The sequence below is a fragment of the Emys orbicularis genome, chromosome 14 (genome assembly GCF_028017835.1).
Source record: "Emys orbicularis isolate rEmyOrb1 chromosome 14, rEmyOrb1.hap1, whole genome shotgun sequence".
Taxonomy (NCBI): Eukaryota; Metazoa; Chordata; order Testudines; family Emydidae; genus Emys; species Emys orbicularis.
In genome coordinates, this window is record NC_088696.1 from 35,175,899 (window position 1) to 35,247,987 (window position 72,089).

At 43.0% G+C, this 72,089-nt stretch overlaps 1 protein-coding gene across 1 annotated transcript; it reads right to left on the bottom strand.

Annotated features, from left to right (window-relative positions):
• Positions 1 to 853: 853 nt before the first annotated feature.
• PHAF1 (phagosome assembly factor 1) lies at positions 854 to 52,727 on the bottom strand. The gene is made up of 17 exons (XM_065416570.1): positions 52,697 to 52,727; positions 50,539 to 50,665; positions 42,092 to 42,174; positions 37,153 to 37,236; positions 30,188 to 30,231; positions 29,274 to 29,353; positions 24,259 to 24,353; positions 19,581 to 19,678; positions 16,957 to 17,069; positions 13,244 to 13,377; positions 11,809 to 11,892; positions 10,951 to 11,033; positions 9,610 to 9,653; positions 6,978 to 7,021; positions 5,329 to 5,387; positions 3,475 to 3,547; positions 854 to 2,939 (listed from the first exon to the last, which is right to left on the bottom strand). The coding sequence occupies exons 2-17, from the start codon at positions 50,600 to 50,602 to the stop codon at positions 2,850 to 2,852; spliced, it is 1,272 nt and encodes a 423-aa protein (XP_065272642.1). The 5' UTR covers positions 50,603 to 50,665; positions 52,697 to 52,727; the 3' UTR covers positions 854 to 2,849.
• Positions 52,728 to 72,089: the final 19,362 nt, after the last annotated feature.

The window sequence follows — 72,089 nt, forward strand, 5'->3', positions numbered from 1 at the left end:
TCAGGTGGACTCCATCTCTTCCCAGCAGATCTTCTCGGAACAGCATCCCATGGTCAAGGAAGCCGACGTCCTCCCGTTGACATCATCTGTGCAGCCATGCATTCATATCCAGGATGTGCCCTTACACTCAACCATGAGGATGGATGAGAACACAGCCTGTGTCCTCCCCTCCCCCCTTGCTCCCAGAGCACTGTAGTCACTGCTGATCTGCTTGGGGTCAAACTAGGCAATATCTGCTCATGTGGATGAACAGCATGGGGTAGTGGTTAGAGCAACAGATGAGCCTCGGCAAACTTTCTGTAACATCTGGGACGTGGGCTCCAGGCAGGCAGCACGTCTCCTGAGACATGTTAGGTTGGCAGAAGGATGCTTCCATCCCTTTCAGAAGGATGAGCCATGGAAGAGCGAAAGTCTATATTTCTCTATAAGATGGTGAGAATTTTGCTAACATACCCCCGCCCCAGGACAGAACTTGGAGTCTCATGCAGGTCAATTTTCAAAAAAGATTTAAGAAAATTAACTAATAATGAGCAATCATATTTTAGCTTTATATTTAGGAACATACATGAATTTATACAGCACCTTTTATTCGACTATCTTGAAGTGCTCTATAAACACGTTTCAAAACTCTGTGAGGTAGCTAAGTTCTGAAATAAACACATTTTCATAAGGGTAAACTAAAGTGCAGCTAGTTTAAGTGACTTGTCCAAGTTTACACAAGCCAGTGCTAGAGATTGGAGCAGAACCCTGGAATCTTTATTTCCAACTCCCTGGTAAAATTATCCTGCATATAATAAGTAAATGATATGAAATAAAGCAGAAGCATTCACCACTTTATTACAAAAACACCCAGCAACTGTATGCAACACAAAACAGTAACTGAGAGTCGCATTTTATTTGTCTTTCAGTGTACATGCTCATTATGTATTCTGTTTAATTTACAGAAGGGCTATGTAAACCAAAATGAAAATTAGAGAGGAAACAAGGAAATAGATTGAGGTGTAGAATTTTCTCAGCAAGCAATGATCACAGGAAACAGCACAGATTGAACAGGAATTCAACAGGAGTAACACCTAAGAATAACGAAGGTAAACAGTAACTTTTTCCTTAGATAGATTCTCAATGGGGCTTTTTTGTTTTAGTAAAACACTCTAGAATGTCACAGTATACAGGAAGACTAAATGGCAAAGAATATCATACGCACAAACTCACACACACACACACACACCAAATAACATTTATCCCTGCTACTGGTCCAGGATCCAAAACACTAGTTAACATTCTATTTCCTATCTCCCATTCATCGATAAACTATACAGGATTACACTGTACATGGTGTTAAAATTACAAAAATGTCATATTTACAAAATCTGTACACACATTGTAAAACTCACAAAATCGTTGTTTATGTATCACAAGTTGCTACACCAAAATATTAAAAATGGGACAAAATTATACATTTCTCTTTTCCATTTTTAAAAAGGATTAATATTTCAAAGAACACACACTATTTTCTCCAATAAGACTGTAAGAGAACTACAAACCCAAAGCATCCACTTGAGATAAAATGCAGCGAGCAGCATTTCCTGACTAGAGAAAAGCCTATATCCTGTTTCCTGGGGGGTGGGGTGTGCAGTTAGATTATATATACAGAGATGGTGAAACTAGATTGAGGATGTCTTTGGCTAAAACTTTGGCATTAAATAAAAGTTATAGTTCAGAAGACATGAGAAGAGGTTTCTTGGTGCTGAAGAAGTTGGGGAATTTTTCTTTCAATAATCTACATACTCACTACAAATTCTCTTTCCTTTCTCCTTTTCTACAGGAAATAGGGAGGAGCTAGGGGTTTGGAACAAACATATTCCAATACATTTGTAGATGAGGCAACTGCATTTTCTTTTATGGGATGGATTTTCTTTTTATTTTTAAGTACGAAGAAAAATGGAATCAAAGAAAAACCTCTTTCAATCACAGGAATAATCTCTTCCAGATTTTGGGGGTTTTTTTGGAAACGGCATATGGAAAAAAAGTTAGTAAACCAGGCATGGCAGAAAAACAATTGCTTCAGCATGTCAAGTAAATATTAGTGCAGGAAGGTGGACTATTCATCAATCCACCACATAAATAAGCTTAATGCGCAGCGTACATTAAATAACCATCACACCCCGTACACAGATGCTCCTCAGTGAAGATAATGTTTATCAAGTCATTAAAGTGTATGTAGTGCAAATGTTACACAACCAAGTATTATGCACAAGCTACTTGCTTGTTCTGAAGTTACACAAAGATGTGGTGCCTGAAATCATGGACATATATACACCCTTGTCACACTTGGTACCATGTCCTAAGCCACAGAAATATCCATGTGTTTATATTTGTGTGTGCGTATATATATATGTATTTATATATATATAATGTATGTATATATACTTGGTTTCTTAAAACAGGACCACCACATCAATACAGTAACACAAACACAGACTAATATCAATACCTGTTTCCAGATGCTCCAAGGCTCAGAAAGTTTGTGCTTCTAATTCTTGCAGTCATTAATGCTCCTTCTGCCAGCTCAGGAAGGATAGACAGTCTCTTCGGGTCTGTGCTGTGCAGGAGACGGCCAACCGAGAGGAGTAAAATGACAACACAGGCATCTAGCTGCTTTCCTCCATCACTAGTTCCATGCCTTATGATGAAGGGTTGAGAGAATTTCCCCTCCACACCGCGCATGGACGGGAGGAATTTTATTTTGAAAAAAAATCATACCATGCTTTCCATATAAGTGGCAGTAAATCAAGGCACGCTGTACTAGTTTTGTAGCATTTAGATTAGCTGATTTTGAAGGTGATGCTTCATTGAGAAAGGTCCGAAGTTCTCAACTGGCTGCTGGGCCTTGCTGGGCCGTACAAAGTAACAGATGCTATGTGATTATTCTGCATCACCTGCAAAAGGAGGGCACAGAAGAAGAGAAATTAAAAAAAAAAAAATCAAAAAAATCCCATAGGCCAAAGAGAACTCAGAAAGTTGCCAGTGACACAGTTACAGTATTTATATGCTTGAATGTAGAGCTATAAAAAAAAAATTAAGCAACTGATAGGTGGAATTAAAACACTGAAAGATCTTTGCCAATTCTAAAAAATTACTACTAAATTTCCAGGCGTCATTTAGAGTCACACTTGTTTAACACGGGCACTCACCACCACCCAAAAGTATTTAGTGATAACTAAGCACGTATCTCAATAGCATGAGTCATGGATGAAAAGGCAGATGCACCAGCCTTAAACACAAGAGAGGGATTAAACCTGGGGAGAGGGTTGGTAAATGTCCCACTTGTGCCATGTTCCCTGATATTACAGCCGTTCTCGAATGCTGGCTCGCATAGGTATACAGGAAAGACAAAAAGCTGCATTAAAATCCAGAAGCAAACTCCACACCATCTTCTCCCACCCAAACGAATTTGAAAGTTTTTTTCCTAACCTCAAAGATCATTCGCTGCAGTCCAAAACAAAACGTTGATCCAAATGGGTTAGTATTGTTTGGAGAGGACGACCTTAAAAAAGAAGGAAAAAAAAAAAAAAGTGTGCATAAGAGGTTGGAATTTCTTAATGTGAAATAATAGCCACCTGTGATTATGTGGCAAGTTTATCACATTTCTCTTATGCCAAGATTATTTAAATTGGGAGGGATTACATTGGTCTGTGCTATGATGCTATGCTGCTTTTGGATTTCAAACGGGTCACTCCTCAGAGTGGTGCTGAAGTATGGGGGGACCTAGGAGGACCTAGTGGTACAAAATAAGCAGTTATTAGTGACTGCAGGCGACCACTCTTATTCAACCAAGGCTGGAAAGGAAAAACTGAATAGAAACCAAGTAACAAAGAAGGAGCAGCTCAAGAAAACTAGACCTTTTTTAACTAAACCTTTTTGTGCATGCACACATGTGTGCATCTCTCCCCCACTTCTTTTTCAAGTAAAAATTACTAGGAAGCCTATTTTTAAAGGTATCTTCTGCACCATGTACATTAATCTAGTCATTTTAATATATTGAATCTCTAGCAAAGTAGTTATTTATGTCTGAAGTGACATGCCTAATTAAATTTAGTTACCTTTAAAAAAATAATGCATTTCTTGACTTTCACATACGCTTCATAAACATTTAAGTTATACAAGAACTAAACACTGTTTTGTTTTTAAGAGAATTGCAGCAGTTAGTCAATATGGGCCCAATCCAAAGCCCCTCTGAAGTCAAAGGAAAGAGTCCCATTGACTGCAATGGACTTTAGGTCAGATCCTTAAAACACCTGGAAAATCTAAATTTTAAAGACTTGTTTATACTGTAGTTTCAGCATAGCTAGGACTGATTTCTGGGTATAATTTTCTTCCAGATATAGTCTATTAGTAAGTTCTGGCTTCCTCTACAATTGGTGAATTTCTTTAACTGAATGTGACATAGCAAATGTCACATCATCAGATGGTAATGCATCTTATATTGATTTGAACCAGTGACCTATGATGAAAGGGTCCATATGTCATCACTAATTCTCTGGGCCATCCAATCTCTCAACTACTCATTTTACACTGGAACGACAGGATTGTATCCGAATTAATTAAATGTAATGGGGAAAGTGTCCACAAAGAGAACAGGTTCCTTAATTTAAGAAGACAGCCCCAAATTTTTCAATAAATAAGTGAAGTCTAAATTATTCTGCCTACTACTAAAATGCTTATATTAGTGAATATGCTGGATTACAAAGAGATATTGTCAAATGAATACTTCTATGCACTTTCACAGACTCAAAATTGTGTAAAATTACTCGTATTCCAGAACTGGATGAGAACTACTTAAACTGACACTATTGTGTAGATTTAGGCAGGTTTACAATTGAACATGTGCATGCATGCTAGATTGCAAGCTCTTGGGAGCAGAGACTGTCATGCCATATGTTTATACACTGCCCTCCAGAATAGGCTGCTGCTGCGCTTGATTAAAGTTATTTGGGCACACCCACAATACAAAAATAATTTATGTTATTTGTTAACATACACACCCACCCACTATGTTCTATATATACTCTCCACTGTGCAACAGAGGATGGATTTTGGCATTTAAAAGAATTGCTGGAATTCCATTGTTCCATATTACAGATTCTTGATTTCCCCAAATGGTAGTGAGCTTTCCTAGCTAGAGGCAGCAGAGCTGATGCTTCAGCAGCAAAGAGGTGGCATAAATCCGGATGATAATTACTACCAGACCTATCCTTGTGGTAATCATCTGTCAGCAGCTCACTTCCTGCCAACCATACAGGATAACAAGACACACAGCATCTTTACCTATGAAGTACCACTGGCTTTTCCACAGGATGTCCCAGAAGATCCTGAATACTATCCCACTGTAATCACATTAAAAGGGTGTTAGAATAAGAGAGTCACATGAAAGCTTTTCTTTATACAAAGGAGGAGGTTCATGCACATTTTGGTTGTAGTGTTGGTGCAAACCACAAGGCAGCACAGAGTGCCATGAACTATGAAGGTTATGTTTAGAGAGTGTTTTGTGATTGGAGCCAGCTTTACTCAGCAGAACCTGCAGCTAGGAGACTGCTCCGAGTTTAAAACTAGTTTCCATTTTAGGCGGAAAGTGGACTTTAATTGAAAAAAATAAAATAATGAAATACTATTGTAACCTCTGTGGGTTTGATGGCAGAAACACAAAGCACTGTGTCCATCATTTTAAGGAGATATTTCAAAGAATAAGGCATCTGAAATTTCCCACAGGAAGGCCCTCTCTTGGAACTTTGCTGAGATCAAGTTAGCATCACTGCCTTCTCTCACTCACAAAAGCCTCTGTTTGGTTCAGCATGCAAGACAGGCGCAGTGTTTATTTGACTGAGAATTCCCAGTACTATCCACTCCTGTGGCATGACAGCTTATGAAGCGATGGCTTTATATTGAAGGGATGTAACAATGCAGTGAAGCACTGAAGTATATCAAATAATTCAATCAGAAAGCAAAGGAGGATACAGGCCTCCTGCCTTCAGTAAAGCAGTCAATGCTCTGCACCGTCATTTAGATATTCCAATGACCATAACACCTGGGTTCACTTCACAGGCCCAGTCTCATTCCCTAGACTGGCAGGAAACAAAAGCGCTGCAGGGTAGAAGTGTGTGGTGTTGCTGAACAGCCCTCACTCCAGAAGCCAATTGAGTTGCATTTATGCCCACCTGGATGTCAAAGGCATCTCTGTATGTGTAGTGGAAGCTTTTCTACTTAATGTTTTTCTTGCCCTGCTTGGTAAAACACATGATGTATTTAACCAAAAAGATTGATTTACTGTTATCTGGTGGATTTTTGTTTACACGGTTGTCAGAAGGTTTGAATGACCAGTCATTCTTTACGCAATAGAAACCACTGTCAAAAGTTCATTACAAAGTGCAGACAACCCCCAAAGCAAGTGCCAAAAAAAAAAAAAAAAATTCAAAGGTGTACTCTGAAACAAGTACCTAGGTAAATGAAATTCCTAAGAGTGCAGAGTTATCTTGTCACTACTCTAGACATATTTAATTAATCTGTAACAGTTACTGTCAAATCCATCCATGTAAAATTATTTCTAGCTAAACTCCTGATTTCCACCATTAATATTACATTTCAAAGGTATCTCTAATCTTTCTAACACTTAGCTGCCTTAAAATGGGAAACATAACATAATTTACTGGAGGACAAAGCCCAAGGTTTGACTGCACTATATTTCTGACTGTGTTAAGAGTAAAAAGTCTGAACTACAACAATTTCACTGAAAAAAATCCAAATCCATAAAAAAGTTAAAATTAAATTTTGGTGGGAGGAGAGTAATTTGAACTCCCTTATTTTAAAAACCATCTTTCTATATTGCTATGATTTCTACGACACATGGTAAGAGTTCCGCACACTCAGCAGCCAAGCAATTTATACTGGCAACTGTTCTGGTTGGTTTTCTGAAGACTCACCTTGCTGTACGTTGTGCATGTTTCAGTCTGTGAATCCGCACTCTCTGTGGAAGGTAAACAAAAAATGCTCTTCTGGAAATTACATTTGAACTGGTCCTTTCTTTGAAATGTATCCAATATGAGAGTTTGAAAAATGATTTCAGAGATCAGGGAACTTGAAAGCATCACACAAAGCGGTCAAAACACAAAACAAAAAAATCCCACTGATTAAACATAAATCCACTAGAATAAACAATAACACTGGAGACAAAGATTTGCCCATTCACTATTTTAAAAAGTAACCTTTAAAGCTTAAATGGCTTCTAAGAGAAAAAAGGAAATATAGGAGTGAAAGAAACAAGACATTATTTATTTCTCTGTGCACTGAATTGACTTGTCAAAACTGTACAGTGTCAGGTAATATGCATAGCAGTAGCAACAAATCAACTCGTGGATGAGCTACTTTGCAAAGACTAAGCACTGTATGCATTTAAGAAGCCGACAAACCCTCAGATTTGACCCAGTCATTCCCAAACCAAAACGGTTTAAGTACTCCCTACATTTAAAAAAAAAAAAAAAAGATAAAAGATAAAAACCCCAAGCCACACCTTTGTGGAACACTCCTCCCCAAAACCATTATGAATATATGGGCACAAGTTGTGCCAACCTCTGCTTTCCAGGCTGGCTCCATTTATATGAGCTGGTAGAACTGAAGTGTACAAGAACTCCGCTCGCTGAAGAGCAGAAAAAGCAAGAATCTTGGGAATTTTAATTCCTTGTTTCTCAAAAGAATGAAAAAAGACAGAATGGAGGAACAGCACCACATATGCTTTGCAGTCCCAACAAACCAGGCACTCCAAATTGCTTGCTGGCCATTTTTCCAGCCTACGCATGTATTTCCTTTCATCTCTGGACTTTTTAAAATGGAAAACATCCTCTCTGGGGGCAACCATGAAGTGTTCTTTAATCAGACCAAAGGCCCATTTATATTGCCACTCACCACCAAGCAAATGGTTCCTAATACAGCTGGGTTCAGTGTTTAAGGCTTTGTCTTCACTACCCGCCGATCCGGCGGGTAGCAATTGGTTTATCGGGGATCGGCTTACCGCGTCTAGTGAAGACGCGGTAAAATCGATCCCTGATCGCTCTGCCGTCGACTCCGGAAATCCACCTCGGCAGGAGGCGGCAGCGGAGTCGGCGGCAGCGGTCGACTTTCCCGCGTCCTCACCGCTAGGTAAGCCGACCTAAAATACGCAACTTCAGCTACGGTATTCACGTAGCTGAAGTTGCGTATCTTAGGTCGGACCCCCGCTGTAGTGTAGACCTAGCCTAAGTAATATGCCCACTGTACCAATGAACTGTCAGCGACAGAATTGCACTGCACATTGCTAGCCCATGGAAGGGTTTAGAGACTCTTCAATGGGCTTCATACTATCAACGTTTCAGTGTGGTGGGTGCGTGGTGGGGAAAGAAATCAAATATATCCATAATAGAGGCACAAAACAACTTGGACTGAATACAAGTACTCAGAAATGGGAGTGTGAAATACTGCACAAGAGCCTTAGGAAAACATATTTAAATAGGAAGTGAAGGAAAGTAAGTGCTGGTACTCTCAGGTACATCATAAATTTGATTTTCATTTAAACACACACACGAGTGTACGCCCCATCCCGCTTCCTTTCCCTTATTTTTATCCCAACTCAGATTCTTGCTGATGTGACTTCCATCAAAGCACTGTGCAGGTGAGTACTTTCAAGGGAGACAATCAATGTTGTCAATGGGTACGATGACAAAGGGATCTCTGGCAGCAGTTTAGCAAGCATCCTAGATCTTTTCTAGGATATTAAAGCCCCAGTTCAACAAGGTACTTACACACATGCCTAGCTATGTTATGCAGAAGGTTAAACTAGACTATCATAAAAGACTCTTTTGGCCTTAAAATTTATGATTCTTTAAGCATGCAAGTATCCCCGTACTTTAAAGAGATTAATCACATGCTTAAAAGTTAGGCACATTTTTAAGTACCTTGCTGAATAAGGGCCTGTGTGCAACAAGAGACTTAGGAGGCAAAGTCCTAAACTCTTCCTGAGCCTGGAGATTCCCAGATGATAGTTACATAGAGACATATGCCACATACTGTAGAGTCATAGTTATTTTTCTGAATAACTCAAATTACATTAAATATAATAAACAGACCTTGTGAGTGATGAAGGGAAAGGAGTTTTATGAGTGACTATCAAGACAACAGTTTAAAAATTCAACAACAAAGGTAGATTGGAAGGATCAGATCAGATTCACGTTGCCCTACAACTTTCGGGCCTTAATGAACAACATAATTCATGTTATCCAAGATGCAGCAGCACTCCTCCAGGAAACTAGCAATGCTATGTTATAGTCACACACCTGTAGGCCTGGTCAGGGTAAAGAAAGTTCGCCTAAGAATGAAGCTGGAGTGGCCAGAGAACTAACATCTTTAAATATTTTCCTTACTACACATACTAGAAAACGGTTCAAAAGATCTCCTTCCTACTATCGTCAGCACTTCTATTATCTTCTGTTGTTTGAGACTATATTTGAAGTGAAAATTGGTCCACTCTTTTCCCTTTTGTATTTTCTTTTACAAACCCATGGAGCAGGAGGATGGATTACTGACCTCGCTTAACAGCTAGTGGAATCTTGAATTCACAACGATGGTATCTAGAACATTGAAATTGTAAAGCTATTACAAAACACAGGAATCAACAAACTAGGTAGCACAAACTGACGTAGAAATTCTTTAGTGAGCAGTTTACTGTGACTAAGGGCACACCCACACTGCCCCACAGTTCGGACACGGTGTGCAAATAGCAGTGCACACCACAGTGCTGCACTGTAACACGCATGTGGATGCTGCAGGCATGAACTTGAAGTTTGCACTACTGTAGTCAAGATAGCTACAGAGATTAGAAGTGTGGGGAAAAAAACCCACACCACTAACTAAAATAGCGGTATCAGCAAAAGTCCTAGCCACAGTTATAATTGCAAAAAAATCCTTTTGCTACTACAGCTTATTTCATTCAGCGAGCTGGTATAAGCTACACTGGCAAAATAACTCTGTTGATATAAACTGCGTGTCCCCAAGAGGGTTTGCTGGTATCACTATTCCTAGGGTAGACGAAGCCTATGAAATCATAGACTGATGTGGAAAATATGATGTCAGAGGCTTATATCATCAGATGGGGAATAAACAGTGGGAAGTTTTAAGAAACAGTATTTGCAAATCATTCTCTTTTGTCATACAGAGACAGGGAATGAAAAATTCTAGAAAAAAATTACAAATAAAACATACCCGTTTCTAAACAACATTTGCCAGAAGACATCACCAGCTCTTCAAAGCAGGAAAAAAATACTGGGAATACTTACAGGAGAATACCATGTTAGTGGTTGGATTATGTGACCTCACTGTTCTCTGTCCTCTTGTGAACAGCCAGTGAACTTTCTACAGGCTCTCTACAGACTATTGCAACATCCACCACACTCCAGTGTATTCGTTTTTATAGTTTAACAGCTAAAACTTCCCAAACTGTTTTGTTTCTACTTGTCAAATATACAAAGTCCACCTTGCACAAGCATTGCTTATGAGTGAACTAATAACTAAGGTATTTGGAGTTAAGTTTAAAAATTTGCTAACGCTCATGACTATCCTCTCTAAAAATGTATGTACCGTACTCTCTATCAACGCTGTGATGTTTTAGTATTAAACATTACGTGGAATGTGACTTTGAAGTAGTGCTTGCTGTCCCTCATAAGTCTCTTTCTAATGCATACTTATTAATGCACAAGAGTTAAAAACCAGAGCTAAAAAGTGTCCTAACAATGGTGGCCTGAAATCCTTCCAAGTTCCCACTAGATGAATCGAAGCTGCTCAACAGAAACTACAGGAACTATAGAAGGCTGACACAGGATTTACTACTCGCAGATTTTGCATTTTCACAGACTACTTCTCTATACTCACATGTTAAAGTTGTAATGACCAGGATAATTTGTATGCAGGACAAATTTCTTCACTTTGTGAGTATTTGCATCAAAAAGAATATCCTGTAGAAGACAAAGGAGATAGACATGAGCAAAACAGTTTGGTGGGGGAATGTAGTTTTTCCTCAATATGCAGTAAGGAGGGTCTAACTATATATTAAAAGTAAAAACAAACAAAACAAAAAAAGCCTTTACGATATAAGAGTGACATTTTATGTATCAATTCAAATCTGTATTTCTTCCAGCAAGTGCATATGCAACTATAATTATATGGCTAGTTTGATGCTGTAATTGCTAATGTTAGCAGTTTCTCTGAGCAAGTCTATTTTATCTGCCTATTATAGTTCACTTTACATTGATGCAAGATGGAAAGTCAACATGCTTATGATACAAATTACTTGAGATGCTAAAATGAAGATGAACATGGGAGGAAAATTTGTTACAAATGCCACAGAAATACAAAAAATCAAAGTCAGGCATGGGAATGGTGAAATAGTATCTGGTGGGGTAGAGAAGGCTAGATTTCAGCAACAAGGGCCTCAGTTCCTACGCATTAGGGGTAGCACGTGATAAGAGTGTTGGGGGGGATGCCAAACACTCAAGAACCACTCCATGGATTGTGGGAAAATGGTAAAATATCATTGTTCAAGTCTGACTTAATTTGAGCATTTGCAATCCCATTTTTCATATTCAAAGATTCTGAGGCAGCCACCGAGAGTTTTGCACAATGTTAGTACTTGTATCAAACACCAACTTGAGATACTTAGTCATTCTAAAGGGTACATTGGATGGCTGATTCAAATTTAAAATGGCTTATTTATGGAAGTCTTCAACTTACCACTCCAAGCGTGAAGTAATTAAAAAAGTAGTCATTGCACTTTGATGGAACCTGCTTATGGGGGGAGGGTGAATGAATTTTCATCTGCAAAGAAACCCACATATAGATTTATCAGTGCTTACCATAGCTAAAGTATTATCAATGCGTTTACTTTAAAAACAATTTTTCAAGGTCTGGTTTCACACTGCATCCACACGTTTCCCCTCAGATTCAAACTGTAAATTATCTTTGTGCAAAAGTATCTTATATGTTAATACTGTGAGAAGTCTATACAATCTGGGCTATGTACAACCCAAACTACTGAGGGGTTCCATTTCAATTAGGAGAGAAGGGAATTTTATCAGAAGTCAGCTCCTAATGTCTTCAACAGGAGGTGCTGGGATTGCCTAGCACAGAAATAAGATTATACTACTGGCATTGTATAAATAGCAAATAAAAAGATTACTCAAAATTAAAGGAATCCACCTTTAAATACTCTGTTCTCATCATGTTAACACACCATATATCCCTGCACCCAGAAGTGAGAGATGGGCAAAGACCACTGAAAATGCCTCCTCCTGGCAGTCAAGTGAGAAGAGTAGATATCAAAGTCTTCCAAGTATCTGTGAAAAACGTATCCTATTGCCTAATACTGAAAAAGGTTCATATGCCTCTATCTACACCTTTCAGTGAAATAAAGGATGAGGCAGGAGGAATCCACAAAGAGTTTAATAGTGAAAACTGCTGTGGAGCAATGTTCCCTCTAATTTTTGACAGGCCGTGTGCGCAAAAAGTTTCTTCTGTGCAAATTTTTGTGCTTCTGTGCAAATTTGTGTGCGCACGGTGTTTAGGATCTGTGTGCGTGCGCACACGCGCACAGCTTAGAGGGAACAGTGCTGTGGAGGTAGCTTTAAATAAATATAAATGATAATTAGTTTAAAAACGTAAAGTCTCATGCTTACTGCAGGATCACCAGCTGCTGGAAATAGTTGGATCTGACATAAGGCGAGTGTGTGTGTGTGTATTATATACATAAATAGTGAGTGTGTTTTTTCATATTATAAACATAAAGAAAACACACAAATTTTACCTAAAAGTTATCTTTAATTTTCATTAAAAAGAAGAAATTACCCAGAAACCAGCATACAGTTGTTAGGACTTGTCCATATTCAAAGTTGCACCAGTTTACATTGGTTTTTAACAGATTAACTTAAATCCAGTGCAAGACAGTGTAGGCACCTGTAGTTTGATTTAAATAAGGTTTATACAGCAATTTAAATTGATTCCTTACTAAATTAAACTAAACCCATATAAATCAGGTTTAAATCAGATTAAGAGTGTGCCCAGCCTGTGTTTTTCACCTGTTTAAAATCAGTTCAAAAAACCCACAGCACCTTTAAACTGCAGCAATTCTGAATATAGACATGGGCCTAGAATTAGGAATGCCCTTTCCTACCTTGTCTTCTGACTTGTAAAAGACTTTGTGCGGAGACCCCAAAGTGCTCAGAACATCTTGGCATGAATCACCAAAGTACACACAGCGCTCAAATACCCGCATCTTGGCATCAGCTAATACACCTGGGCCACAGCCTGAAGAATGGGGAACAACAGCCTAATGTTCATAACTCCTCGATCACAAAACTACACAAAGAATGAATAATCACAAATCGCAGCACCTAGTTAGTTAAGGGAATGGAATGCAAAGAAGTTCCTTTAAGATAATTTTGCTGTACTGAATTCAGTTCTTAATTCTGATGGCAGTTTACACACAAAAAGGTCTCATCTAGGTAATGTGGTTAACTGTCATAGACCCATATCGTAATGGCTAAATTCACTGAGTGCTATCCCTGAGAAGTAGATTGAGAAGAACTCTTCCCCTATCTCTTTTCATTTTACAAAATGCAGTTTACTTATTTGCACTCAAATTTGATCAATTTGTATCAAGTATAAGTGCCAGCAGTTAGCTATGTCCGTAAGAAGTTTAACTGCAGTACTGGAAGCATATTGGGAGAATGGTTTTAAAGGTTATAAAATAGTGTGTAATCTGACCAGCCAAAAAAAGTAAGGCCCATGCAATAGAATTCTTTGTCAGTACTGTTTTAGGCCAAATAACTATACCGTATATACTCGATCATAAGCCGGTTCGTTTATAAGCTGACCCCCACCCAAAATGGATAAGTAAAAATGGAAAATTTTTATGACCTGTTCATAAGCCGACCCTATAATTCAGGGGTCAGCAAACTTTGGCTCCCGGGCCATCAGGATAAGCCACTGGCGGGCTGAGATGGTTTGTTTACCTCAAGCATCCGCAGGCATGGAGGTAAACCTAAGTAAACAAAGTGTCCTGGCACGCCAGCTGCTTACCCTGATGGGCCGGGACAGCAACTGGTGGAGAAATTGTTTTGGGGGGAAAAGCTGGGGATCAGGGGAGTAACCCCTGTGACCACCCCCCATATGACCCCACCTCTAGCCCAGGACCCCCACACTCTCCCCATCCCATCCCTTCCCACCTTATCTGGGGAGGATGTCTCTGGCCTGGCTGGAGCTGCTCCAGCAGGCAAGACCGGGCGGCGGGCCACAGCATGTTCCAGTGGGCTGGGCCAGGCGGCACGGCCACAGTGTGCTCCGGCACCCGGGCGGCGCGGCTGCAGCCTGCTCTGGGGGGTGGGGCCGAGCGGCACGGCTGCAGCCTGCCAGCCCCGGAGTTGCAGCTGCTTCGGAGACTGGGGGGAGAGCAGCATGGCCAGAAGCGGAGAGACTCTGGCCCCGCCTCTTCCCTTCTGGCTCTGCTGCCTCTCCTTGCTCCTTGTTGGGGGGAGGGGCTGTGTCTCACCTCTCCCTCTCTATACCCGTTCATAAGCCGACCCCCTTCTCTGGTGCTTCCCATTTTTACTAAAAAAATTCGGCTTATGAACGAGTATATATGGTATATCACATTCTCACCTGAGAGTTTCTAGCTTTTATTAGCTACACAGTAAGTAAATTCATATATACACAAAGCTTATTTAAATAAGTGCACTGAATCACAGCTACATAGATATATGGTTGAAACATTGTTTGAAATTATGAAACGAGTGACTGTATATATAATGTTCCATTGCTCTACTTTGCTGCATAGGCATTACAACTCAAGGTATTTTCAACCAAAGTAGCTTAAATCCAAAACAAATAAACAACCTCCCCCAAACAAAAATCAGATTAACAAATCAGGAAATTAATTTCTTTATATATTAGATGACACTAAAGTTCAATATACAGGAATTAAAGTTTTAGATCATCTGGTTGCTGGATAGGTATAAACAGGCAATTCACATGGCAAGTTTAATTGTACTATGTCGCCAATGGCTCCAACCTGAATCCCATGACCAGAAGTTCTCTACAGTTCTAACCTTTCACTGCCAACGATCACTTAACTAAGGCAATCATGGTGTGAAAGGGTGCTGAACCATGACATAGAGGCCATAGAAGTAGTATTTGCCTATCTGACTATGTCTTCACAGGCCTCCTGGGGAGCCTAAGATACAACATGGCCAGCTAACATGGCTTCAGAAGTACGAGGATGCAACCTAACAGGGCTTTTTAAATGTGTTAATACGACTCTCTCTCTCTCTCTCTCTCACACACACACACACACACACACACACACTGCCCATTTTGACATACCTAACAGGGCTTTTCAAATGTGTTAATACGACACACACACACACACACACACCCATCTTGACATACCCGCTATGTCTAGCTAGTGGTTGGGCAGGGATATAAGTCAAGGATAAACATGCCTTGCCTCTAAGAGAAAAATTTTAAATGTAATGCTGAGAGGGTAATTAGTATTTTTATTTATGATTTCCAGAAGTGGTTTTTCAATTCATGGAGAATTCCGTTTTTCTTACCAAACAGCTCTCTCACCATAATTGAGAAAGTTTTCCTGAGAGCCAAGAGAAGGCCAGCTAGTGCTGCCTCCTGGTCTGTGATATCTCATAAGTATTATAAAGAGAAGGAAACCCAATCAAGCCAGCTTTGATTTCTTCAGCAAGGGTTACTGTAAGTTAACTCGCTTACACAGGAACTAATTCTAGAAGGGGTGGGGAATGAACTAACTGAAGGAACTCAGTTCAGCTAGGACAGAATGATACATGGCAAGTTTGTCCTTTATCAAGTTCTAGAAGTCTGACAGCTAATATAACATTTGAATAAAGATTTTATTTGTTGCTAACATCATTTCCTTTAAATCTCAGGTATGTACGTTATCTAGACATGACACTCTACCTTAAAAGTATCCAATTTTTCAAAACCATTTATATTATCTGGATAATATAGCTAACTCCTTCCCTACTACACCAGGATATATGATCCCTGTCCTAGGCAGCTCTCCATTATCTTCCTCTGTAAAGACAGAAGCAAAGTAACTTTAACAAATCTGCTACATTTTTATTCATTGTTTCTTACTCCTCATTTTTTTAAAGCTTTCCCTCCCCCCATTTTTTACCTTATGTGTACTAGGAATATATGAGAGTTCTCTCAACATGACCATGTCTGAAAAAGTCATAACACTGAGAAAATAAACCCTGCTACTTGAAAGAAGAATTTGAAATAAACTGAACATGTTTTCTGACAATATTTTAAAGCCCTTTAAAGGAGCAGTCCCCTATTGGCATCTCTTAGCAGGCAGTAAACCTTTCTTCTTATTCTATAAGTCCAGCCATCAAGAGAACATGGGGTAAATACCTAATCAACTCATGTCACTTGTAATGCCACCTCCATTGAATTTAGAATGACAGTGGCATTGTGTAGTGCTGGTGTTACAATGTACAGGGCACACACCTACCTGAGGTTTCTTTGTTTCTGACAGGGTTTTCATATGACAGACAGCGTCTGTTTATTTTTCTGGGCATATACATAGAATAAAACAAATTCCACTGCCAGCAAGAAACTCCATGAACTTGGAATTGAAAGAAGTTTCCACAGCCATCTGTGATTTCTCCATGGGTGTGGATATGCAGCAACAGTAAGACACTATTTCATAGAGGGTTTAAAATAAGATGCGCAAAATATTTTGAAACCCACCTATGAAAATACAATAAGCTAGCTAATGCATATTTCATTCAAATTTGTCCCTCCTTTCCTGACTAAAAGTGAGGGCAACACAACATCTATTCTCTGTAATACCTGCAGTGAGTAAGCGGAGCCGTAAACCTGAGGGTCCAGTTCCATCTCTCAGAACATCAACGTTCTCTGCATACACGTTACCAAGGAAACAGCTGAGGGGCATGAGGGGAGCCCTGGAACAGTTAGATCAGATATAACAAAAACAAACACTGGAAATGCTTAAGCTTAAAATTTTCTGCTAACTCTCCAATGACAGAAGCTAGTACAATACATTAAAGCAAAGCATATTACTGTTGACATGGGAGAGCCTAACTCACCTGGAATGAAGGGGCTAAAGTAACTTTTGAGACAGTCAACTTTAAAAAAGCTCACATTGTCTACAGCCTTGTTAAGCAGCACAATAAATAAAAATACAACATGAAAGATTGGGTCCTTTACTAATTAAAAACCAATTCAAAAGGATCTAGAAATTACAGCAGCTGCATCCAGCTCTTGGACTTTATAATTATATATTTCATATTATACCAGAACATATTGTTTCAGACAGTTTTTGGTTTCAAATGTATTTCTTGTGAAAATAAGGGCCATATTGTGCTTATACATGCTTAACTCACAGCTGCCGCTAGAACTAAACAACATCTGTGTGCAATGGGGAGGCTTCTATACATGACACTGCCAGCACCTCTCACTCTCCAGCTCTAGTATTCCTGCTAGTCCAGTCTTGGACCATTCCTGAATACAGATGGCTGAGTGTACTGATTTCTGAGCGAAGGTTTGTTGATGTGAGTTAGCATCTAAAGTCTATTTTAAGATCATAAAACACATGTCTCCTAGTCCCTAGATTTTAATTGATTCGTGTTGTCATTTGTCACCATTTCTAAATGTCAAAGTATCTGAATTATTTTAAAGGGGCACCATCAGCATGAACTCTAGACAATTAACATTTTTTGAGGAAGTTTAAGCTGCACCATCTGTTCCTCAGTTCACTTGCCAATTTTCCTTTTTAAATCTCTTTCAGTTATAATCACCTAATTAATTGCAACAGTAGCAGGTAAGGAATTTACAGAAAGGCAATATACTTTTAAGAGAGTATGTGTACTTCCCTTAAAGTTATTTTTTCCCCAATAATGTGAATTTTTCTGTGCCTGTGTGAATATATGACTTGCCTGTGAGCTGAGGCTTTTATGCATGCACACATATATTAAAACCCCCCATGCCACAGATGGGTGTAGGAAACCTTTTCCAAAGCACTTGATTCTAATTAGACTACAATGTCCATATAAACAAGGTCCATTATAATGTATCCCCTTCTTTTGCTCATTAATCCACCAGTGCGTTAGTCTTCCCCTGGTATTAATAACAATACTTTCTTTAGCAAGAGCTAAAAACAAAAACTTGTTTTAGCAAAACAAATGGCGTTATCAGTGTTGGTATGTATATGTATGAGGAGAAAGCAAAAATTGACAGAAATCTCTTTGTTTCCCATCTTGTCTAAGAAATCCCCAGGAAGAAAAATACTTTCAGAAATACTGAACCTTGAAGTAACGGTAACAGGACAGTATTGCTTAATATGAAACAATGAAATGCCATGTCATATATGAATGTAACAGTTCATTCAGATAGGAAAAAAAGACACAAGGATTCATTCTCCTATTGATAAGGGATTTATATAAGTAACTCCCATTCATACTCACGGGAGTTAGACACACAAATCCCTTGAGCATCAATGGGAAGGAAATAAACCATATATGACACATTATTCATACGCTAAATAAGCACGGAGATTGCTATTTTATTATTTGTATTGCTGTAAAGCTTAAGGGCCCTAATCAGAAATTGAGGCCCCACTGACACTCATAGACATATGAGGCCCCATTGACACTACAAACAAATAGCAAAAATATTGTTCCTTGCCCCAGTCAGCTTGACTTAGCTAAATAAAGGGCATTAGTGTACATGCAAACTGTGTAAGTACAGTGGTTTTTCCAAATACTGATCACATCCTCACTCTTGGAGCATGTAACCTCACTCCTGGAGAAGAGTTTCCTTCAGTCTCACTTGCTTCTTCCATACTACCTCACCTATCCTCCGAGCATAATTTTGATCTTAGTTGATTTAGGGGTTGTCTACAGTGCACTGAAGTGAGGACTACAGGGGTGTGAATTGCAGAGTGGTGTGAATTGCTTCGCTCTAAACTGCCCCATATGACTGCTGGCGTGAACTGTTTGAAAGAGGATTAAGTTAATGTGAACTACGTACATTTTCGTTCATGTCAGCATCTGTACATCTTACCACATGGGGCAGTAAGTCCAACACTTGCATGCACTCTGCAGTTCACATCCCAGTAGTCTGCACTGCAGCACAGTGTACACATAGCCTTAGATTAGTGCAACTAATCCAAATGGATTTACACCAGATTCACACCAGTGTAAATCAGATCAGAATTTAGCCTTGTTTCATAGGAGAGTATGTGCTCTGTGTGCAACATCTAGACATATTTGAAGAAGCATTACCACAAAATAATGTATTTGGCACCATCCAAAGAAAGGAACAAATGGAACTAGACACTGAATTTCTTATACATTTGGCATTCATATAAGTCTAAACAAATAAATATACGTGAAGGAGAAAAAAAAACATTTTAGATATTGGTTAACCACCCTTGACAATTCAGCTATACATACTTGGTATCCTGCAGGCTGTTTCCATTGTAGATGTACATACGTTTCACAGTTGCACCATGGGGAATTTGCAGAGAAGCTAGGCCATGAGCAAAGTTAGGCTGTGGATATATAAAAACATTCTGACTATTATATACTGTATGACAAACAGATACATTGCTCTAAAAACACACATTTCCATTCAAAATATTGTACCAGACAACTGTATTTGTAAACTCAGACTGTACATCTCTAGTTATAGTTAACCGGAATGTCTGTACACCACAACTGCAGGAAAAAAAGCCACTGGAAAATATTAGCTTGCACTACACTGTTCATTGATGCTCATGGTGGGGTGGAAAAGCTCAATTATTTTACCTACCCTCTGCAAGATGGCTATAGTTTTTCAGTTCCCTAACATAAGCCACACATATACCCAAGAACCTCTAGTTCAGGACTAGTGTTTGAAAAAGTTTACAGGCTCTGAAAGCATTTGTTCTGGTATGCTACAGTATTTATGGAAAATTGTACATGTGGGTGACACTTTTTTTTTTTTTAAATCCTTATCAATCTTTTGTCGTATTATTCATGCTTGCTTTCTAAAACCTGTTAATTGCTCCCAAAAAATTTAAGAATTAAGGCTTGTACCTCTGCTGGTTTGGAGAATGCCTTTGTCAGAGAAAACACTTTGACTTATCTGGTTCCTTTCAGTATTCTTTTCTTATCCAACCCCTCCAACACAATTCAATGTTATTTATGTATGGATAATTTTTACAATGATTTTCAAATCTTGTTGTTAAAGAAGAGTGGTGCTGAAGAAGGAAATCTCATACTGTCCTAGGTGAGTCTGTTTATAGGTATGAATATTGAACATACACCTCACCTATAAAAGATGGTCTCTGCAACACTATTCAAACACACACTAGCAGCTTTGGAAAGGAAAATAATTTGTCGTGCTATGTTGTTCCCTGGCATAACATACAGACACAGAAACAACACACACTGAAAAAATAAATTTGCAAAAGAGTCTCCTACTTTAACTGTTTTACTTCAATAATACCTCACCTAAACTAAACACGTCAACGTTTTTTAATATGAAAAAATATTTTGTAAGAAAAAACAGGAAATGTAACAGGAGTTTGGAGTCATCGTGGATAGTTCTCTGAAGATGTCCACACAGTGTGCAGAGGCGGTCAAAAAAGCAAACAGGATGTTAGGAATCATTAAAAAGGGGATAGAGAATAAGACTGAGAATATATTATTGCCCTTATATAAATCAATGGTACGCCCACATCTTGAATACTCATACAGATGTGGTCTCCTCATCTCAAAAAAGATATACTGGCACTAGAAAAGGTTCAGAGAAGGGCAACTAAAATGATTAGGGGTTTGGAGAGGGTCCCATATGAAGATAGATTAAAGAGGCTAGGACTTTTCAGCTTGGAAAAGAGGAGACTATGGGGGGATACGATAGAGGTATATAAAATTATGAGTGATGTAGAGAAAGTAGATAAGGAAAAGTTATTTAGTTATTGCCATAATACAAGAACTAGGGATCACCAAATGAAATTAATAGGCAGCAGGTTTAAAACAAATAAAAGGAAGTTCTTCACACAGCGCACAGTCAACTTGTGGAACTCCTTACTTGAGGAGGTTGTGAAGGCTAGGACTATAACAGCGTTTAAAAGAGAACTGGATAAATTCCTGGAGGTTAAGTCCATTAATGGCTATTAGCCAAGATGGGTAAGGAATGGTGTCCCTAGACTCTGTTTGTCAGAGGGTGGAGATGGATGGCAGGAGAGAGATCACTTGATCATTACCTGTTAGGTTCACTCCCTCTGGGGCACCTGGTATTGGCCACTGTCGGTAGACAGGATACTGGGCTAGATGGACCTTTTGTCTGACCCAGTACGGCCGTTCTTATGTAATAACTGACCTTTCACTATATCTCTATCATTTCACACACTGTCTCCTTTCTAACGTAATTAGTCCTAACAATCTGGAAGTCTAAGACAAGGGGAAACCAAATTAATAGTATTTAAGGAAAATTACTGTCAATGTCATTTTAATATGTTCAATGTTATTCTCTAGTCATTTCTAAATACAGACGAACTTCTTGATTGCCTTTTGCCTACACTGAGCCAAAGTTTTCATTGCGTTTTCCCACAAGGAAGCTTACAGGTGTTTTTTACCCAACGTGCATCAAAAGTTAAAAGTGTTCTTTACAATATGTAGCAGTACTTTGCAACAGACATGACATTCATAGCTTTGTGAGGTCTTTCTGGATTTCCATACAATCCTTCCTAATCCGCAAACAAACAACTGTCATCTGCAGATTTCACTTCACTGTTCAACCACTTTTCCAGGATGTTTCGATGGGGGAACTCCATTGCTGATCTCCTTCCATGCTGATCATTTATTCATAATTTTTGTTTTCTACCTCTACAACAATTTATAATCTATAGAAGAGCTTTACCTCTCAGCATAAGAAAACTTAGTAACCTTAATAGCCTCTCGTGAGTAACTTTGTGAAAGGCTTTGAAAGTAAAAATCAATTCTAGCTTCTATTTTGGAGACTCCTGTTAAAGAACTCAAATAGTGTTGAGAGGCACAATTTTCCCAGTCAAGACATGCTCTTATTAGGTGTTTTGTAACTACCCTTAATTATTTTTCCAGTCAGTCAGTCAAAGTTGGTACTGAAATAAGATGCATAGGTCTGCAATGGTTAAGATCTTTCCTAGCAGCTCTTTTAAAAAAAAATATAGGCACAACATTGGCTATTCTCCAGTCTCCTGGTATAATACCTGATAAAATAAAATCTTTCATTAAGCAGTTCAGACAGCTCATTCTTACATTCCTTCAGAACTCTTGGGTGAATACCATCCGATACTGGTGGGGTATTGCAATTTAGTTTCTCAATTTGTTCCAATGCTTTTTTTGACACCTCACTTGCTGACACTATCTTAATGATCTGCAAAGAATACCTTTTGGGTAGGTATCTCCCTATTCTCTTACTTGTTGAAGACTCATACAAAAGTCATTAAGCTTCTTGGCAATGCCCTTAACCTCTAAATCCAGGGGTCTCAAACTCAATTTACCTTAGGGTCAGTGCCAGTCCTCAAATCCTCCCAGCGGGCCAATAATGTCACTCATGCCACCCAGAACCTGCCCCCCAAAACTCCACCCCCCACCTGCCTAAGACTCTGGGAGGGAGTTTGGGTGGGGAGGAGGTCTGGGGTAGGGGATTGGGGTGCAGGCTCTGGGAGGGAGTTTGGGTGCAGAATGGGTGAGAGGTTGGGCTCTGGGAGGGAGTTTGGGTGGGGGAGGGGGTCTGGGGTGCAAGCTCTGGGATGGAGTTTGGGTGCTGCATGCAGGCTCTGGGCTGGGGCAGGGGTGCAGGAGGAGGGGGTGGGGTTGCAGGCTCTGGGAGGGAGGAAGGGTGCAGGCTCTGGGAGGGAGTTTGGGGGCTGGGGGTGTGAGTGGGAAGGGGAAGGGTGGGGGTGCAAGCTCTGGGAGGGGCAAGGGCGTGCGGCGCTTACATGAGGCTCCAAGGTGGGGCGGACTGGGGGGCCTCCGTGTGCTGCTGCTCCCAGGCACCGTCCCCGCAGCTTCTTATTGGCTGCAGGGGTGCTCGGAGAGGGGGCAGTGCACGGAGGCACAGCCCCTCCCTGGGGCCGCAGGGAGGGGCCGGCAGCCACTGGAGCGAGTAGGCTCAGCTCCGCTGCGCTGCCGGGGCCCCTGGGGAGGAGTGCCCAGGGGCGGCAGGTGGGGCCAAGGGAGAGAGCCGGCCCCAAAACTGCTGGAGCTCCGCGGGCCGCAGATGGCCCGTGGGCTTGGAGTTTGAGACCCCTACTCTAAATGCTCTCTCTACACATAGCCAGCCTACTGATCTAGGAATTTGCTGATATAATGAGAACATATGCCACTATACTGGCTAACCTATGCCCCCCATTTCCAGTTTTTGTCATGGAATCCAACACTGTACAATATGCATTGCCTTTAGGTGATGAGAATGGATCACACAATAGAGGGTATTTTCATTAACACAGAAGTGAGTTATACATATGCCTCCATTAGCATTACCACAGTAGGTCTGAGCTTGCTTTCAGTGAAGTCAGTGTTATATCTGCCACCGGCTTCAATGGCTATAGGATTAGGCCCACTTAAGCATTTAGTAACCTATCAAAACATTTAGTGAATAAGGAAACCTACATAGCATAACACACGTAATTTTGATTTCCAGACTCTCCTATCTAGCAAGTGTATTTTATGCACTCTGTTCTAATTAGCTGCACAATCACTTTGGAGGAATTCAAACAGAATTTATAGATCATTTGAGATTAACTAAAGCAAAGCAAGGCTTACTTTAACTGAAATATTTTAGATATTAATTGGGTGTTCACATTTGAGAAGCAAACTTTAGAGATTCTGCTCAACAATGAAAATGCTATTCCCTATTAGTTTTGGAAGCAAATCCTCCATCCACACCCTTCTGCTAAAAGCCAGGCATGATCTTTGGCTTTGAAATGATTATGCTCAAGGTAAGAAAATGGGTCAGAGCACAATTTAAGATTTAAATTTCATCCAGATGAAGGGTTTGTTTTGCTTGCAGGCAAAGCAGACTATAGGTGATATTTTGCAATGGTTACAAAGACAACAAACAAACAAGCAGAGTATCTATTAACTAAGAATGATTCCTGACCTCGTACTTTGGAGTTTCAGCCCATGAGTCCAATTGAAAAGAAAAAGACAGTCCTCTGAAATTGAGGTGAAAGAGTTGTTCAGCTGAGTTGTACACTGGAAAAAGAAAGAAAATGGAATTACAGAAACAGACAGTAATTTCTCTAGTTCAGATCTAGCAGCACTTTGTATCACTTCAGTCTGCTGTTTCTGCATGTCCCTGACTCAGCAAAATAGCCGAGAAGAATAAAATACCATGACGTGATATGGAATTTTAAGGTCTCACATCACAGCAACGTTCCCCGTAAACCGCGTGCACATGGAACAACCTTGAATATACAGTATGTCACAAATCTTGCTGCTCAGCCCCCAGGTCAGGTGACAGGCACCCAGCCACACTCCCTACAACAACACAATGGCAGGAGGGTTGACTCTGGACCATGTGAACGCCAGGCCATGGCAAGGAAGAGGCTTCATGTGAGATTTTGCTCCCTATCACGAGAGGGGGAAGGCTCCTATGGTTACAGAGCATGTGCCAGTGAGAGGCAGCATGTCACTTGCTTCTTCCCCTACCTTGCAAGAAGGCAAGTTCCCCATCACAGAACAACTTCACATCCATCTGGGCCTGCTGCCCTCAGGAGCTCCAGAGACCTCAGGAGCAGGAGTTGTATCCCCTTATCTTTCCCAGGGACCCTGCCCACCAGAACCTGCCCCCATCATACACATTCCAGGGAAGACCAACACCCCAGGAATTGTCCTTACGGCTCCTCCTGCCACATTCCCCCTTGATGGACCCTCACACACACACACAGCTCCCTGAGAATCCTCCCCAAATTGACTCTCCTTGGGTATCCCCCAAATCCTCCCTCCTCTCTCTCAAACGCTCCAAATACCCCCCATCATATACACTGCCAGCCCTGGTGGTGGGGTTGATTCTGCCTCCAGGATCCCTTTCGTTCCATGGGGCTGAGCAGAGAGGATTGCACCCTTCCTACCCATGGCCCCGCAGGCTCTGCCCCTCCCTGTGCTCCCCCCCACTGGTGCTTAGGCTCACGTATTCTCCCGACAGTTTATATCAGGGGTGTCAAACACGCAGCCCGTGGGCCGCATGCCGCCCGCGGAGCTCTTCCCTGCGGCCCGCCAAGCTCCCCCCCCCCCCCCCCGAGTTATTTTATGTGGCAGCTAAGCTCCCTGCTTGCTGCTCCCCAATGTTTGGGGCCGGGTCTCTCCCCTGGCCCCGCCTGCCACCCCCACGCATCTCCCCCGAGTGTCCCCCGGGCTCACTTGCTGCCCCAGCCTGCAGCTCATGCTGACTCCACTCCGCTCACCTGCTGCCACAGGGTCCTAGTGCCCCCGGGTCCTAGTGCCCCCCTCCACTAGGGCCAGGGCAGGCTGCCCTTCCCCTTCCCTTCTGCCCTAGTTCTGAGCCTCTCCAATGCCCTGAGCCTCTCCAATGCCCCAAACCCCTCACCCCTGCACCCCCTCCTATCCCCAAACTCCATCCCAGAGCCTGCACCCCCTACCCCAGCCCGGAGCCTGCACCCAGCACCCAAACTCCATCCCAGAGCCTGCACCCCATCTGGGGCTGCTCATGGCAATGGTGAACTGGGCCACTGCCAGCCAGGGAAATTGGCCCTGGGGTGTGCATTGTTAGGTATGGTTTCAGCCGGGGGAATGGGGTCTGGAGGGGTGGGAGGGGTAGGGCTACAGGTGCCAGCCAGGGGAGCAGGGCCTGAGGGAGGAGGTGGTGGCTGGCTATGGTGTTCCCCTCATTTTTTTTCCAAGTCTTCTTACACTAAACTAACTTGCTGCTGCGTTGCTACAGCTGTATACAGTACATCCCATGTTTCCAGTTGCCTATTCCTCTGGCTGACACCATACCTGCCACCTCACCCAGCCTCAGGACCTGCTCCCTAAAAAGCGTACATTTGCCCAGGGACAAAAATATTGTGCAGTGGCGTTTGTAGCCCGCTCGGGCCAAAGACAATTTAGAGGGAACTCTGCATCACAGTAAACAAATTATAAGTGAAGTGTCTCAAAACGGGGAGTGGAGAAGAAGGGAATGCTTTCATAGGGAAGTCAAGATATCTTAAGAAGTAATATATAAAGAGAAATAACTACAGAAATGGCTATCCAAGACTCTAAACACCCTAACACATTGTTAACAATACAATTAAATCTCAATAGCATTAAAATAGTTCATTCAACCGGAACTCAGCCAGTCAGTCACCAATCCCATCCCCCCCAACACCCTCCTTCCCATCCCTCTTCATTATAGGAAGCATGACCTTGGCCCTCTACAAAAATCCTATCAAACAGACGTTTTGCACTGTGCCCAGATGGTCATTAAATTCACTACTTTGAACCAGGGGTGTTTGTGTGGGGTCTGTTTGTATACACACATTTAGTCTCAGGGCCTTCACAATGAAGGCTCTGCCAGTGCTTCCTCTCAAAGTGGTTCCAGCTCAAGCACCCCTTCCTTATCTGTAAAATGGGGATAATGAGACCCACCACCTTTGTAAAGCGCTTTGAAATCTACTAATAAAAAGCGCTATTGAAGAGCTAGCTATACCACAGCTGTGGTGGAATGGCACACGGAGAGAGGTAATCCATCAACTATGATTGTCCCAGGCCATTTAGGACTTTATAGGGCATAACCATGGTCATTAAAAGCAGCATCAACCAGAAACAAAGTCTGCCAGTCAGTTTGCATAGGATGTTACTAAATATAGAACACAGAAGAGTTCTGGCAGTCATGGGCCCTAATTTACTGGAAAGAATTACTTAACACTTGCTGTAAATGGTGAAGACATCAATAGTGGCAAAAGCAACCTTCCTGTTTACTGTCACTGGATGATGATCTTATGAAAATTAGCATCAAACAAAGCTGGTGCACAATTTTTCTTAGCAAGCATACAAATATGTCAGAAAGCTCAAGATGTGTTGTTACGCTGCAATTTTAAAGTGCCTGAATGCAGATTTACATGGCCATACAGCAAGTTAGATAAATAAGTCTTACAGCTGTATAAATATTTTTATGGTCCATGGTATCACTTCATAGGTTTGCGAGATCTCTTTTTCTCCCTTAAACATTTCCCAATAACTGCATTCATATAGTGTTACAGCTTGATTTATATACAGAAAATCAAGGACATTCACAGTGTAAAGGCTATAACTCTTCCAGCCTTCACTTACTCCAATTTGGTATCCAATTACTGCAGGGTCTCTATCCAATTATATCCCTGGCACCATTACATGGTTAAAGGAATATAATTCAATACAGACCCTGCAGAGCCTTCCACACCCCTTAATCCCTGCAATAGGTTGTCCAAGAAGCTGCCAGCAGAGTGGTAACACTGCAAGAGATGGGGATGTACATCCCTACACACCATAGAGTGTGTTGGTACTAGCCGATGGAGGACCAGCCTGGAGCGTGGCAACTGGATTGAGCATAAGGCCAAAAGAGAGACATGAGAAAGGATGCCCTCAATGGTATTTTGCCTATTCTGACACAAGCCCCAGTCCCCAGTTATGGGAGGAATTATTTCACTGTTATGGCTGCACTCGGTTTTGGTTGTCCAAGGCTTCTCCCCGACAGGTAATTCAACTCTAGTTACCCTTTGCCCTGGGAGTTGCAGTAATCATTGTTTCTTTTCATCACCTATCAAAAACAGTGGGTAATGTACTTCTGTTCTGTTGGGTTTCCCTTTTCTTCAGTGATTCTATATAGTAGAAGGTTGGGTAAATGATCAAGAAAGGAGCAAATGCCTATGGAGAACAAACTATCAAGAATACAAAGGGGCAACCTTATGAGATAGAACTCAGTTCAGAGGAAGTTTTGAAGGGGGTATTGGGCCCATTTGGGGAATTTGTCTGTTTACAATCTGTACTTTATTTCTCTCATTTCTTCTGTACACTGATTGTGTGGGAATGAGTGACAGGGGATGGATCACTTGATGATTACCTGTTCTGTTCATTCCCTCTGGGGCACCTGGCAGTGGCCACTGTTCCTATTGGGTATAGTATCCTGTTGGTAGACAGGATACTAGGCTAGATGGACCTTTGGTCTGACCCAGTAGGGCCATTTTTATGTTCTTATGTGTTTGTGTTAATAAATTAGAACGCCACACCTTGAAGTCAGTGTGATTCATGCTGGGAGCGCTGAGGATCCTGCTGACCACATCACATGACAATGTCGTCTGTTTACATGGATCCAGTGACACCTGTGCAGGTGCCGAGAAGGTCTGGCTGCTGTTCCAATCTCCAGACTGGAGAGTGGCCATAAGTAGCTACTGAAGCAGTCCGGTGTTCTTACCCTGGGTCTGGGAGGCATCTCACTCCCCACCCACTTTTCTGCATTTAACCAAACATCGTCCAGTTAACCAGGCACTGAGACTTAGGGCATCACTACGCGAACACTTACTGAGTGGCAAGCTCAGGTATATATATCTACAGCACTCCAGCACACTGCCTGCGTGGACTTGCTGATGCACGATAAATGTTCCCCAGGGCACAGTGACATACTGTTGCTTGAAGCTTGTAATGCACATCAGCAGGATCGACAGGACAGTTAGTGCACGGCATGCTAGAGCTTCACACCCTAACTTGCTGCACAGTAAGAGTTTGTGTAGACATGGCCTGAGAAAATTCTCTCTCCACCTAAACTAGACAAGAATAAAGGAAAAAATCTTAGAAGTTCCTTATTATTGTGGGTTCAAGTGAGCCCACTAATGCTACGTGAACATACTATTATTGGGCCACATATATTTCACATTATTTTAGTTAACTAAGTAGGCCACCTTCAAATTTAAATATAATGGGAATATCTTGTAAAGTATAAGAATGTGACAACTCTCTGAAAAACAACATAATTCATTTCAATTGAGATCAGAAGGCTTTATCGGCTTCTCATATGAAAACACGGCATATTCTTTAGAACAGTTTGTCATTCTTAATGTTAACCAAGAGATGAATTCATTTGGATGAAGCCAGTAAGTGAAGTCTACTTGTGATGATCTCAGAAATACCATAGCCTACCTCCTGGATGTGTTGCTCCAAACGATTGATCAATCTGTTCTATGGTTGGAGCAATTGCCTGAGAGTTAAAATGGACACCACTGAAAAAGAAAATGAAAGCCACTGAATCATCATTAAGGAGTGAGCTATTAGTTAAAATCATTTAGATACAAAAATAAGAATGCTCAGAAAATTCATTTTTCAAGGGGAAATTATGTTACATTTATCTCACATAGCAATCCAATACCAGAGAAAACACCTCATGTTTTAATAAGGTAAGGAGAATTAAATGCCGTATATACTTGTTCATTAGCCCTTTCATTTATAAGCCGACCCCCCAAGATGGTTAGGTAAAAATAGCAAAAACTGTATGACCCTTTCATAAGCTGACCCTATATTTCAGGGGTTGGCAAACTTTGGCTCCCGGCCCATCAGGGTAAGCCACTTGCAGGTCAGGACATTTTGTTTACCTGGAGCGTCTGCAGGCATGGAACCCCTCAGCTCCCAGTGTTAGAGTAGCATATAAATAATTGAAAACTCTTCCCCAGCTAAACAGAATAATTATAATAAGCATAAGCAACAAAATACAGTATAACTGACCCAAACCAATCCTATTGGCACCACAAAAATACTGATCCAACATGCATCATGCCTACCAACCTTAAACACTTAGACTCCTGTTCAAAATGTACCCAGAACTCATTTCTGTTGAGAACGTTATTCTCATAATATATCAAATTAAAGATCACCTATAATTTTTACTTCTGAATAATTAAATTAACTTCTGATGAAAAAATATGCAGCTGTTTTCCTGAAGAGAAATTAATGAGCCAAAAATTCAGTGCAGTCCAGTAATTATGACTGGAGTGAAAAAGAGATGGTAACTAATATATCATGTGTGACCCAATGGTACAAGATAATCTTAAATCACTTACCAATATTTTAACTTCACTTTAGTCAAGTCATAAACTTCAATCACCTGAAAGACAGAAAATAGAAAAAATTATTGCAGTTCCACAGGAGTTTGAAATAGGATATTTAGGGTAGACTACTGACCCAAGTTAAAAGTTATTACTGCAAGTTCACCTTCTCTAGTGGAAATCTGTTTGGTTTTAACTGAATCAAGACAGATTAGAGCAGTGGTGGGCAACCTGCGGCCCGTCTGGGTAATCTGCTGGCGGGCCACGAGACAGTTTGTTTACGCTGACCGTCCACAGGCACGGCCGCCCGCAGCTCCCAGTGGCCGCGGTGCGCCGTTCCCGGCCAATGGGAGCTGCAAGAAGCAGCGCGGGCCGCAGGGACGTGCTGGCCAACACTTCCCACAGCTCCCATTGGCCAGGAACAGTGAACTGCGGGCGGCCATGCCTGTGGACGGTCAATGTAAACAAACTGTCTCGCGGCCTGCCGGTGTATTACCCTGACGGGCCGTGTGTGGCTCATGGGTTGCAAGTTGCCCACCACTGGATTAGAGACACAAGATGGGTGAGGTAATATTTTTTTTTTGGGACCAACTTCTGTTGGTGAAAGAGAGAAGCTTTCGAGCTACACAGAGCTCTTCTTCAGGTCCTGGAGTTGGTCCAATAAAAGATATTACCTCATTCACCTCATCTCTCTAATATTCTGGGACCAAGATAGCTACAACAACACTGCAAACAAATCAAGATAGATTAGTGAGCATCAATTTTCAGAGTTTATCACAGTTCTAAAACAATCACCAAAAAACTCCCAATCCTGTAACTGACTCTGCGAAGGTGGATCCTTGCATCTGCATGGAACCTGCTGACTTCAATGGGGATCTGTATGAGTGGATCGTTTTGGCAGATTGGGGGCTAAAGTAGTATCTACAGAGCAACTTCTTTTAAGCAATCTCTGAAGGAAGTGACAGTAAATGGTTACCAAATGGAGGTGGTCTCCTAATGGAAGTGCCACAGATGTGCCATCAATACATTTGAAGATTCTTTGGGTTGGACTCCTCAGACTGCCTAAAAATGGTGGTTCCTTGTACAGCTTTCACTATATTCAAACTCCTCTCTCATTTTTTCACTCAGCAAAGTGATTTGTGGCAGATATAAAAGTTTTAATTTTCAAGGTAAACACACAAGACGCCTATCCAAAGGCTTTAGGTGCTGTAACAGACACTTAAAATAGCCATCCATAAAAAAGGGTAACAGCAGACCAGAGGCAGAATTAACTCTTAATATTTTTGTTTTATGTACATATATTGTTTTTGTTTAATTTAGAGATCTCCTCAGAACCTCCACTATGAGGGCCTGATCCTGCATTCATTATTGCAGACTCTTGCACCTAGATGGATTCCTGTTGATCTCGATGAGTCTCCTTGGGGAACAGGAATCTGCACTAATGGCTCCTGATGCTAGATTGGGCCTAAAGCAGATTTTCAGCGAATAAAAAGGGATTAAACTTGGCCCCCTCCATCCCCGCAGGCTTTCTCCTAAATTCAGATACCTTTCTTCCTGTGCCAGCAGCTGCAGAGAGAAAGAGAGAGGATGGTGTCTAACTGCTGTGGGAAAAACAGGGAGCCTTGTGCTGCCCTGGATAATCCTTAATGAAGCTTTAACAGAAGCACTCCCTCTGTGGCGGGAGGAAATGCTGCTGTGGACACAGGGTCATGGAGGATAAAGGGGAACCCCCAGGAAATCTCCCATCATAAGTAGTACTGAGAATTTTGGAGAGACTTTTAAAAACTCTACAATGCTGCATATTAACTGAACACACATGGTTTTAAATTCATATGAATGCCACCAACCAAGAAGGAAGTCTTGTTTTAGTAATTTGTTTGGTGAATATCCCTATATAAAATATTCTAATGTACATTTAAAACTACACACAACATCCTGTATAAAAGTACTTCATGTTTAATGGTATACTGTTGACTCATAAGAAAATGAAAGTTTCCCCAAGCAAAATGACAAGTATATAGGAAAAAGCCCATACACTTTAGACAACTAAGAAACTGAGTAGAAAACACATTTTTACTTGGCAAACTCAACTTCAAAAAACAAACAAACAAAACCCAATGAACAAGTATTTCTCTCCTGTCCATTAAAGCAAGTTTATATATAAATATAGTTGCCCTAGTTCTGCTTCTTAAAATCCTGGATACTTTGTATTATTAGAATTTGTTTCAACCCTTCGAGATTGCCTGCTACGATCTAACAGATGCCCCAGTAAGAATGAAGATCATTTAAATGGCGTTATTGTGAGTCAGTACTGGTCCTATTTTTTTTTTATTTTTTTTCAAATTCTATTTTCTTAAATCCTCCACATGCTTATTTTGCACATGGACATCTCTGGAAGTGAGGGGAAAAATATCTAGCCTAACCCAAGAATGGAAAAAACTCAGAAGCTTCTTATGAGTGCTGGAATCAAAGGCTGCTGCCTGGCTAAAACAATTCACGATCCAGGAATATAATAAAGGATGACTCAAAGAACACAGAAAGAGCACAGTCAGGTAAGGGAACAGTGTGTTCGGTAAATGAGCTCCAGGTCAGCAAGAGGCATTGATAGCAGTCAAAAAAGTGCCAATTCATCATAAGTAGGCTTGACATGATTCAATTTTTTTTATTATCGCAATGGATGACACTGGTGTTTATTTTAATCACTTTTTACTTTTATAAATTTAAATGTTCAAAGTTGGGCCAAATTATGGCTTTTAAGCTTTTTCTCTTTTTTATTGATTTAAGTTCACACATTATGGGAGGAGTCAAACAATTATTGAATGACAGACACTGAGAATCAACAAGTTAAAGTTTTATAATCATTAAAACACAAGTTGTCAAAATCACATGTCAAAATATACTAAGTAAATATTCTTAAAAATCAAACTCCAATAAGTTCTCAAGCAATATTTCTCTGACTATGCCTATCTGCAAATTTCAGTTATCACTGATGGAAATATTTTTTAACTGGTTTGTGTGTGTATTGTGAAACTGACATATACCAATAAAAATCCAATTCTTCCAAGCCTAATCAAATCATCATTTGATTTGATTAGGAGGGAGAAAACTTGTTCACCTTAGCCTCTGAGGATAGAACAAGAAGCAATGGGCTTAAACTGCAGCAAGGGAGGTCTAGGTTGGACATTAGGAAAAAGTTCCTAACTGTCATAAACACTGGAATAAATTGCCTAGGGAGGTTGTGGAATCTCCATCTCTGGAGATATTTAAGAGTAGGTTAGATAAATGTCTATCAGGGATGGTCTAGACAGTATTTGGTCCTGCCATGCGTGCAGGGGACTGGACTCGATGACCTCTCGAGGTCCCTTCCAGTCCTAGAATCTATGAATCTATGAATCATCCCATTATTCAAACTCAAAATCTATTCATGTCTAGCACACAATTATTAACTGCAGGTAAGAGAAAGAAACAGACTCTATTTTGGAACATTTATAGATAATTATGCAGTCCAGCAATACCTACTGCATTTACATAAGCTCACAGTCACTGCAGACACACCCACTGAAGAAATACTGCAATAAGCCATAAGGCTAAGGCAGGACTTTTTAAAAACTAGCTTAGCTACTATTGACAAAGCAACCATGGTATTTATTCCACTGCCCATACAAGCAAATGTGTAATCTGCAGCATTCAAACCCAATTATTGATCAATCTCTGCATAATCAAGAAGCTTTTGGCTTGAATTTGAGAAAGATCAGTAGTTTAAACAATTTACTATAATCTAATATTCAAAGAATTTTAGAGCATTTACAGGTTGAATGTTTAATACTTTACAGGGCTTGTAGAATTTGCAAGGCAACAGGAAACGACAGCATAGTGGAAGTCTAGCTCCTTCCCTAGCTGAATGGGAGTGGGGGGTGGTGAGAAGAGGAAGGTACTTGGACTCATACTAGAGTGCTATCCCTAAAAGTTGGTCCAGGGCACCATGCTTCATTTCAGCCTCTGGGTAATACATACAACAGACTTAAAGACCCCTGCATCCCTCTGGCTGCTGGAAGGCACAGAGAGGTCTCTTCCCACCCACAGAGGCACAAAAAGCATTTCATGGATATTGCCATTATTCCCTCAGCCTCCTAACTCTGCCATTCTACCTTCTAGAAGCCTTTATTTATTCTCATCTTCCCCATGACCAGCTCTAATAGCTGCATACTATTCAAGTAACAGCAGAGGGAAGTGACATGATTTTTGTCAGTTCCACTGCTAAACTTTGGGTTCTGAACTATGGAGAAACTAAAATGAATCATGCCATCTTTACAGCAGGCTTTAATAATCCCCACCTAAAACAAATTCTTCTTAAAACAAGTCTGATTACTCTACTAAGAAGTGATTGGAAATAAATGTGTGCGTGCACACAGAATATGTCCCAAGCAGCTTTATAAATATCAGTTAAATTTCACAAAATACTTATTGTATCCTTTTACAATTGTACAGTTTGCACAATTTACAACAGAACTGTTGACGATCTAAGATTAGAGACCAAAATGCATTTTTGCTGGACCACTAAACCAGATCAGTTTGTTTAACCCTGTTATTTTTAAACAAATGGGTTGTAGGAGGATAATTTAAACACATAAGAGTGAGGAAGAATAGAAGGGAAACTCCTGAATATGTGCTGTTGGTCTCCAAATGACATTGATCCCACCCTCTCAAAAACTGAAGTGAGAGATTTGGGGGTGGCGGGAGAGAAGGAACTGCTTTATTCATTAAAAATGAGATTCAGAGGCTCAGATAAATGGCAGGAAATGAGATGTATAATTTAAGTGATTATTTCAGTCTTATCAAGCTCAGTTTCTTTAAAGAAATTATGCTACTGAAAAGAGTTTCTACATCAAGCAACAAGCCCACATTGGGAAAATGCAGCTCCTTCTGACAGAAAAACAGCTTTAAAACATCCTGTTAATAACCCTAACGTCACTTCCGCTGTTTGAATATCAATGAGACTTCTGTTTTAAAGACAGCAAGATCCCATTAATACAGGAAGGATTTCATAAACAGAAGCCTCCACAACTCAATTATAAACTATAATCCGGCCCATTCTGAACGAGGAAAAATATCTGACCACATCTCATTTCATTTCCATTGACTCTTAATGGAAAATCAGTCTGAAAAATGCACATATTAACTTATTTTTAACATTTAAGGTATACATCTAACAATTATAAAATATATGAATGCATAATGGTATTGAACTACAAAGAAATCTTAAATTTAGTTAAAAAATAACAATCCAAATTAATTGCGATTCACAAATATTTAGTTCATTAGAATATCTTGCATTTCAGTTGATTAACTTCCTCCCCTCAGCCGTCTGTAGTGGCTTTAAAGTGATTTTTGTGCTCATGAGAAGTCTAAATCGAAAGCTTGGAGAGCACAGTTCTCTATAGACAGAACAGGTACAGCCAAGGGTAGAGAAAACAAGGTTCCATAGAGCAGCAGTTCTCAACCAGGGGCCCCCTAGGGGGCGTCGGGCAGTTTTCAGGGGGGCCTCCAAGCAGGGCCAGCATTAGACTTGCTGGGGCCCAGGGCAGAAAGCTGAAGCTCCACTGCATGGGGCTGAAGCCCAGGGCCCTGAGCCCCGCCACCCGGGGCTGAAGCTGAAGCCTGAGCAATGTAGCTTCATGGGAGCCCCTGTGGCATGGTGCCCCAACCTTGCTACTCCCTAGCGCCGCCCTGGCTTTTATATGCAGAAAAACAGTTATTGCGGCACAGGTGGGCCGTGGAGTTCTTATAGCATGTTGGGGGGGGGGGGGAGGCTCAGAAAGAAAAAACTTGAGAACCCCGCCCTATATCACCCTTAATGGTGGTTGGAAGGGTGATGTGAGGCAGCCTCTCCTGGAGGAACCACTGCCAGGGTTGACAGTGTAGATCATTAATCATGTTCACACAGTACTTCTCTTTTGCACAGGTGATGCCAAGTAGCATGGCAATTTGTGCCAAATGTGTAGGGGTTTTCTGTCCACACCTTGTCCACTAGGAACAGGACGTGGTAGGGTGTCACAAAGTTGCTTCAGAAAGACTACTGAACGGCCAACACTAACTATTGGTCAGAATTTGGGCCAGAACTTGAACTGGTGACTCAGTGAAAGGCTCAATACCCCACAACCAATACACAGCTACGGTGTTTTAATTGAGAAAGCCTTTTTATTTTGTAATAACCTAATCAAATCTCTACAGAGTCGCACACCTGTACTTGTCCATTTGCTTGGCTGAACCATGTCACCTCAATAGCAGCATTTTCTCTGTTTCTCCTAAATTCTATGAGTAGGGTAGATGTAACCCGCCTGTCTTCTAGTAAATGTGATGAAACTGCAAAGCATTCGTGGGAGATGCACCTCTTTGAGCACAGCATCACTTAACGGATACTGCAGGGAGCATTGTTGGAATGATGATCTCAGTCTTTGGTACAAATGCCAATTCAGTGTAAGTTGAACTCCATGGAGGAGTACCTGTTTATTTGAATTTGGTCTTCTGAGATGCCACATGACTACAGGTGCACTAGTGGCTACATGAGTATACCATGAATTTAGTTCAGCTGAAAGCAAGAATTAGGGGATAAAAAAATGTTTATATGGATAAAATGGAAGCAAAGAATAAAAGGGCAAATGGAAAAAACACAACACCACCACACATCCACCCCGACTGCAATAATGCAGGATCTGATCTCAGCCATTTTTAGCATATGCCCAATTTGGAACAAAGTAGGGAAGAGACATCACATTGGATCACTCTTGAAAATGCCCAATATATTTCAAAATATTAAGATATTCTGTATTTACAGTTTGACCATTGAAACACAGCGATAGTCTTGTACTGCAAGAGTGTGTTAAAGTTGGCATATAAACACTATGTAAAAATAAAAGGATTTGTTAACTTAAGTAATTTTAAGAATAGGTTAGAATCTATTTTAGTTACTTTTTTTGTACCTTAAGTCTCTGATTGAAAGCATCAAACAGCAGTTTGATTCCGTCCTGAGTCAGGTTAAGGATGAGGTCATGGCTAAGAGGAGACTGTAAAACAAAAACAGTAGAATCATTTAGATGAAAAGCTGATTGTTGCCACATATATAAAAAGCAAAGAAAAATATTTTTCCCAAATGGTCAATTCAATTGGCATGGCAACCAAATGTTTTGTTCTATGTATACGCCTAAACCAAAGTACATGTGGCCAACCCGCTTCAGTTTTCCTATTTAATGAAACAGAAGTGTTGTTGATAAGTTCACACCTTGCATGAACTCATTTGTAGGAATACAGCTTTCTTGCTGCTTTTTCAGATGGAAAAAGGGCAATTGAAACTGACATTTTAGGTTTAGAGTGAAAAATTGGAACACATCATGTAGGAGAGTTGGTTGCACTCATCACTGGTGGGCCCATCTTATGAAGAGAAAACTGAAGAGCCTCTCCTCGGCAATGATTACATATTATACTTAAGAAAGTGATATGCACTTCAAATATCAAAGAATATCATAACCAGTCTGGGTAAGGTTCTAAATGGAATATTTCAGACCTTAGTGCTGCAAATTTACGTTTCCTTAGTTACTGTGAGTCATAATAACCAGGCGCCTAAATAAAAGCCCACTGAAGTGAACAGATATTTGACTGGGTTCAATGAGTTTTGGATCAGACTCTAAGGCTGTCTCTATTTTCAGTGGTACACTGTGATAGCAGTTCTCTACTGCCAACATAGTCCAGGCATACTCAGTAAATTGTCTCTAGCACAGCCAGTCTGATCACATACCCCCCATTCCCGCACACGCATGCACACACACACACAATGAAACCCACCTTTCCAACTTCTCCCTGCAGGGGGAGAAGGTTGGTAGGTAGGCAAAGGCAGCCAACAACACTAGAATTCACAACTTAAGATAATGCCCAGCACCACAAGTCTTGCTGTGAATCCTGCCCCTCCGGAGGAGCTCAAATGGGGGGACAGTACTATGAGAAGTTGACCTAACACGAACAGACTGTCATGGCAGCAGAAGGGAGAGCTATATCCACAGCATATCTACGATGTTTAACCAGATTCAATAATTAACGTAAGCCAACTGTACAGGCCTCCTGGTGAGAGAAATTAGTACTGTTTTTGTAAAATATAAATAAGGTTTACTATACATCAGAATTTCATAGTTTTAAAACCAAATTTCTCAAGAACAACCAAGGATAGATGCTTTATGCCACTGAAAAACTTCAGGGATACACTTTCATTGCTATCCCTGATTGATATCTTGTAAACTAACCTGAAAACTGCCATAGGTCCACAACTGAACAGAGCGAATCCTGGACCTCAGAACAATGTGATTTTAAATCCCTTCGCCTATTTAATCCAGGCTCCTATCTAATCCAGTTTTTAAATAAAAGTCGAAGGTGCAACATAAATGCGGTTTATTCCATGACTGTTTTGTAGTTAGACTAAAGGTGGTTTGAAATATTGTATGTACTGTATATTTTCCCTATGATTTGTTTTAACTGCTACTATAACAATATACAAGAGTCCTCTCTCCAGAAATGCCGCATAGGATTTGTCTTCCTTTATGGAGACAAATTTTGGGGCTTTTAATCAACTGACAATGCCCCTTTAACTATGAGAAGGGGAAACGGAAAATACTTTATCACGGGAGGGGGAGAGAGAGATTCAGGAATGCCATCAGAAACTCCAACAGCAAGCATTCTTGCTCTTCACTCCTCAAATGATCATAAATATAGAAATGTCTCTATAGTATCATATTTCCTGAGGAAAAATGTTTGATAGGTACAGTACCAAAGATAAAGATATTCTGAACATTGGGAATGGTGCTAAACACATTTGTGTTTAGATTATAACCACTCCATACTAAGCATCTCATCCACCCTTACAGAAAACCAGTTAAGTTCTACCCAAGCATAAGGTAGCTGGCAGAAAGTAAACATGCAAATGTGCAATGTTGTCTAGAATTAGGAGGTACTTAAGCATGTCATATATCAAGAGAAAAGACTATCAGTGCCAGCATTCGAGCCTTTCTGATGCTGTAGAAAATTAATTCAGAAAGCTTACACACATAGTTAAGAACATCCATTGTGTTATGACGAAGACATATTAAATAACTTTTCTGAATGTGTGTGATGGGCTCTGCATTCCAATGATTTTAGTACATAACCAGGAGATTAAGCAAACTGAGTTCTAAGGTTCTAGGCAGGATGTTTATAAATTTAATTCAGGCTTAGTGTGAAAGTTGAAAACATTATTAACGAGGGAAAACAAAGATCTGAGAGAAGGCTTGGTAATTACCACAGCCTGCAGCTCATCTTCCCTTCTGGCAGATTTTATGGCCAGGAGAAAGAAATTTGGGGGACACAAGTTAAATTAAGAAGTGAGGTTCTTACCCACGAAAGCTTATGCTCCCAATACTTCTGTTAGTCTTAAAGGTGCCACAGGACCCTCTGTTGCTTTTTACAGATTCAGACTAACACGGCTACCCCTCTGATACTTCAAATATGACAGAAAATCCCAGGAGGTGGTTGGGATTAACCCTTCCCAAAAGGAGGGGATTTCTATACAATACCATTCCACATAAGTCTATGGGAAATGGAAGGTATTACTATATTCTGACGGTATAAAATGGAGGGGGAGATTTATAAAGGCACAAATGGGAGTTAGGTGTTCAGCTCCCATTGACAGTTTAGAAATAAAGATATTAAATATCCATAGACCAAAATTCACCAGCAATAAAACCCCAGAATTAAGCTTTGTCCTCAATTTACAGTTACAGAGACAGGTTCATAAAGCTTTCCTGCTGCATTTCAGGCTTCCCATGTTTGTTAAGATCAGACCCTTAATATGATCAGAGCTGGCTGAATTTGAGAAGTCTTTTTAGATACATTTTTAAAGAATTAACAAATGCTCTTGGAGTTTCAGGATAGTAGTCTAGATGCTCAAATATTTTAAGCTATTATGTCCTATTGTTTAAACATATATTTAAAAAAACATCATGGGGAAGATGAGTTATTCTCAATGTTTAAATTCAGGTATATGAACATAACTCTTTTTGACCAGACAACATAAGACACACTTCATCAAGGCCCTGAAACCAAGTGACCACACCAGCAGATCCCTGCACCCATGAAGCCCTACTGAAATCAATGAGGATCTACCCCAGGACAAGGTTGGGCCCACATGCAGTCAGTTGCAGGGCTGGGGCTTAATTAATATAAGTGCTTAGTATGGAGTGGTTATAATCTAAACACGTGTTTAGAACCACTCCCAATGCTCAAAATACTTTTATCTTTGGTACTGTACCTATCAAACATTTTTCCTCAGGAAACATGATCCCATAAAGACATTGCTATATTTATGATCATTTGAGGAGTGAAGATGAACAAAGGTCTTTGAGGAAAGATCCCTGGTCAGCCTCAACATAATCTTTCTAAAAGCACAAAGCTCAACCAACAATATGCTCTGTTTTCTAGCACTGGGATATTAATCCTTGTATTACACCACATCATAGAATGAAACAAGGATTACATTATTCTTCTAAATAAACCCAGAAGATATTCTGCAGTGAACTGTACTGACAGGGGTTGAGAAAATGTGGGACACAAACTAATGCTGTTACTAACCACTGTCATGCAGATGGTCTAGTGTATTATTTGTAATGGGCGACATTTCTAATTTGCAAAGTAAATACGTAGCCATTATGAAAGCCATAAATCTATATTACCTGGAAAGAAAAAAAAAGGATAAAACTCATTTAATTAATGAGATATGTATCTGGCAGTAAACCAACGAGTCAGGATTCTCCCTTGATTATTTTTGTACTCCTATGTCAGAGGATCTCTTGCTCAGTCTTTAGACTGTTGATACAAATTCAAATTGTAACAGATTTAGTTAAAGACAATGTGAAAAAGTCTTCTAATCTACTGCTTCCTAAAAACAACAGGACACATTACAAGCTTATTGTAGCTGAGAACAGGCAACTCATGTATATTTTCACGGTATCTGGTATCCCCACCTCCCTTCCTCACACTCCCCCAAAAACTAGAGAAGTTCAAAAATGTATTTTATTGCACCTAGTTAATAGATTTTACCTCCAGTACACTACAGAATGCAAAGCAGGAGGGACATCAAAAGCATAGGAACTAATGTAACACTGGATAATGTTTAAATCATGCAAAAGCATGATTAAGACATTTAGGTGTTTTAAATTACTGCATCTGCTTTTGCAAGAAGAGCAGGAGCAGCATTTCCAATGGGCTCATCATCACTGCATCAGACAGGACTGGAGAAAGTGAGAAGCATCTCACCGTTACAAAATATTACAACACTTGACAGAAACAATGCACAAAGATTGCAAGATCACTGCCCAGCTATTTAAAGAGCAGAGCTGTAGAAGTCCTTTCCAATAGTATAAAAACTAAACTCAGTTTCAAAACAACCATTAGTTGTTTAAATTCTTTTATATCAAGAGTCGGAACTACTCAATATAGCAACCTTAGCAATAAACTCCCCTTTCTCAACGCTCTATTTTCCAGAGCTCCCCATCCTACTAAAATGTGTCAACATAAAAAAGTAGCATTCACCAAAGAAAGAATGATTGGTGCCTGAAAATTCCAAGCTATAGCAATATCATGCCATAACAATGAATCCTAGGAGCTGATAAAATATTTTGATTATCCTCCTCAAAGAGTTATTCAAAAAACACATAATATTTAACTAGCCGCTTTAAAAAGCCACGTACTTCAGGATGAGTGATATTAGACAACAGCCACAACATGTGGCTGAACTATACACAGCGTGTAGCATTACACAACATTGACACACCTTCATATCTTATTGCTTAGTTATCACAAAATTATTACTTGAACAACCTGGCCTGGTCATTCTCTACTCACCTGCTCACTGTAGAGAACCTGGACGTTTTTGATAATACGACAGTGTTTCTGAAGAATTGCTACAGCTTGAGCCAATGGCATTCCTGTAAATAAACACAAGTCATATTTCTCTAATTTGTCCACACAGATATGGACAAAGCGGAGGTAAAATTGGCTCATCACCTAAAAGAAGCAAGTTGCAGCATAAGGATTTGCAAACAATAACAAAAGCCTACTTCACTTGTGACCTCAGCAGTGTTTCTGGAACAGAAAGGGCTGTGCTTGTCCACCAAACAATAATGTTCTTCTACTCAAAAAATACAGATTGATTATCTCCAACAAAGGCAAAATAAAAAGCCAAAGTTTATGCAGAAAGAGTCCACATTTGTCTTACATGTATACAGCAGTTTTCTATTTGAACCACCTTTATTGGTGGATTTAATTCTCCAATAATGTGTCTAAGGGCCTGATCCAAAGCCCATTACACACCATTATTTCTAAAATAAATTCTTTTTGCAGAATCAAGTAAACTATGCAAGTTAAGGTAAGCATGTGGTTTAATGGTAAGAGCCTGCTGCAATTCAGTTTCTAACACAGCTCAGTTTAGACTTTAAACTAGATAATCTCGTTTTCTCGGCTGATGTTACATAGCCGATACTACATAGGCCTGGTCTACACTATGGGCTAGTCTACACTTACCGGGTAGTTCGACGGCTGCGGATCGAAGTTCCGAGTTCGATTTATCGCGTCTGGTGTGGATGCGATAAATCGAACCAGGAAGTGATCCCCGTCGACTGCGGTACTCCAGCTAGACGAGAGGAGTACCGCGAAGTCGACGGGGGAGCCTGCCTGCCGCGTGTGGACCGCGTCTGAACCGCGGTAAGTTCGAAGTAAGGTATGTCGAATTCAGCTACGTTATTCACGTAGCTGAATTTGCGTACCTTACTTCGACTTGGGGGGTAAGTGTAGACCAAGCCTAAGAGTTTAGGTCGAATTTAGCAGCGTTAAATCAAATTAACCCTGCACCTGTCCACACAACGAAGCCATTTACTTCGACATAAAGAGCTCTTAAAATCGATTTCTGTACTCCTCCCCGACGAGGGGAGTAGCGCCGAAATTGACATTGCCATTTTGAATTAGGGTCAGTGTGGCCGCAATTCGACGGTATTGGCCTCCGGGAGCTATCCCACAGTGCACCATTGTGACCACTCTGGACAGCAATCTGAACTCGGATGCACTGGCCAGGTAGACAGGAAAAGCCCTGCGAACTTTTGAATTTCATTTCCTGTTTGCCCAGCGTGGAGAGCACAGGTGACCACGCAGAGCTCATCAGCACAGGTAACCATGCAGTCCGAGAATCGAAAAAGAGCACCAGCATGGACCGTACGGGAGGTACTGGATCTGATCGCAATATGGGGAGAGGATTCCGTGCTAGCAGAACTACGTTCCAAAAGACAAAATGCCAAAACATTTGAAAAAAATCTCCAAGGGCATGATGGAGAGAGGCCACAATAGGGACTCATTACAGTGCCGCGTGAAAGTTAAGGAGCTCAGACAAGCCTACCAGAAAACCAAAGAAGCAAATGGAAGGTCCGGGTCAGAGCCGCAGACATGCCGCTTCTACGCTGAGCTGCATGCAATTCACCACTACACCACCTCTGACCGTGGATTATGAGGAGGGGGTAATCTCAGCCATGCCTGAGGATTCTGCGGACGAGGAAGATGAGGAGGAGGAGGACGAGCTTGCAGAGAGCACACAGCACTCCGTTCTCCCCAACAGCCAGGATCTTTTTCTCAGCCTGACTGAAGTACCCTCCCAAGCCTCCCAAGGCAGTATCCCAGACCATGAAGCCATGGAAGGGACCTCTGGTGAGTGTACCTTTGTAAATATAAAACATGGTTTAAAAGCAAGCTTTTTTAAATGATTAATTTGCCCTGAGGACTTGGGATGCAGTACAGCTACAGGAAAAGTCTGTTAACGTGTCTGGGGATGGAGCGGAAATCCTCCAGGGACATCTCCATGAAACTCTCCTGGAGGTACTCCAAAAGCCTTGCCACAAGGTTTCTGGGTAGTGCAGCCTTACTCCGTCCTCCATGGTAGGACACTTGACCACGCCATGCTAGTAGCAAGTAATCTGGTATCATTGCATGACAAAGCCTGGCAGCATATGGTCCTGGGGTTTGTTGGCATTCAAGCAACATCCGTTCTTTATCTCGCTGTGTAATCCTCAGGAGAGTGATATTGCTTAGGGTAACCTGGTTGAAATATGGGAATTTAATTAAGGGGACAGAGGTGGCCATTCCTACTGGGCTGTTAGCCTGTGGCTGAAAAGAAATCCTTCCCTGCAGTTAGCCAAGCGGGGGGGGGGGGGAAGGAGGGGAGGAATTGGCGCTGAGCTTTTCGCGTTTGGCTAGCAGGGATCTTCCCTTTTATGAAGGCTGCAGAAGCTGAAAGACAATGGCTTACCATGGCCGCATGCAAGCCGAATTCTGTTGCCCAGACCTGCGTCTGTGATCTCTAACACATTTCAACCCAGAATTCCAATGGGCGGGGGAGACTGCGGGAACTATGGGATAGCTACCCACAGTGCAACGCTCCGGAAGTCGACGCTAGCCTTGGTACATGGACGCACACCGCCGAATTAATGTGCTTGGTGTGGCCGCATGCACTCGACTTTATACAATCGGTTGCCAAAAATCAAATTCTGTAAATTCAGAGTAATCCCGTAGTGTAGACATACCCATAGAGAAGAGTGTAGTGTCAGCTCCTCTTCAGCAATGTGGTCAAAACTTTTGTTGTATCTTTTAATGAAACGTGATCATGTGTAAACAAGTTGTACATATATTCCTGGTTCCAACATCACAATTCGGCAGCTAAAAAAAGCTTATAAACCCATACAGAAATATAATTGATTGCTACATGTCAATTTAGCTTTTAGAGTTCTGATTTGTTATTTATTTTAGCTCCTTGCCTCTTCTAAATTATTTTCTTATTTCTAATTTTTAAATTTGAAATAAAGCGAAGTGTCCCTATTCAGGACAACATGCCATGGTATGTGTTATTTTGGTCAGATTATATCTTATACTCTAAATGTAAATTTTTAATTGACAGATATAAATTACACCTTAAATTTAAGTAAGGCACTATTCTCGGTATAGAATCAGCTATGTAACATTAACCCCTAAAACCAGAGATGAGACCTTGTCTATGTTAGAAAAACAACTATATCCACAGTAGAACCTCAGAGTTACGAACACCTCAGGAATGGAGGTTGTTCGTAATTCCAAAATGTTTGTAACTCTGAACAAAACATTATGGCTGTTCTTTCAAAAGTTTACAACTGAACATTGACTTAATACAGCTTTGAAACTCCACTATGCAGAAGAAATATGGTGCTTTTAATCATCTTAATTTAAATGAAACAAGCACAGAAACAGTTTCCTTACACTTTCAAACATTTTTTTTTTTTAACTTTCCCTTCCCCCCCCCCCATAGTTTATATTTAACACAGTACTTTAATGCATTTGCCCCCCCCTTTTTTTTGTCTCTGCTGCTCCTGGTTGCATACTTGCAGTTCCAAATGAGGTGTGCAGTTGACCGGTCAGTTTGTAACTCCGGTGTTCGTAACTCGGAGGTTCTACTGTAATTTGTTGCCAGGACAGTTCCACCATAGCAATAGTGGAAGCTGTAGCAGAGATGTGATGCAGACATTTTTACCACCGTGTTGTCAAACCCTTTGTCTCAGTCAACTCCCCACTGCTGCTTTCACTGGTGGAGAATTATGGGTACAAGATTTTACACAATAGGCAAATTTGAAGATGACTAATCAAACATAAGTACTGGATATAAATTTTGCTGCAAAGTTGTTCCCTGGAGTACACGTCAGTGAGAAGAACAAATTTCTTCATAAATGGCAGATTGTACTCCCAGGAGATATAAAAAGAAATACTCACTATCTGACTTTTAAATTATTTTAAATAAGAACAGACAAGCTGACCCACAATGGCAGTGCTCTCAGCTGCTGTGTGGGATACTCAGATTGAACTTCAAACCTCATGCTCTCGCCTATGATCATCAGAGGCTGGGTGTGTTAAAGAGGCTGCATAATCAGGCCTTGCATGGAACAAATAAGCTTTTCCAACACTTAATGCACAAAAAATTAGTAAGTTATATGTGGGGGGTAGAGTGGGAAGAAATTCTAAACCCTCCTTAAGAGCAAACAGGAGCAAAGGAGGTGAGAAAGTTTTGTACATTTCAATGTTAATACTGTATCAACATCAACTGGAGCATGGCAAAGCTACAAGCAGCAGTAGTGATATGTACACCAGGAATAGTTTGTAGGAGGACCTAAACAAAGGTGGGGAACAGAGTACCTTCCCCTCTCTTGCAGTAGACAAGAAAGCCACGGGAGGGACAGATTAACCAAGTACCTCCACCCCTGAAACACCTACAAGGCAGTAGACTCTGTGGTGAAAGAAGAGGACAGTAAACAGAGAATGCTGTTTCTCCAGCGTGCTATCTGGCAGGGTTTGGGAGGTAGAGGTGGCTTCCAATTTATTAGACAGTAACCAGTCACATGCCAATATGGAAGATGGAGACTACAAGCCAAGTCCAGTGTCAGCACCCTGGTATCCCAGCAGCCTTTCCTATTCCAGCAGCCGGGACAGCAAGGCTGACTTCTCATAACGCATTGCCCATGGATATTGGGCCCCCTCTGGCTATTAAGTGTCTGGGAAATTTTCTAAGCCCCACCTCTGTGTGTGTGGGGAGGTGAGGTGCGGGGAGGGAAAGCAAAGATGAAAACAAGAGAAAACAGACACTGAGGTCAGTGCAGGAAAAGATGAACCATGACTGATAGAAAATACATGAGTGAAACTAAGAAGGGAAAGAAGTATAACAAAAGCAAGAGAAATGTAAGTGAATTATTTTAAGTATATTGAATAGAAAGTTGATGTTGTCTATGGTACTATTATATGCAGTATACCCAGGAACAGAATCCAAGGTCTTGTGTACACCAGGAAAATTATGTAGACATCTCACACTAATCATCTCCACTAGTGGTTTAACACACAAAGCCCAAGTCATCAGCATTTCAAGAACCCCGTAATCTAATTTTGCCCAGAACAGGTATAGACAACATGGTGCTCAAAATATCAGGAGCAGCCAGCAATCCATTTACAGTATGGGTCCCAACATTGCTACAACTGGTGGAACTGAAACAATTTTTAGCAACAGTGGGAAATTTGACAAGATATCCCTAAAGTAGACAGAGCTTAAGTGTCTTGACTGCCAGTTAGTCCCCTACTCTAATCTACCTGGCCACACTAATTATATATTACACACTCATATGGCAGAGCTCTGTTTGCATTAGGAACTATAACGATGAATTTCCTGTTGCGTGTGCAGGCATATGTAATCTCAACTTTAAGGTGGCATTAGCAGGTTTGTTTGCATTTTTGGTGAGGGAGGTTGAAGGGCATTTTATTTCCATGAGCTTGTTTGTTTTTATAAAGGAAAGAAAAACAATGAGTGCCCACACACCGAAATAAACCTGTGCAGTGTGATAACTATTTTGAAGTAGCTTTTATTGAACTTCAGATAATACAAACACAAAAAGAGCAGTTAAGTTATGCAGGGCTGAACCAGCAGTGAGCTAGCTATACCAACATGTTATTAGTATAGCGAGAGCACTGATATCCGAGCTCCAACAAGGGGCGTCTTAGGCAGAATACATAGCACACAACTAATCTGAAGACGACAACCATGTATTTACTTTGTGATGAGATTCAAATCATTGCACACTGAAATAAATGCACGACAATTATTTCTGTATTGTCACCAACCAGTCGATCGCGATCAACCCTAGAGGATCTCCCAGTCGATCTCCAGTGATGGAGCAGGGCAGCCGCTAAGGCAGTCTCCCTGCCTGCCCTGGCCCCACGCCACTCCCGGAAGCGGCCAGCGTAGACCTGGGGACGGGGTGGCAGGGGTCTCCCTCCACGCGCTGCTCCTGCCTGCAAGCACTGCCCCCGCAGCTCCCATTGGATAGGAATGGGGAGCTGCGGCCAATGGGAGCTGTGGGGGTGGTGCTTGCAGAGAGGGGCAGCATGCAGAGCCACGTGCCCCTGAAACACCCCAGGGGGCCGCAGGGGCACGTTGGCCCCTTCCGGGAGCAGCACGGGGCCAGTGTAGGCAGGGAGCCTGCCTTAGCCTCACTGCGCCGCCGACCGGGAGCCGCCCAAGGTAAGTGCCACCCGGTGGGAGGCTGCATGCCAACCCTGAGCCCCCTCCCAGAGCTAGCACCCCATACCTCCTCCTGCACCCCGAACCCACTCCTGAACCCCAAGCACCTGCCCCAGCCCAGAGCTCCGTCCCAGAGCCAGCACCCCACACCCTCTCCTGCACCCCAACACTCTGCCCCAGCCCAGAGCCCTCTCCTGCACCCAAACTCCCTCCCAGAGCTTGTACCCCTCACCCCCTCCTGCACCCCAACTGCCTTCCCCAGGCTCAGCCCAGAGCCCCCTCCCACACTGCAAACCCCTCAGCCCCAGCCCAGAGTCCGCACCTCCTCCCAAACTCCAACCCCCTATCTCAACCTGATGAAAGTGAGTGAGGGTGGGGGAGAGCGAGCAATGGAGAGGGAGGGGATGGAGTGAGAGGGACAGGGTAGATCCTGGGTGGCCCTTAAATTCAAAAAGTGATCTTGGGCGTAAAAAGGTTGGAAACCACTGCAATACATGTAACCACCCTGAACTGTGTGTGTAAATGTATAAATACTCCTCCATTTATTTCAGTGATTATTTGGATATACAAAGATTGGGTTAATCAAATTAGTTGTACAATAAAAATAGTAAACAGTCGAAATACTGCACAAGCTGCTAGTTTTCAGATGTAGGAACTCGAGCCTTGCAAACTGAAAGCTAAGTATACGCCAAATCTTTGAGCTTTTCAAGGCTCACATCCTGCAAAGAATTACACACATTTTATGCAATGCAGGTCTATTCACAACTCATACAATTAAACATATGCATAAGTCTTTGCAGGATCAGAGCCAAAATGAATTAGCTTTTGACTTAGGAGAGCAAAAAATATATATATATATATATTTATTCTACATCTTTTCTTCCCCTCACCCCATATACTAGTGACTTCAAATGGTCAAGCAGAATTTTATGAAACGTTATAAAAAAGAACTTCACTCTTTGGACTGAGAACGAGCATGGAAAATGTCAGCTTTCAAGAACAACTCAGAAAGACAGTGTATTGAGAGGCAAGTGTGGCTTTGAACAGGCTTAACTGCACTGCTGCTACCATAATCATAATATACCCATTTAGCAGCTGCTCACCAAAAAGACAATTGCCTAATATAGACACGAAACCAAAACCTTTTCCGCTTATCAGTTCATGTCTGAAACAACAGCTTCTGCATTGTTTAAAAGTGCCGAAAATACTGGCCCCCATCTGCAGCTCTCTCTATACCAGTACTCCCACCATTGTTATCCCAGTGGTTCAGAACCAGCAATAGCAACGCTGGGAAATTACAGGCAAAGCAGTATGGTGCAGAAACTCCTAACACACACACGATTGTAGAATAACCTCATAACTGCTTACAATTAGTAATGTAGTAATGTTTAAATGCTGATCGCTTATTACTAAAATATAGGTTTGAAGAGTCAATCATTTGTAGGAGGACCCACAACATATAAAAATCTACTGCTACACTTAAGTGCCTCGAATTAGTTCTGAACACCATCAACTAAATTTGGATTGGTTGTAAGAATTCTCTCGGATACACTGCTGGGGGGAAGAGAAGAGGAATCTACCAAAGAAATGGACTGTATAGAACCACTGGAAGCAGAAAGGCTTATTATGTGACCTTGGGCAAACATTTAAACTCTGTTTCCTCATTGGTAAAATGGAAATGCCACAATTCAGTTATCCCAATGAGGATGTTGTGACGTTTAAATAGTATTTGTAAAGTGCTTAGCGATCCCGGTACAAAAATCACTCTATAAATGCAAAGTATTAGTAAGTTTTTGAGCAGGCTGATGTCACTTGATTGATATTACCCGGACTACGATAAGTACATCTAGGTCATCTCCTCTGGGTGTTACTCAAAATGACTGGTCCAAAATAGCAACAAAAGGCTTTGGAGGAAGTATGAATATAAGGAAATGCAGATGATAAATAAAACATGAGTCAGTCTAAGAGCATCCTTAAAAACAAACATGAAGTATTCTTACATATATACATTAATATTCTCAGTATTATATAAAAGTTAGCATTACTTTGCCTTGTTAAAATAACTGCCAAAAACAAAAGAGACAAAAAAAAGTCTTGAGGAATTCATCTTCAGTAATTCAGAATAATGCTAGAAGCATTAGGGAAACCTCTGGCCGTCGTTACTTCTTATTAACACAGCATGGAAAAATGTGATAACAAGACAAGTGCCAAGCACAGGACTTACCCAAGGTGAATTCCCATTGTTCATTCCCAAGAGATCGCTCGGGAACCACTTCTAGATCTAGCATTGGCTCTGCCAGAGTATCGGCCCAGTAGTCACACAGCAGCTCACAATGTTACAGCAGCTGGACCTGTGTTGGAGCATGACAAAAACACCTAATTTACAATCCTCATCTGACTCTCAGGGAACAACCCAAACCAACATGCAATTATCCCCCTCTCTCCTCCAAGCTCTGATGGAGAAATCACTGCTCATGTCTGGCTTTGTCTCTTCTTTGGGATCTTATTCCATTCCCTCCCTCGTCTTTGTCATCAGACTCCATGCAAGCCTAGCTAAGGCCTGGTCTACACCTAAGACTTAGGTTGACTTAGCTACATCACTCAGGGCTGTGAAAAATTGTGCCCCCAGCGACGCAGTTAGGTCAACCTAACCTCGCATGTAGATGCAGCTACGTTGATGGAATTATTCTGTCTACCTAGTTTTGCCTCCCAGGGCAAGTCTACACTACAAAATTAAATTGACTTAAGTTACATCAACATACAGCCACTGCAGTAATTGAATCGGTTTTATACATCCACACTATGCTCGTCAGCGGCACACGTCTTCACCAAGAGCACTTGCACCAATTTAACTGCCAGTATTGGGCATTGTGGGATGGTTTCTGAAAGGCAGCAATACTCGATGTAAGCAACACAGCGTCTACACGGACGCTGTATCGACCCAACTACATCGACTTAATCATTACGCCTCCCGAGGAGGTGGAGTTATTAAGTCAGTGTAGTGGGCGAGTTATATCGGTGGGAGCTACATTTTAGTGTAGACGTGCAGAGAGTTAGTTCGGCCCAAACTGCCTTACAGCAACCTAACTGTGTAGTGTCGAACATGCCTCAGAGAAGTGGATTACCTATATCCACAGAAAAAAACCCCTCCAGTGACAGGAAGCATCTACACTGCAGCTATTCAGAGGCACAGTGGCGCTGTAGTGTAGACATACCCTTAGATTGACAGTTTTTTGGGGTAGGACTGTTTGAACAGTATTTTTATTTCACTAGAGCGCCTTACATACCTAGGACACTATATAGCTATTAAATAACAGATACTACAATGATGTTCATAAGCAATTCACAGATAAAAGCTGCTGGAAAACAGATGGGAAAAGCTGGGCTCTCTCATTCCTTCTGGTTTTGCTGCAAGGATGAGAAGAAATCCAAGTTGGGTCACTGAATCGTAGCCAAACCACAGGGCTCCCACACAGTGCAAGACCCCAGTTTTAAGGCTACCCTGCTGATCCTTCTGTGTGCCCCATCCCCAGAGTCCTTTCTGGCACCCTCCACTCCCCTGATGGGCCCTTGCCATTGGAGAACAGCCTTCCCCCAATTCTTCATGGGCCCCCCCCGAAAACAGGGCCACGACCCACCACCTTTCTACACTGTAAGCACTTTGGGGCTAGGACTGTCTTTTACTACAAGTCTGTAGAGTGCCCAGTTGACTTATGGCCTTTGGCGCTACCGTCACAGAAACGTCGGCCAGACACAGTCCCCCCGTCCCCCCCACTCCACGCCAGCCCCCCTCAACCCCCACAGATCCCCCCACTCCACGCCAGCCCCCCTCAACCCCCACAGATCCCCCCACTCCACGCCAGCCCCCCTCAACCCCCACAGATCCCCCCACTCCACGCCAGCCCCCCTCAATCCCCACAGATCCCCCCACTCCACGCCAGCCCCCCTCAACCCCCCCAGATCCCCCAACACCCACAGATCCCCCCACTCCACGCCAGCCCCCCTCAACCCCCACAGATCCCCCCAATCCCACAGATCCCCCCACTCCACGCCAGTCCCCCCAACCCCCACTCGCCTCACCACCCGCTAGAGTAGCGCCCGGGAGACCCTCACACCGGGGCCAAGAGCCCCCTCCCCTGGGAATAGCGGCTCAGGGGCCCCTCACTCCCCAGGCCCTACGCCCCCCACCCCAGAGCGGGCCCAAGGTCCCCCCGCCCGCAGCGCCAGGTCGCCCGCAGCGAGGAGCAGCTCCCGGCCGCCGCGCTCATCCCGCTCCGGGAAAAGGGGGACCGGGCCCCCCCCGGATGTGTGCGCGGGGGCGGAGGACGCCCCCGCCGGGGCATTAACACCTCCTCCCCCCGCTCCGAAGGGCCGCGACTCACCTCACTTGCGGCTGCTGAAAAAGTCCTTTGCAACGTCCGTCAGGCGAGACCGCCCCGGGTGGGCGGGGCCGGGGCTGGGGACTGACGCGGGCGGGGCCGCGGGCGTGTGCGCGCGCGTGCGAGAGGCGCGAGGCCGGGGGGTTAGAGCCCGTCTCTGGGGCTGGGGAGCGCCGCGTTCGCGTCCCGACTGTGCCACAGACGCGCTGTGCAGCCTTGGCCAACTCACCTAGCCTAGGCACCCCCTGGGGGCCGGGCCCCAAAACCAGGGGAACCACTAGGGGAAGGGGAAGGCAAGGCTGGGATAAGGGGAGGGAGGTGGGGCAAAAGAGGCAGGGACAAGGGGAAACAAGGTGTTGTGGGGATAACAGAGAAAGGGGGCCTGGCCCCTCCAAGACCAGCGGGTGGGGGAACCATGTCCCCTCTTAGGGGATGGTTGGACCATGGAGGTCTATGGTAGGGGATTGGGGACAGCACCTCATTTTAGCATTGTCAGCTCCCCAGCATTCAAAAATCAGAATTCTGCCCCCCAAAATCCTGAGATTGGTTTAAAAATCAGGCAATGTATCTATTTGTTTGCCTTCTGGTTTCTGGGGCTTTGGGGTGCACTTGGGTCACATTTTTAAGCTTTCCTCGGCAGCCAGAAGGGCTAGAAACATACATCGTTTTAAAATGCTGTTGTGCAGCAGCTGGGACTTTAAGAAACACACACAAAAATAGCAGGAGACTTGTGATTTTGGCACCCCTGTTGTTCTTCCAAACTGAGCAGCTTGCTGAGGCTGCCCTTTATTTTAACAGAAGAGGGGGTTGGAGGCAGTGAGCCCCAGCAAGCAATGATCCAGCTTCAGGGAAGCAGAAGATTTAATAATTAGAGTTGCTTATGGGATCATCTTTAGCCAGGCCTGTTCTAATGTTACTGCTCCTCAGGGTATCGCTACAGTGCGTCTAGGAGTGAGCCTCCCAGCCTAAGGTCGCAGACTTAGGTTAAGTATCAGGAGGTAGCCGTGTTAGTCTGTATCTACAAAAACAACAAGGAGTCTGGTGGCACCTTAAAGACTAACCGATTTATTTGGGCATAAGCTTTCGTGGGTAAAAACCTCACTTCTTCAGACTTAGGTTAGTGTGCTGAAGTAGGGTTACCATACGTCCGGATTTCCCCGGACATGTCCGGCTTTTCGCTCTTTAAATAGCCGTCCAGGGGGGATTTCTAAAAATCTAAAAATGTCCGGGATTTCCCCCCGGTCGGCTATTTACAAAGCGAAAAGCAGCTTACAGGGCGGCTGAGCACCGCTCGCATTGGGGCCTCGGCAGCCAAAGCCCCTTCCCGGCTCCCCCCGTCCCCTGCAGCCTTACCACGCCGCCCGGCAGCGCTGGGGGGCGGGGCTGTGCGCCTGTGAGCGAACGCGGCGGCGGGGCTGGCAGCGGCGGCCAGAGCCCCTCCCCCGCTTCCCCCCTCCTCCACAGCCTCAGCACGCCGCTCGGGCGGGGCAGAGCCAGACACCTGCTCTAAGCCGAGCGGCATGGTAAGGGGGCCGGGGAGTTGGAGAAGGGGGGGCAGTCAGGGGACAGGGAGCGGTGGGGGGGTTGGATGGGTCGGGGGTTCTGGGGGGGCTGTTTGGAGCCCCACAGCTCGAGCCCATGTCAGTTTATCGGGACTCTAAGACTTGCTGCCACGGTTTTGTTTTTGTTGTTCCAGTGTAAATGTACCCAGAGAGTACACGCTTAGGAGTTCAGCATTTTGATTCTACCTGCTAATAGGGACTGAGTGGCCAAGGTTGGTCTTGGACTTGGAGACACAATCACTAGACAAGTTGGTCAGTCTCCCACATCTACTCTGTCTGACCCTCCTCCATTCAGGTATCTCACCCCACTTCATTTCCTGTCTGTTTCCAAACCAATTTTCCCCAGTTTCAGTCTGTAAGAGTTCACACCCTCTGTATTTCATCCTGAGCTCAAACAAATTAAACCTCAAAATTACTAAGATTTGTCTGGTTTCAGACCCATAAAACTTCATACAGCTTGTGCCCAAACCCAAAAATCAGCCAAGGTTAACCTGAAATATCTTCAGGGTACATACAAGTCATTAGGGTAGGGACCTGGAAGATCTCTGGAGAACTAAAGAACATAATTGGTCAGTTCAGTCCATAGCTTAGCAGTACTCCTAGGTTCCTCATGGACACTAAGCTCATGTAGCAGCATCTATGAATAATACTTTTCTACCATCTCTGTTTAGTTAGGAGACACTATCCCATCCTGGTAGATGATGACCTGGTCTTGATTATACTCATTACCTCCCTTTTGGATTGTAGCAATGCATACCTGGACATGAAGCCATCAGTGCTTAGGAAACTCCAACTAGTACAGAACACTGCAGCACATTTCCTCCACAACATGGGCTACCACAAGCACATCAGACCCATCTTCTGCTCTCTACACTGGCTTCCCATAAAATGTCAAATCAAAGGCAAGGTCTTGGTCCTTATCTTCAAGCTTCTCAATGGCCTGCGCCCAGGATACCTAAAAGGCCATCTAAAGCTCCAGGATAAGGACCATGGTCGACAACTCCACTCCTCAGGCACAACAGAACTTTCTACCACAAGGGTAAAGCTCATGTGTGTGCATGAGACAGAGCTTGCTTGGGAGCATCCAGACTGGGGAACGAATTCCCGCACAAACAAAGGACCAAAACAAACCTCACCACCTTCCATCCTGAGTGCATGGTGCAATTTTTTGACCTGCCATCTCTAATAGAAACACAGCGCAACATGTACACAGAAAAATAAAATAACTCTTCCAAACCAAGACACACCGCTGGACACAATTCTCCCCCAGGGGAGAGGATGAGAGAAAGAATGAACCCCATGTGTGAGAGATGTTATTAACCCACTTAATGCACTATTGGAAGGTGTTTGGATACAACAGTGATGAGCACAGTATAAGAGCCTTTGCAGAATAACATAGGGTCTTTCTCTAATTAGTGCTAGTGCTAGAGATGGGTTTAACAAAAACCGATTCAAACACCCTCAATCTTTAGGGAAGTTCAGATCCAGATTTGTGCTTTGCAGGATGGATCCATCTCTTATTAACTCCATATTTAGGAAGTCTAACCATTGTTAGGAACATGAAGTCGTAAAGACTGGGTTAGTCTTCATGGCATGAGGCTGGTGTCTGCCATGGGAAATTAATCCATTCTCAATTGTAGTAAACTGAACTGCCGAGTTTGTATTCATGTCACTGAGACTGTTTATGTTCACTACCAGTCCATAAACTGTTATTGGTCAGACTTGACAGTGGATTATGTCTTGGTGAAAAGAATAGTCCATAGATCAAGACCCGTTAGATAAAGATAAATAAAAGAGATTAAATGAGACATTTTCCCTAAATTCACACCCCAATATATTTTGGGGAGATAAATAAAGCAATAGCGGGGGGGTTGGAGAAGGGTGGGCCAGAAGACTCCATGGCACTGTCTCACTGAAATAACTACATCTGTCAGCTAAATGGGCAGTGCTATTATATTTATATATGTAGTTTCCAGAGAGAGTTATTCAGATGTTAAGGCCTTGGATACTTTCCAAATGATTTACTCTCTGGACAGATGAACTGAAATGTAGTTAGCAAGGGAACCAAAAACACCCTAGTCCACTGCCATAGCTAGCATTTTAATTCTTCACTGTGTCACATGGTCTCAAATGCTGAGGCAAAAAGAATGGCTTATGGGAAGTGACTTGACAGGAGTTGTGTTTTAATTTCCTTTGTAAAATCTTGTGATCCACATTTCTCCCGCATTGCCTTTCTGAGGGCCTCACACCATTCCCTTCAACAGGCATTCTGAGAACGGATTAGAGAATTCTGTAACAATTTTCAATGTGTTTAAATTGCTTCTAATGTCTCAGACTGTTATCATGCTGTAAAACTACCTGATGGATGGATGACGGTATGTTTCCAGATTTGTCCTGGGGTAATACGAACCTCCAGTGCCTGGAAACACCCCTGCCCCCCTGACAGCCCCCCCAGAACCCCTCCCCCGCTACCCCCCTCCTCCACAGCCTCAGCACGCTGCTCGGGCGGGGCGGAGCCAGACACCTGCTCTAAGCCGAGCGGCACGGTAAGGGGGCCGGGGAGTTGGAGAAGAGCGGCAGACAGGGAGCGGGGGGGGGGGGGGGTTGGATGGTCGGGAGTTCTGGGGGGGCTGTCAGGGGGCAGGGGTGTGGAGAGGGGTTAGAACAGTCAGGGACAGGGAACAGGGGGAGTTAGATGGGTCGGGCGTTCTGGGGGGGCTGTCAGGGGGCAGGGGTGTGGAGAGGGGTCAAGGCAGGCAGGGAGCAGAGGGGGTTGGATGGGTCGGGAGTTCTGAGGGTCCTGTCAGGGGGCGGGGAGCAGTTGGATAGGGCATGGGAGTCCCGGGGGTCTGTCTGGGGGTGGGGGTGTGAATATGGGGTGGGGGTGTGGATAAGGGTCGGGGCAGTCAGGGGACAGGTAAGGTCCTAGGGGGGCAGTTAGGGTGGGGGGTTCTCAGGAGGGGGCAGTCAGGGGACAAGAAGCAGGGAGGCTTAGATGGCGGTGGGATCCTAGGGGGCAGTTAGTGGCAGGGGTCCCAGGAGGGGGCAGTCAGGGGACAAGGAGCAGGGGGAGGGTGGGGGTTCTGAGGGGGGCAGTCAGGGGGTGGGAAGTGGGAGGGAGTGGATGGGGGCTCCCCCCCCCCCAGTGTCCTCTTTTTTGATTGTGGAAATATGGTAACCCTAGCTAAAGATAGTGGTGTAGATGTTGTAACTTGGGCTCTGAAGCTTGGGGGAGTTCGGAGCCCGAGCTCCAGCCAAGTTGTGTTAGTGATCTTGTGTTAGCTAATATGAGGTAAGAACACACCTTTTTTCCTAAGGGGATGAACGCTAGAGTGGTTTAAGGTTATGCATTTAGTTAAACCTGTGCAATTATGACTGTGTTTAGGAAAAAGGTGTTTTTTTATGATGAGAACCAACCTGTGGTAGCTAAAATTGTAAAATCCTAGCATAGGCAGGGAAAGGTGAGTTGTATTTTGATGTAGCTGGTTGAGAAGAATCCTAGGGTCCCAACTTCCTCCTAAATTGGAGGAGGGAGGATGGATGTCTTCTGAGGAGCCTCATTATCAGTTCACTTTAACATGCACAAATAGCCTTTAGGGTGACCAGAGGGCAAATGTGAAAAATCGGGACGGGAGTGGGGGATAATAGGAGCCTATATAAGAAAAAGACCCAAAAATCGGGACTGTCTCTATAAAATCAGGACATCTGGTCACCCTAGACCAAGGCAATGGAGAAGGGTTGCAGGCTGTGTGCTGATAGAAGCCCTATGGAAAGGAGAGTATCATGATATTATTCTCTGTATTTCGGGGGTCACACCTCACCAGCAGATTGATCTCCAACCTTCACAAGCTCTTTCTGAAACAGCAAAATCTAGAAGGACCAAATAAACAAGGTTTCATTCTATCCTCTCAGTCGTTGCAAGGTGAAAACAAAACAGTTCTACGGCCTCGTCTACTTCTGTATCTGCGCTATAGAATGTGTTTATAAAAATCAAATGGACTTCAGGGACTAATCCTGCACTAACAGGGAGATGGACTAATTAACCTAATACTGTAGGTCTTTTCCATCTCTTAATTTGCATGATTTTGTGACATCATAAACCATTCCACAAAGTAACATGCATCTCACCATTCCAAGAACTTAATTTTTATACAGCTTCTCAGGAGAAAATATCCTGGAAGGATGTTGTGCTTGCTGACCTCACGTTGACCAGACTTTCAGATGCCCTGAGGCAGGACCTTTAAAATGCTCTTTGACATGCATATAGGGTAGTAAAGACATGTTTTTGGAGAAAGGCTTTTATTTTAATCCTTCCAGCAGTACTTAAAGTGGGAGGAACTGAGCTCTAGATTTTTTCCTAGCGGGTGCTAAGTAGCAGCAGTTTAAAAAAAACCTAACTAGCTCCTTTGAAATAAAGTGTAGATATTGTATGAATTAAATCTTTGGGCTGTTCCAAGAATTTACCTTTCAGAGTTTTAGTCTAAAATCAAAACTTTGCTAAAAAGTGTTAAAAGCAGCTGACATTTCAACTGTGATCAGCTGACTACCAGTGGTCCATGGAGCTTTTGCGGGATGTCCACCTACCTGGCAGGTCATGTGATACTGACTTTTCCTTGTTTCTAGCACTACTACACATATCAGGTTCATCACTGCAAGAGAAAAGTTGGAAATGGGTAGATCTAGGGGTTATTAATACAGGAGGAGGAGGGGAAACAGGAGACTCCCGGGGACAGAGTAATCCGCAGGGTAGGAGTTGCTAGTGGGAGAAGAATGTCTAAGGAGAGAAGAAACCCAGGCCACGTGTCCACGGTTAGGAAGAAAGAAGGGAACCAGGCAGCATGCATAAGGGGAGAGGAGGACAAGGTGGCAAGGGGCGAGAGGAACAAAACAGATTTAAACGGGCTAAATAGGCAATTCAGGTTCAGTAAGATTATACATTATATTGCTTTGAGTACTATCCTCTTGTGAGAGGGAAATGGGTAGGGGAAGATGTCCTGGCACGTATTCTAACTATGCGCATTTCTTTGAAAATCTACCCCTCGTAGATAGTGGTATTACTCAGTGCCGTACCAGGGCTTACTGCATAGGGATGGGTGCTGTCCTTCAGATGAGACATGAAACCACACTCCCTTCTGGGGCTAAGAAGAAGTTAAAGAGCTCATCACATATTTTGAAATAGAGTAAAGTGATAACCCCAGTGTCTTAGCCAAGAGTTTCTTGATGAAACACGTATTAATGCCCAAGGCTGGAAGTTATTAATATTGAGTCCATAATAGCTGTGGCATTTGCTTCCACAGTCCTACACTACCACCAAAACCTCATCACTTTGTAAAGCACTTTGAGAAGCTTTTGCATTAAAGGGTTTGTAGAACACAAATGCTCCATTCTTTTATTCCTTTAAGGAACAGTAGGCATGATGAAATTCCTCTTCCTCCTAATGTTGTATCAAAGCTACTCCTAAAACAGATTCTGCTGATGAAACCATAGTCTAGACAACAAATCATTACATTAAATATAATAGTTTATGACACTCTTTCACCAACGGCCACACAAGGATCAAAACATTTGAAAGGTACTTACTGAACCAACCAAATAAGGAACAGATATTGCCTATAAAATAATAATGCTGCAATTCATAAGCAAAGTTCTATTGAAAAAGATTAGATGGTGACCAATTGTGGAATGGAAAATTCAAATAACTTTGCCTAAATGTTATACAAAAAGACATCCAGCAGCGAGTGTAGACTTCGCTATAGCAAACAAACATCATTTATATTCAAGAACTGGCATGAATTAAAAGGCCTCTCAGTCTTTTCTTCATGCTGACAGCTGCACTGCACCTGGCTCTTTGGATACACACAAACAATTCCCAGAACTTCATATCTTTAAATAAGAATCTCTGCAAGACAAATGGTGCATGAGTGTATATCCATACACACCTACACCTCTTGCTCTTTCTAATTCTTGACATCGGCAAGATTTACATCTCGCTGGATGGATTGTGCCAAAATAAACCACAGTTAAACTTTATTTATTTAAAAAAAGATGCACACATTAATGTACAAGAGAAAGCATGTGAGAGAGAAATTAACCCAGAGGTGTTCTATAAGGTTCCTGGAGCTACACTAGGAAAGAATCTTGCCAATGATTTCAGTGGAAGTAAGAATAAGCCCATAGTTGACAAATATATAGATAAAGTTCAGACCGATAATTTTTATCCTGGTGGAGTCTGCATCTTCTGCCACTGCTCGTGGCAGGTCAGGTGAGACTAAGGCAACTTCCTCCGTCACTGCAAAGCTCTCTTGCTATGGAGGTCCAAAGGAATACAGGCTGATACTCTTTACTGGCAATGCAGATAAAGTGGGATTGGTTGCTCTCTCTGGTAAGACCATTTTCACTGGGCACGTCAAGATATATTTATTAGTGCTGGGCAAAATTTTCCCACTGAACATTTTTCTGTCACAAAACACTGACTCACTGAAATCAAAGTGTTTCACAGGAATCAGAGTAGCAGCCGTGTTAGTCTGTATCTGCAAAAAGAACAGGAGGACTTGTGGCACCTTAGAGACTAACAAGTTTATGCTCAAATAAATTTGTTAGTCTCGAAAGGTGCCACAAGTCCTCCTGTTCGCTTTTCACAGGAATGTATCTCATCAAAATTGTCTATGAGAAGTTATGAACACATTTCATTTTGACGTTTTGTATCAGTGTCAGCATGATATTGTCAAAACAAAATATTTCAAAATAATTCTTTACATGAAGAATTCTGTGATTTCGACTTTTCATTCCTGTTTAGGACAAAACCAAATTTTGAAATTTCCTTCAGGGTGGAATATTTATGATCGCTTGAGTTCACATGGTAACAAATGTGGTAATTTTGGTATTTTTTTAAAAATTCCTGCGCATGCCTCAGTTTCCCTCTGTGCTTTGCATTGCTATGCAGCGTGTAAAGGGTTAAAAAGTTCCTCAGGGCAGAGCAGGAGACATGAGGCGTTTGTGTCACATAACTGCCTCGGGTGGTATGAAGCTGTCTGTAAAGGTCTGTCTGAAACTGATCCATATCAATGGAGGATCCAGAGAGACAATGGGAACCACCCCATCAGGTAGGACATATGAAATCAGCCTGAGTCTGCAGGAGGAAGACAATGGCCCAAGGAGTGACAGGAGGGTAGGATAAGAGCTGGCCTTTGGAGAGTCACAGGGTAGGTCTACACTGCAATAAAATACCCACTGCAGTGATTCTCAGAGCCCAGGGCAGCTGACTCAGGCTTCCAGGGCTCAGGCTACGGGGCTATAAAATTGCAGTGTAGATGTTTGGGCTCAGGCTGGAGCCTGGACTCTGAGACTCTCCCCCTTTGTGGGTCTCAGAGCCTGGGCTCCAGCCTGAGCCAGAATGTCTACACTACAATTTCATAGCCCCACAGCGCAAGCTCCACGAGATGGAGGCAGCTGACCCAGGCCAGCCGTGGCTGTGCCATGGGTCTTTTATTGCAGCATAGACAAACCCAGAAAGCTCACCTGGGACTGACAGACAAAGGGACAAAGACAGAGAGGAACTTCAGCAGCAGGCTCAAGGGAGCTCTGGCTTGTCCAGTATCCACTATGTCTTCACCTTTGCTTCTCTATGCTAACGTAAGGACTTCCTGGTGCTGTGTTCCATAACTATAAACCCTAGGCTGCCTGGTACCACTGCAAATAGTTGCTGAGGTTCACTGATCTCCAAAGAGAGCAAAAAGCTTCTGACCAGGAGTCTCTCTCAGTTGGACTCACTGGGCAGAGCTCACGCTGTGAAACAGGAGTGCTGAAGCCTAGAGCTCAGTCTCAGAGGCACTGGGGCCACATGACCTTCCGTTAAGGAACAGTGGAACCCCTTGGGGGTGAGGCACAGATCCTGTATCTGCCCTTTCAATATGTATATTGAGGTAGTGCCCAGCCACTAGACTATGTCCATTTTACCCATTGTCTTTGGTAGTCCCTGAATGCTCCCCCTGCATTACCACTCCCACATCTAGCCAGAATAAAAAAAAAAGGAAAATTAACACAAATTATTACCAGGGCCGGCTCTAGGTTTTTTGCTGCCCCCAGCAAAAAATTTTTTGGCTGTCCCCCAACCCCAGCCCTGGGGTCTCTCCCCGCCCCCGCCCCCCGCACCTCCTGCCACCCCAGCGCTGGGCTCTCCCCCCTACCCCACCTGTACCCCCTGCCACCCCAACTCTGGGCTTCCCCCCACCGGCGCTGACTCCGCCCGCTCCCCCCTGGCCTCCAGTCGGTCCAGCGCTGGCAGGGTCGGGGTAAGCAGCGGGGATCCCGGGCCGCGCCTCAGCCCAGGGTCCCTCCAGCCGGGGCTCCTCCCTCCAGCCGAGACTGGGGAGGACAGAGCGGGGGGACCGCCCCGGCAGGGGGCTGAGGAGCCGGGGCAGGGCAGCCCCAGAGGGAGTGGAGCCACGGAGAGCGGGACGCGGGCACCGCACAGCAGCGCCCCGCCCTCTATGGCCCCGCTCCTGCTGCTGCTCCTGGCCGCCCTGCCGCAGTCCCTGAACGGCTCTGGCTGCTTCGCCCAGCCCCGGCTGCGGTGCTGGGGGGTGGCCGCCTTGCGGCACCTGCAGGCGGCTCCGTGTGCCCCGAGGGGCGGCCCCCAGCCGAGTGTCCTGTGCTTGGAGCCCGCCCGGCCATAAGGTGCGGGTGCTGCTCCCCGACGTGAACTGCAGCGGCCCCAGGGCACCCCCGGTGCAGGACGCGCTGCTGCTGCCAGGGCTGGCTCTAGGCTTTTGCCGCCCAAGCACCAAAAAAAAAAAAAAAAAAAAAAAAAAAAAAGAGGCTGGCTGGAATGCCGCCCCTGAAAATGTGCTGCCCCAAGCACCTGGTTGGCTTGCTGGTGCCTGGAGCCGGCCCTGATTATTACAACCCAAGATTCAGAACTAAAACAAACCAAATGCAGTGTCGCAAATACAGCACCGGTATGACAGGATATCCTCAGCACATCACACTTGATCCCATTTGGAGACCATTACAATTCTCAAGTGTAGAAATAACGAAGGCATCAGAGAGTCACATCTGAGACAAGGAGGTGTCATTTCTTTGCTAGCAGAAGATAAAAAACAGGTCACTGACATGATCTGGGAATTTAGGAGCAGTGATGAGTCTAATAAGACTGAGGTTACAGGCCTCTTTTGACAGTGATGGGGCAAAATTTTAGAGTATATATATATATATATATATATATATTTAGATAGCATCTCACCATTAGACTACATACAACACCGGTAGGATAATTAGATCAGGTGTATTTGCATAACTGCCAGCTGATGTTACAATTTCTTCCTGCTTGTCATGTCAGCTGGACATGCTATCTGCTAAGCCATTTCATTATTTTGTGATGCCAGGCCAGGCCAAGATTTTTAACAGCTTCACTATAAGGAGTCTGGTGGCACCTTAAAGACTAACAGATTTATTTGGGCATAAGCTTTTGTGGGTTAAAAACCCACTTCCTCAGATGTATGGAGTGAAAATTACAGATGCAGGCATTATATACTGACACATGAAGAGAAGGGAGTTACCTCATAAGTGGAGAACCAGTGTTGACAGGGCCAATTCAGTCAGGGTGGATGTGATCCACTCCCAATAATTGATGAGGAGGTGCCAGTTCCAGGAGAGGCAAAGCTGCTTTTGTAGTGAGCCAGCCACACCCAGTCCCTATTCAAGCCCAAATGAATGGTGTTAAGTTAGCAAATGAATTGTAGCTCTGCAGTTTCTCTTTGAAGTCTGTTTCTGAAGTTTTTTTGTTCAAGTATGGCTACTTTTAAATCTGTTATAAAGTGTCCAGGAAGATTGAAGTGTTCTCCTACTGGCTTTTATATGTTACCATTCCTGATGTCCAATTTGTGTCCATTTATTCTTTTACGTAGAGACTGTCTGGTTTGGCCAATGTACATGGCAGAGGGGCACTGCTGGCACATGATGGCATATATAACATTGGTAGATGTGCAGGTGAATGAGTCCCTGATGGTGTGGCTGATGTGGTTGGGTCCTCTGAAGGTGTCGCTAGAGTAGATATGGGTACAGAGTAGGCAACGAGGTTTGTTACAGGGATTGGTTCCTGGGTTAGTGTTTCTGTGGTGTGGTGTGTAGTTGCTGTTGAGTATTTGCTTCAGGTTGGGGGCGCTATCTGTAAGCAAGGACTGGCCTGCCTCCTAAGGTCTGGATACAGACTAACATGGCTACCCCCTGATACTCTATCACTATGCATTTCCATTTAAGAAGCATTACAGCATTCCAAGATATAGCATTCATCTTGTGGTGCAGCTGCATTAAGATACTTGTATATAGGTTTGTGAAGGGGTCTGCTCCTCACAGGCACCACCTATGGTTGGGCCACAACTTGTGTTCACCCCTTCCACAGTACATGAGGAGTCCCAATCAAGACTAGTCCCACTGTCCAGAAAGGGGCTCCAGGCCTCACCTAGCTAAAATCCCAGAGTCAGGACTCCCCAGGATAAGGGGGTCTTCCTAGTCCTTGGTCACTAGTATCAGGGATAGGCTCTTTGTTTCCAGCCCCAACAGGGGGTGGGTACAAGAATCCAGGCCCACCCTGTCCATCAGGTTCCAATCCAGGACCCAGAGGTAAGCAGCTGAGTCCTGAACCCTGGAGTGCTATGTGGTTGCCTCCCTGGATCACTGCCTACCAGCCTCCTCATGCAAGAGGGAAAAACAAGGACATGTAAACAAAACGAATCAAGGAATAGGTCTCTGACCTTGCAAAAGTCCAGAGTCCTTTCCCCTCAGCAGGTCAGATAAACCATCAATAGTCAGGAGCTCTGGCAGATAGACTTCCCACGGTGCTCCTCGGGCAGCCCACAAGTAAGCTACAACCTGCTCCCTTTTAAGCTCCTCTCTGAGCCTGGGCAAGTTGCAGGTGTGGCAGGGTGGAGCTACCTGGGCTCAGAGCAGCTTCTTAACCCCTCCCTCTCCAGTGTGGGATTTTACACCCCATCCCAATGTGTAGAATATAACACTTGTGCCTTAAATAAATGTTGTCAGGAAGCAAATAGAGTAAACTGAGGGAAATCTACTGACAATTCATCTGGGAAAAACTCAATGCAAACAGAAGGCTGCGGAACAAAGTCTTAGAGGAAAGAATTAAGCAAAAACTGAGCAAATGCAGGCAAAGTTATTGAAAAGAGATGACGAATGACTCAGAAAGAGAAGAGTATTAAACCCAGGGTCATCACTTAAGCAATGTGATTTGAGAAAGCAGAGGCTGCACCAATGATGTCCCTCTTTTCTTCCAAGGCAAAGTACGGTGCATAGTAAACCACTCAAGGCTATTACTGCCAGGCATACCACAATGATGATCTACAGATAACTTTAGTTAATTGAAAGTTGGATTTGTTGCCTGCATTGGTCTGTTATTGAGAGGTTTTTGGAATGGTTTAATAGAATTTCTCTTTGGTGCCATGCCAATGCCAGCCGGCAAGGCTATACATACTTATCGGTGTTGATGGGTTAGAGAGCACTAGAGGCATTCGCCAAATCTGCTGTGGGTGTGAATTAGTGCTAGCCTTAGATGGGGTAATGTGCCCTTTTGGTGTTTTCATGTGTGTAGTGACTAAGGAGTTAAATTGTACTTTCTAGACCCCTGCATCCTGTAGCTTCCCGAAGTCAACATTAATATGCAGGTATCAGTCCCATACAGCAACAGAATGATGTATTTGGTCTTTTCACCATTTTAGATGCTTGCCATTGAACCAGTAATTTACTGCCTCTGATGCTATGTCAGACAGGATGAGATTTCAGAGGATATTATTCATTTTTAAAAAAATAAAACCTTCAGTAGAGGTGCTCTATCTTAATCCAGCAATGAATTTGGCTTTCTAGGTCTGGGGGTATACATAACATGCAGATTTAGCCGACAGCACTTTTTCTCCCATTTATTTTACAAATATAATCCCTAGAGAACACGCACTTTCAGACACTGATAATTTGCTCTTCCTTAGCATGTTATTTTTCTTCGTTATAACGGTCAGAGCATCTGCAACATTCTGGCCACATTCGGCTTTGATTTACACCATATACAATCCCCCTGTAGTCACGAAATGATTAGGGAGCAGGTCATGAAGCTGCTTTCCCCTCTCTGGGAACAGACGGTGCTAGCAACATTATCCGAACTGAGTTCATAATTGGCATGTATTGAGACAGAGCCTCTGTAGAATGCAGCAACCGTAATTTCTTCCAGTGTCCTGAATTACATGTTAAGAGACGTAGAGCAGGCACCAGACCTGAGGACTGAGAACCCAGTACAGGCAAGTCTCTAAGAACAGCCACTTGGTAACGAGAAGAAGTGGAGAAGGGAGAGCAAGGCCATTTTAGCTCCATGCTCAGTGGTCACCACACCGAGTGAGACCACCCGCTCAGGGATTTTCTGGTTGTGAAATGGATTCTTGTTCTACTTCGGTGTTGAGTTTGTTTTTGCGGTCTCTTTACTAATCTCCCTCTGATGTGCCAGGAGCACAAGTGGGTGGGTGAGGGAGACACATTGCAGTAGCGTGCTAAAAGGACTCCGCCCAGGATTTTTTAAAAGGACCTGATGGGAACATTTTCCTCTGGGGAAGCTTCTCAAACATTTCACAGTCTGTCTCCTGAGGCTTTGGCACAGCGTTTCCCTGGGTTGGCAGCTTGTGCTCCTTTTGCAAATAAAGTTTTCCATGTTTATTTTAGGGTCTGATCCCGCATTCCTTATTCAGGCTGAACTCCCATTGGATGGCAGTAGGATCAGGGTCTTGATTGCTCTTGTGTCCGCAGATAATTTTATTCTGGGGCATCTGTCTGCTGGATACAAAAGAACGTGTGTCTGTCCACGCAGGGTGGGATTTTCAAAAGCGCTCAATGTTGGTCTAACTCCGCTGGCATTGAAGACAATGGGAGTTTTACTGTTGATTTCAGTGGCCACAACGCGAGGCCAATGCTGAGCGCTTTTGAAAACTCCCATCCGTAGTTTTGCCGGGGATTAACAATGAAAGAGACTACACTCCAATACATGGAACTCTTATTGCTTGTTTGTAAGACACACATGTCTGATGCTTCTGCTACATTTTTCAACCTGCTTTATTTCCACAAAGGGCCTATAAATCATGTCTGACGAGCTTGTTGTTGTATTATGAGCAGACAGATAATCTCCCCACAATCAATCTAGTCTGTCTCAGTGGACTAACAGGTGGTTTATAATCCAACTGTGTATCCAGTAATCTGGTTCTGTCTCCAATCTGATTTGATGCTCACCATATTCAATGGTGATTAGAAAGAGAACATCCCACTTTAAATCTGTTTATACTCCTTGGGCATACACTTGTTTACAGAATTTAAGTAGCATTGTTCTTATGTTCAGGATATTGGAGCAATGTTCTACACTGTTCCCACTTAGTCTACTGTATGTGATGGTTACAAACTCCAGAATGGCAAAACATGCCTTACAGTGCCAGCAAATTATGTAAATATCATTATGCTCCAATAGAATATGCATGCGCTATTGAATAGAATGGTTGTAACTAAAAGCACCTTTTCCTAGCTTTTGGGTTTGAGTGGTCATCTGGGATAAGCACTGGGCCTGTCGTTTTCTTGTGGAAGCAGAAGACCCAGGTTTCAGAGAGGTGTTTATATTTAGCAATATATAAACAACATGATGGAGGAAATCAGATCCCCTACGCTCTGTCTGCCCCCATGTCTCTTTCTAGTCCAGCTCCTTTTAGATACCTGTAGGTTCCACAAGATGGTGCAATGAAGCAGGTTTGTTACTGTATGCACACACACATTTCTTTATGAATCCTGGGCCAAATATCTTCCTGGGCATGGCTGGGTATAACCCACTGTATTTTCTGAAAGTGTAGTGACGTCCAATTTTACTGTTTGAGACCTGGCTTGCTGGGCCCATAGATTTACCTGTCTTTAGCCCATACACAGGTTTTACATCTTGTGTGTGGATTTATCACTACAGTCTGGGAAGTATCCCAGATGCTAAGACCTCTACCTCTGTGTGTGGGGAGAGGGCATTGGGGGTGGGGGAAGGGTCTGACCATCTTTAGATTCTCCATGGTTCTCTAGTAGTTCTCATTTCCTCCTAGGAAAACATTTCTTTAATCAGAGCTTCCGAGGCCATATTACTGGAATCCATCTCAGTATTAAGACCCTCCTGAGAGGTTCTAACAGGGGGTGGGTTCCCTGGGGCCAACTCCAGTTGGGTCCCTAGTGAAATGATCTTCAAGCCATAAGAGGCCATCTTCTCCTCTAATTGTGACTCCATCAAATTAGCAGTTATAGCTGTGAACAGCTTTCCCAATTGGTTCCACTGCAGGAAGTGATGCACAGGTATTAGCTGTGGATCAGGAAGGAGAATGAGGAGATTATGTGAGGACACCATTACCCCTAGACTCATTCCCCACTGCACCCCACTCTCTCTGAGTCTAATAAGATCACTGGTGCTGACCCAGTTTTTCATGGTATGTGTGCTGCCTGCCAGCAATGAGATAAATATCAATAATCCTGACCTGCACAAAGCAAATACAGCAGTAGAGAAGTGCGGTTCACAGTTCACAAGGGAAAGTCAGTTCCCCATCAGCAGCACAGCCAGCAAGTTTTATTCAGCGAGTCTGCAGAGGTTTTGTTGTCTTGGACCCCTCCTGCGGGAGAATCTCTGGAAGTATCTGAGTTCTGCCATCGGTACCAAGAGATTGGAATGGGAGGCCTGTTTCAGAACATTCTGTGGCCCTCTTTTGGTTACAAACCAAATAATCAGCCTTGCCCAATCCCCTCTATTTTAAGTGAACACACATTAATTGAAATACTGGCTCTAATTTTGCTGTGTCACAACAGTGCAGCTCCCCTGCGCTGCTGCTGTAAATGGAATAGCGGCCGTATACCAGAGAGGAGAATTTGCTCCCTTATCTTAGAGTCGCTACAAACTGATAAGTAGCAAGAGAGAAAAATGTCCTACAAGGTAAAAAGTCTCATCCCTCTCTGAGTAACTCATGGCCCTTAAATATCTGAATCTGGGAGCTAACAACTTCCAGTCGTTACAATGAGGGTAGCCCTGGAGATTGTAGTTGCCAGGCCTGATCCACAGCTGGTTTAAATGGATGTAGAATCATAGAATATCAGGGTTGGAGGGGACCTCAGGAGGTCATCTAGTCCAACTGCTTGCTCAAAGCAGGGCAAATCCCCAATCTCTACATGGCCCCCTTGAGGATTGAACTCACAACCCTGGGTTTAGCAGGCCAATGCTCAAACCACTGAGCTGCTCCATTGACTTAAAGGGGGCTGTGTCCATTTACAGAAGCTGAGAATCTGTAAGTGATGCCACATGTGGCATCCAGGGCTTGAAGTTAATATTTTCTCGCTGACTGCATATCACGTGTACCCAGTGTGGGGGAGGAATTTTCCCCTCCCTAACAGCCTGCCCTGCAAACTCAACCTGGGAGTCAAGCTGGGTTCCTCCCATCCTGCTCCTCACCAATAATAGAGATAATTAACAATTCTGCTGCTGACACATGAGCCCGAACAGAGCTATATATATTGTTCTTCCAGAGCAGTGTTAGCGCTGCAGGGCTAATGAAAGCAAAGAGGAGTGAAATCTTTGTTTAGTCAATAACATAAGCCCATCTGACTGGGATTTTCAAAGTCACCCAGCTTCCAAAGCTGAACTCCCTTTGAAAAGGCCAGCTCGTGTACTCAGAGGCAGTGATGTTTTTACGCAGTCCCTTTGCTGACCGAAGCTGCCCCTTAAGTACTTTTTCAAACAAAGTGGACTCTTTATAAATTGAAAGATCCCCAAAAGAGGGTTTAGTTTGCTTCCCCGTTTGTCAGTGACGTTACAGCCACCTGGGTGAGAAAGCAGGAGGCACTTAGCAAAATAAGAGGCACAGCAGATCAACAGTAAATGCCAGAGCTGGACATCATAGGCTGAGAAAATGGCTTTGTTCTAATAATTGTATTTTAAAATGCCTAACCTTAGGTTGCAGAGCTGTCAAAGCAGAGTAGCTCTGAATATACACAGTATGGGGTGAGCCCCTGGGAAATGAGCCTTTCCTTGAAGTCTGCTGAACATTGTTCCACTTATTATTCATGTCTCACTTTTTTATTGAAAACTAGAAGAGTGATAGAAGGGACTAAGGTGCTACTTTTTTTCCCCTGTCAACCCTGTGGAAGGTGTTTATTGGATCAAAAGAAATATTAGCACCCCCCTTTCTAATAATAAGAGTTGATTGTCTGTGATCATTCGTTCTGAGCTGTGGTATGGTACTCAAGCGAATCAGAACACAGGCTGGCAATACCTGTTGAGTTAACTCATAAAACTAATTACAGAGTTACACATCAGATGTCTAAGCTACATAGGTCCATGTGACCATCCAGGCCAAGTGATTCGTGATTTGGGGTGCCTCATTTTTCAAGGACCCAAGTGGAGATTACTTTAAGGGTTTGTGGTCGTGATTGCCAGTTGACTAGCTTTTACATTCCTGTTAGTTTAGACACACCACAGATGTTCCAGGGCAGAAATGTTTGTGGTTTACCCGACCGTGAGTATTCTTTCTCCTAGTTTATTCCTCTTCTCAACCGACTCTGTGAGATTCCACTCGAATAGGCTCAGTGGGCTGACGCTAGCTTCTTCCAAACAAGAAACAGCAAGCCGTTAAAGCATCTAACCTTTCATTGGAAGTGGAATCACACCTGGTCATGACTTCTTGAGCCAACTACGCAGCTTTGGTAGCAAAAGAATAGAAATCCGTGAATTAGTCTGACTGCGATGAGGTCCCCTGCAGAGGATGGCTCCAGCAAACAGACCCTTGATGCGAAGCTGCAGAATGTGTGAGTATCATCCCTAGCTATACAGCCCAGCTTCTAAAACCTTTTCATGTCTGAGTAGCTCCGCTGTCTCCCAGCGGCATGCTATGCCATCTTTTGCAGTGACACTTTCCTAGCAGGTCCACATATGCCTCTGCAGTGGTGTTTCTGTGCACATGCTGCTGAAAGCCTGGACAAGAAACACACATTGTTCTCCTTGTTTAAGGGATGGGCTGTTGAGTCCAGAAAGCGCTGTGGGGTGCTGCTTTGAGTCCACAATAGGAAAAATCCTAAAAAAAGAGAGGACCATTTTGTAATCACATCGCTAGACTTGACCTTACATCTGAATGAATGAATGCTGTATATGTCTGCCTGGTGTTATCTGCTTGTAGGAAGAAGGTTCTTGTAAGAAGCTTGATTCTAATCTCCAATTACTTATTAAGTAACCATCATTACACTGAGTGAGTACAATGGCCATTGTGGGGGGAGAAGATCACTCACTTTTATCAATTCCCTGTGGATGATCACTGCACTTTTCATTTGTCCCCCCTCCCTTTAGGTTTTTGCTTTCATATCTCTATTTCACTCCTTATTTATAATTGCTTTCGGCATCCTGAATTTGGTACCCATGTGGTACTCTCTACACCGTATATACCACATTACACACAAAGAACTGACCTATACATTATTAAGTAAGAGTGCAAAGGCAAGCACTCAAAAGCTAGGAAAGGCCACTATTAAGCCTGTCCGTGCGACCTTAATGTGTGTGCCTGCATTATGATATGGTCCTTAATTATGGGGTCACGTGCTATTTTTCTACAGGACCCCCTGCCTCATTCAGCTCACAGGATGGATGGTGCTCCCTTTCTGAGTGGCGATTCAGTATTTTGTTTTCGCATTATTCAATGGGTGGCCCCAGGCTTTATCTATAGCACACTACTGAAATCCTGCTTTGAAGACGGAATTATTCATTTTCTCATAGGCTTTTCGATGGTGCCCATCATTAT

Excerpts from the sequence above, each read along its gene's own strand:
- PHAF1 (XM_065416570.1), bottom strand. The coding sequence starts at position 50,602 with ATGCTAGATCTAGAAGTGGTTCCCGAGCGATCTCTTGGGAATGAACAA. Across the intron at positions 13,378-16,956 it reads GCTCCGCTTACTCACTGCAG|GCTGTGGCCCAGGTGTATTA; the intron begins GTATTACAGAGA and ends CCCATTCTTCAG. Across the intron at positions 3,548-5,328 it reads AAGCCAGTGGTACTTCATAG|GTCGTCCTCTCCAAACAATA; the intron begins GTAAAGATGCTG and ends TTCTTTTTTAAG.